Here is a 69,704-nt window from a genome sequence, read left to right as displayed (position 1 = left end):
CTAGGCAACGTTATGGTTGACTCAAACTGTTGGTGCAAGAGCGGAGGAGAATGTAATTAAATTAACTTCAAAAATTATGTTAGAGTTACACAGATTTTTTCTAACATTAATCCTATGTGTGGCTAAATTACAGAGATTGTGTCTTTCTAGAAACGTGAATTGACTGTTTGATCTGATTTAGCCATTGGACTTCTGAATGTTATCTGAATTACGATTAATATTGTTCGCTCAAAACATGTTAGTTAGCTATCTGGCTAACTTAGCTCGCTAGCTAACGTTTATGGCAAACGCTTGGTTTTAGTGACCTAAAGTCCGCCGACTGCTTTTACTACAATTAAACCTTTGTTCTGGAGCTATCTCGTAACATTAGCTATTTAAAAATATGTTTTACAGTTCGAATTTCATCAAGAACATGGGCTTCTGTACTTCACCTCTGAAACTTGCCCTGTCTTGAGTCTTCCACTTGCACTATTTTTCTCAACTTCCCGCCAAACGAATTTTAACACGGCAGTGGCCTTCGGGATTTATTTCCAGCTCAGTGTCTGCAGAATAATGTCATAAAAGTTCTTGCTTTAACATAGGCTGACCTATCTAGATAATGGCTGCTCTCTTATCAGAACAGTTGGTGTGAATTAATTTTTATTTAATCATTCATGATTGGCTTTTACATAATCAACAGCCTGATATACCTAATTCCAATCCTATGACTGAAACACATGATAATTGTCTACCACGTTGTGAAGCTTTTTTTTTTGCCGTAGCATGCAAATATCTGTTACCACTCTCTATAGAAAGGGCTCTCTTACATTATTTGTGGCACACTCTGTCTTCATAAATATCCTTCCGAGGTGGATTCTAGTTATTGGTTGATTTTGAATTTCAGCATACGTATTTTCTTTGCTGTACTGTACGTATCGCTTTCCTGCAGAATGATGTCACTGAAGTCTCGCCATTTTAGACTGAACAGTGGCAGCACAATCAGCCCGAACACAGGTAAGGGCAAAGCGACACTTGCGGTGTTGGGACAATAGACAGGGAATCCCCGTTGAAATGTCATCACCTGCAGAAACTCAGTCTGATCACTGCGGGGATAAAAAGGTTAGTTTTTGTTTTCACGGTTGCCAGCAGCTTACAGGAGCACATTATTGTGGCCGGTTGTGTGTTGAATTATAAAGCTATAACTTACGAGTTGAAGTTCTTTCTTCATTGACATCGGACTAATCATTTTAGCTTACCATTGCGGTAACAGGCTGGTTTCCTTTCTCCAAGAAGCACGACATTAGCTAATAACAGGAGGATCACCTTGCTTGACGCTTTTTTCCTGGTTTGTATGTGTGTATGGTTTGGGAGTTGCATCAAACAATACTGCAGCCTTATTGGCCAAATGTTAGCTTCACTGAAAGCTTCCACTAATAAATGTAAGATTGCAGCCCTCTAATAACCAGCTTGCATTCGATATTACGGTTAAGGGCAATATGCAAAGGAAAGTTACCCTCAACCGAAATCTGACTGATTATTTTGAAACCATCAAATATGAGTTGATGTGTGTTTTCAGGACTCGTTTTATTGAGCAATTCAGGATAGACGAGTGGCTTTAAATGCACATCCACAGTGGCGTTCAGAGTTTAGAAACAATTCAGTCTAGTCTGTGTTACCTTGTGAGGATCTTATAAATATTGCAGCTCATACATTTCTGGTCGGCTAAAAGATACAACTGAATCAGCAAAGTCGATGCCACTTGCCCCCTGAGGTGGCCTTGGATCAGAAAAACACTGTCCTGTTTTTTAGTTCATTTCTTCTTATAGAGTTGTGCAGAAGCAGAAATGGAGGAGTTTGACCCATCAGTTTACAGACATTCCCCTAGCAACCAACTACTCAGTAATCTTGGTAGATTAGCACACAAACTGCAAACAGTTGGCATCTATTTGTATGACTATCATTATCCAAGAAGGTCTTAGCCACAGTTCTATCTTTATGGAAATGACATACTAACAACAGTGTGGATGACACCACACAAATTCCTGTCTGTGTCTCAGTGATAGTGCATTATGTTTTTAACAACAATAAGTTAGTGTTAATGTTTGTATATATGGCTGCATGTTAGCTAGATAACAAGATATAGATTTAATATGGTTTAAAGTATGAGTACAAAATCAAAATGGATGCTGGCATGAAGTGTATTCAAAGTGTTTAGTCCAGCATCCTGAATCCTTCACGACGACACACAAAATCTGCTAACATGATTGAACTGGTATTCTATAATTTATTAAACAAATGTCGTTCAAAACTTCGATAATAATTATGTCTTATTTTGCTTGTACAGGACTCCCAGGAAAACCAAACGACAACAGGAGAGGTGAAACGAAAGTCTAAATATCCCAGTTTGGGTCAAAAGCCAGGTGGCTCAGAGTTCTTAATGAAAAGACTGGAAAAGAAAGGGGTTGGTCTTCATGGCTTCACAAATAATCAAATCAATAGGTAGAATCTAATGTCAGTTAATGTTGGTCTGTGAAATAACAGGCACAACTTCTCCTCTCACTTTTCTGCCCTCTCCAGCAAAAGTACTTTGACTCAGGGGACTACAACATGGCCAAGGCAAAGAAGAGCAAGCAGCTACCTGCAGCGCCGCCTGACAGGAGTGTCGGCACAGGAGACCACATACCCACCCCACAGGATCTCCCCCAGAGACGGCCATCTTTAGTCACAAGCAAACTGGTTGGCTGACATGAGGTTTCCAGTATGGCTCTAACTCTCACAGAAATGTGTGATACAGTGTTATTTCAAAGCTCCGTATGCCTTTTAGGGAAGAAAGCTTTTAGTTTTTTGTCAAGGAGTTAGAGAGAGAGAGCTGGATGGAATGTTTTCTCCATTTCTTCAGCATTTCTACACAGTACCATCACCCCTTCTTGTCCTGAGGTGTTGGGGAGATGATTAGGTGATAAAAAAAACTGATGAGTCCTGGTAGAAAGCTATTTTCATCTATCTGCACAGTTTTGTACTGAATATAATGCGATCCAGTTGGAAGATGTGATACTTTTTGTCACTTAACAGGTAAAGTTATAGTAGACAGATCAAGTTGAAATAATAGTCTATTTTCTGCGTCAAACAAGTTGACAAAGATCAGATTATCAAGAAACTACAAGCAAAGGTAGTGTGATTACCAGTGACAAACCATCTGGTTATAAATAGCTATGCATTATCCATTTGACAAATAGTGATTTGGTAGTTAAATGAAGTTAAAGTTACATTTCCTCTAAAACAGTCACACTATATCCAAGAGACATAAATGAGCAGGTGTGTTAGATGAGGTGAGGTAGATCTAAACGACCATGGTAGGGAGAGTCAAAGCGAGTGTTATTCGGGGAATTGTCAGGGAATGCCTTATGCCCCTGGGACACAAGTGCTCCAACGGAAGTGACAAAGGAAGTCTCTCATACTTTCTTGCAGGCAGTTGCGCAGGAATTTGATACTGACTTTGATCTTCTTTGTTAGCCCCGTCAATAGCAGCACTTCTTAAATGAACCAAACACCTATGCACTTTACCTAGTCTCCAAACATACGAGTGTGTATATATGTTTTGGTTCTCGCTAATTTACTTCAGTAGCTATCCATGAGCACACAGTACCTGCATAACTAGTACCAGGGCACTTCCTGCAACACAGTGTAAAACACTAGAAGTGCTGATTGTGTATCTATCAGTGCGATGTACACTAGCAATAGTATAACAAAAAACAATATATGCAGTGTATAATACCCCATATATATGTAAATGTTACTGTATACATGATGTTAATTATATCTGATATTATATCAGGAAATATATGTACTGATGTGAAACATGCAAAAGACATTAATTGAAAGTAATGTAATAATCCATTCATTGTACTTTAGAGTCATTTGTGTATGCTTTGTGAGTCAGATAGTTTCAGGTTAATACTAATGGATCTTAAAGCTGATGTACTTTCTTCAAATAGAGCTCTTCCTTGGCATTCTGACTGACTTAGACTGTTAAATATATAAATAAATAAATCAGATAAATCATCTCTTAGATCCTCCTTTTGGCTCAGTAATTTGAAATCATAAAACCTCCAATTCAATCTGGAAAACGCTAAAGGGTTATGCCAGGTGACTCACTTATACCAACTTAAACTTAATGAAATACATTTTTGTTTACTTTTGCATTTCTGTAAGGGGAGAGCAGTAAGTAAAAGATCAACTCTTATTATGTCCACCGGAGCCGTCCTTCTTCAGCATACCTTTAGAGTAAGGTCATGTAATGCTTTTAACACCAGTGGTGTTACTGATACACTCACAGGGTATAATGTTTTGTGGCTGTGAGCATCTGTTAAATCAATGTAACATGGATGTGTACTGCAATACTGGAATTATTTATCTTGTATTTCTGTTGACATAGATTAGTAATGTAGAGAGTGATCATGTTTGGTTTTGTGTGTTTATATTCTGTTTATTATATTTTATGTGTTTGAAAGCATCTTGTTTCCAATCCAAAGAGTATGAAAGGGCCATCAGGGAAGAATAAATGCATTTATTAAACTAATTTAAAAAAGAGATCTTGGGTTTTGTTTTATTTTTTCCTGACAACAAAATGCTTGTTCTTTGCGAGCAGAACGGATGGTATCACCAGCTTCAATTGATGTTATGTTTTTTCAGTTGTTTCTTCTAGGTTTATTTGATAAAATATGTTTTGCGTCTGCCACAGCAGGATGATCCACAAGGGGGGGCACAAGGGTCGATATCTACTTCGTCGAAAACAGTAGTATGTGAAGCTGACTGAAGAAGTCCTCAAGTTCAGAAATGATTGTGGCATAACAAAGTTGTAGGACAGTGAGCGTAAGAGTGAGATATGACTCGGGAATTATAAATTAATACCTTTGGATAGTTTAAGATTATGTTTGGGGATTTTACACCATGACTATTGTGCGTTCAGGCTCACTGAACATATGCCATCTGTACAGATCTGGGTAGAACACTTACGTAACATAACTATCGTGACAGCTGTTCGAGTCAGCGCTGATATCCACTGTATATGGAGCATTACAAGCCAGTAACAAACCCGATTGTGATATACTCATAATAACTTGGTTGGGTGTATATTTGAAATGTGCTCTTTAATAGCCTGGGTTACAGTATATTGCCAATTGCTTATAGGCTTGTTTAAAAACAAACAAATACACACCTTCCCCTCGCGAGTTAACGTCATGGCATTAGTAATAACGCTAATTTAACAGGTGTGCTTTATTACGTTAAATGGAAACGATCAACAAAATAGCTAATGGTAGGATATTGTCTTTGTAAACCACAAAAAAAGTACGACAGTTCGGGAACAGAAAGACGTATGAAAAGAGGTGGAGCTTGGTCGTAGAGATACGTGCGCTGCGTGCGTGGGCAGGAACAACTGACTGTGGTAACACCGATTCTCTAGCTTAAGAGTTCTCGATGAAGAGTCAGACATGCGCGAGGACATCCTAAGGACTGCTCTGTAGATTGCAGTGGATTCAAGTTCTGGATTAAGGATTGTAAGAGGCCAAAACAAGTTGCGAAGATGATTCTTGCCTCAGCACAACGCGCAACTGCAAGTGTGATTAACACCTTGCTCCCGTACAATGGGGTCGTCGAAAATGGACTGCAATGCATTTGTCGGGACACTGTGTCGCGGCCCACGACTAATAATTTGAAAACTTCTAAAGACTTGGAGACTGTAAAGGACAACCGATCGCCTCGTCCAACAAGTATAGGGCGTGTAACGACGTCAAGCAATGGTTTCCAGAGCCACTTTTCCGGAAGCGCCCAAGCAGGGGGATCAAATGCCAGTACTCCCGAGTCTTCGTTGGACTTTGCCCCGCTGTCCGAGTCCTTAATTACTCCTAGTCGTGGAGTGCTGGAGGATGACACAAGAAACCTTTTAAACGTTTTCTTTCGCAGTTACACTGGTCTAAAACATCCACGGTGTTCTCAACCTAAGGCGCTAGCCTCGATTGACCGTGTGGTGAAAAGCTTAGTCACGAAGCACGAGATTGCATACAAAGGTGACATACTCACTTATTCACGTCCTGTTCGTGTTGTAATTAATTTAATTACTGTGACCATTGTCCATGTTTGTATTGTCTTTAAGATTACAATTTAACCATGACGAAGTCAATAGTTGGAAAGCTGGAACCACTGTGAACTATCCATGTTTTAGCCCCACACGTTGTTGTGTGGGTTAACATTGTCTAATTCTGTCACCTTTGATTTGTGGTCACAAGTATTTTGTAGCACAATTGTACGATTCTTAATCAGTTAGCTCTATAAAATAGAAAATTCAATAGCATTGTTTGATTTCTCCAGGTATGATCAAAAGACTCAACTTTGATGGAATGGGGGATGACATGAGCTTCATCTCCGCTGTGGCCAGAGATATTTTCCTTGATGGCATCAATTGGGGACGGATAGCCAGCTTGTTGGCCTTTGGTGCAGTGCTGTGCAGTCAGTTGAAAAGCAGGGGACAAGAACGCTGCATTGACCAAGTGGGCAGCCTGATCTCCTCTTACCTGCTCTCAGACCAACGGGACTGGTTTATCAACAACAAACAATGGGTGAGTTAGCTTGTCTCCATCTGTACAAATAAATATGTTCTCATTTTGGCATTCATACCCATTGGATCCCCCCTGAAAGAAATCCTCTCTGTTATTTTGATAATGCACTCCAGTAAGACTGTCGTGTAGACCAGGATAGCATTATCAAGCCAACAGTGGCTTGCCTGAGGTGATTTTGGAGGTTACTGTATTTCTTCATTGTATTGTTGATCGCTTCACATTTCCTGATTCCTGTGATCATATTGCACCCTTTTGGATGATTCATGTGGACCTGAGGAATCACGTAACTGAAAATAGAAGCTTGACCATGCTTTTGTCTCACTGCTGTCCACAGGACGGATTTGTGCAGTTCTTTCACGAGGAGGACCCAGAGTTTGGTGTGCGAGGGGCACTCATGACGCTTGCAGGAATGGCTGGGATTGGAGCAGGACTGGCATTTCTCATCAGATGATTATGTTTAAACTTCAAGAGATGAGTAATCTGTCAACATGGCACAGATCTCGGGATCTGAGAAACCTCAGTGAAAATAAGTGATGACTGCCTTTTTATGTCAAATACGGACTGAGTTTGCTTTTTGACTAAAAGGAGCAGTTGGAAGTGAGAGGTTGGACTGAAAATGCACATTTGAACATTGAGAGCACATGATCCACGTTTTATGGATCCTTTATGCATATATTTATTTTTGTATTAAATATTTTTGGAAAAATTATTCTGGGTTAGCATCAAGTGTTGTTACTAGCCTTCACACTTCACCAGGTAGAGGTGATAAGATAAAAGGAAAAACTATTATTCTTTAAAATTTCAAGTTTCTCTGCAGTTGACTTTGTGCCTATAATCATTATTATGTACAGTGAATGAAAATGAAAGAAAATAATCATCCATTAGACTGGTTAGTCCACTCTGTGCAACTGCAATTAGTTCAAGTCAACCATTGCACCTTGACATCACACAGTCATGCCCTATACTAACAGTGACGTTCAAGATCAGATGTATTGGTTTGAATTGAGTTTACAGACTCTTATTGTATTTTTTTTTTCTCTTGGTTAAATTTGTTGTCTCATGGACTTTACCATCTTTACTATAGTTTTCTTCAGTCAGTATATCTGGCTTGATTGTGCTTTGTAGTTATCCTAGCACAGCTTAAGGATGAGGTTCAAGCAGGAACTAAAAAGTAGATTCAAAGATTGGCCTGTTTTACATGTAATGACTGTGACCTCATAAAGTTTCTTCCTTGTAGTTCATTCATAGTTTTTAAGTTCCTGATGTGGGGAGAGGGTACAGTTATCACACCGTGATGGGATTTACTCAGCCATTAAGAGAAGAGTGGGATAAACACCTTCTTGATTGACCCAGTGATTGGCATTTAGTCACATTATCTCAGCTCAATCACAGCCACACACAGTACCAAACCCAATCACGTTCACAAATACATCACAAATAAATCTGGTGTCGCACACGGAATTACAGCTTTCATGTTGGGTGTTGTGTTTTTATTCTGACATTTGTTGTGGCATTTTGCTCCCGGTGGGTTATGGTCTATGTCTATGTCCCTCGGCAAAACCGATGCACCTAAAGGACGCTGCCTCATTAGCAAGCCCCCTGCTTTTGTTGTATCAGTTAAAGCAACACTATATAACAATTTGTCACTTTTTGAGGTATGCTTTTACCAGGCCACTAGTTTTGGAGTCATTTTCAAACTCATTTTAATGGCATATGGTCATGTGAAGAACAGATAGGCACATGTAATTCCCACCAGCCATTCAGGATGTGCACTATGTAGGTCTGTGTTCTGGGCTGGAACACCCTCAGAAAATGAAAGAAAAGCTTTCACACCACGACTTTGCCATAGGACACCAGTTAACATGTTGGTAAGCTTTTCTCAGTGTCAATGGTCGTGTTTGCAAGGTTTTACAGGCCCTTTTGGATAGTAAGCTCAATAATTTTAGGCCAAAACTCTCTCTTGAACAAAACTCTTTGAACAAAATGTCAGTTCACTCAACACACACACCCAGAGATGGCCCACTACCATGTAGTCGAGGTTACCACTATGCCACACTGCAGCGACTGTTTCTGAGGCAGTAAGAGTCTCCAGTGTAAATGACTTGCAGATTGGACAGGATTGATTGTGCCAAAGGGCTTTCTAATCACTTATAATCTCTTGGTGTCCCCACCCAGCATTCTGTGAATGCTTACCTCGGATTAACAAGGTGCCGTACCTTGGAAGGCGGTTGTGTTAGCTTCTCCCAAAAGAGTTGTGGGAAGGGAAATAAGGATTTCAAAGACAGGTCCTCGGAGCACGGTCATGTGTTGTTTATTCACACTGCGCTCATGGGACTCAGGTCTATTATTTCCTTGAAAACACCCAGCTGGGAGAGTGACAATCGCTGGGTTTACTCCAAGGCAAATGCTGAAGGCCACATTCAAACAGGCTGAGTGGTCATGTTTCCCAATCAACAGAAGGCATGTCCCACTACATGTCTGTTCCTTTAGCTATAGGCTACAGGATCTTGCTTCCACTCCACACAGATTCACTCAGATATATGTTACAAATTGTAAAGGATATTTAGAATCTCCTCAATGAGATGTTTTTTTGCTGACTGTATATCTGCTCTTTTACATGAAAATACTTTCTGTGATAATTCACTTTGTTCTAAAGGTTAGGTCAATGTAAAAAAAAAAAAGAAACATTTTCCTGTTGCTTCTCTTTGCATGTCCCTCACTGAATGGAACCAGGAAAGGTCAGTGCCTAAGCCTGTGAGATTAGGTGCTACCCGTGTAATCCAGAGGGTGAGCACCATGGAACTACCTGAACAGTACTGTAAAATCGAATCACCCCGGTGTATTCACAGATATGGAAATCTCATTCCTTTTGCGATAAGTACAAGTTGTGTGGGTGTCCTAATGTATGTATGGCAATGGCGATACCTGTCATCCTCAGTTCTTCATATGCGAGCAGTTTATGCAAATATGGCATCTCCCAAGATACCTCACTGTGCTCCTGCGATGGGTTGGGCTGTGCTGTGCTTGTTTTGATTTGTTTTGGCCTGTCAAAACAAAAACAAAAGTGCTGTGTTCATATCGAAAGGACTGTTGGACACTGGGGAGAGGAGCTCAAACTCTACCTATTCCAGCACATTAAACTAATCCAAGCTAAAATTACTTTTGTAAAATGCGTTTGTGTGCTTGTCAGTCGAACAGGCAATAACAAGCATTCCTGACATATCTTCAGGCGTAACACACCCCTGCACGATTATGCAACTACTCCCTCTAATAACAAGGGTATACATAACCTCTTATAACCTGCAAGAGTGTGTTATGCCATTATTTCTGTTCTATTATAAGTACTTCCTCTTGTCCCTCTTGGCCAAGGTTTTGCTTTTGCTTGATATAGCCTGCCTTGATTGGTTGGTCTCCTTTCAGACCTCCGTTGAGGTTATGGGCAACATTATGTTTAGAACCTCCACTGACTGCATGTTAATGCTTTAGGTGTGAGTCCTGTGTTTACACCCATACTCTGGTGGATGTGATGATTAAACAGACGGCAGCACTCCTTACCCACATGGAATGTTCCCTGCTGTAATGAGTACCACAGTCTCTAGAGACCAGAGGCATGCTGACGCCCTGCCAGCTGATCTGTTATCAGTGATCTTCCGAGTCGTGCTGCAAAGGCTGTTTACACTCATCAGAAGCCACTGTGTCTCTTCTGCGCACCATAATAGTCTCAACACAAAAATTCCACTCCTCTCCTGGCCTCACTCATACATTAGACTAGTCAGTCAAGGACAGAAACTATTTTCCATGTGTTTGTGGCCTCAGTCTCACAGCTTGCATTGTGGTGTGCCGGGCCAAAAGTGTTGTTATTGTCAGGCTGTACTGGTCTGACCTTTTCAAGAGGAAGTGTGTGCATAGGTTGCAGAAGGGCCCAGTGACCCCGACGCTTCTGACTAAGCTGATGTCCAGTGGAAATTTCCAACTCTGTCAACGCAGTTTCAGGTTTGCATTGTTGCGCAGACAATATATGTGACTGCTCAACGTAAGAAGAGCCTAAAATAACTTGTAATAAAGGATCTACATGCAATTATAACAACAAAGATTTATTTAAGTACACTCAATTGGGAGGGCAAGGTGCTCACAACACCATGCTTACAGTTTCAATTCCCAGGGAACAGACATGCTGAGGAAATATATACCTTACTTATACTAAGATACACTTTGGATGATGGTGTCTGCGTACATGTATCTAAACATATAAATTGGCAGGGGTTGATGAGACCTGTGTATTAATTGCCACTTTGACAGATGCAATGTTAGTGTTAGGAAAGTTCTTGGCCTGTTCTTTTCTGCTGTAATAAATGTTTTCTATTAGAAAGTGAACCTAAAGAAGTAGGACAGTAAATTGGTTTATAATGTGTATTTTCCAATTAGTTTGGTCGTTAAATCTCCACATACCATAGAATATCATAGTCTTTACATAGAATATGACTTCTAGATTGGAAACTAGAAGAGCAATGGCTTCTCTGGCAAAGCAATGGCAGTGGATGAACTGGCATAACACTGAGAAGAGGAAGATCAGCTGGAGAGAACAGTGGGCTATAGATACTAACTGCATTCAATTAATTGTTGGAGCCACTTATGATGTCCTCCCGACTCCACAGAACCTCGGTCAGTGGGTGGGTGAAGATGGAAGCTGTTGTGTTCTGGTGCTGCAAGTTGTGTACGGGATCATTGAAACATACCCTTTGTTGGTTAATGACACACACAGTAAAATATCTTTTGAGCGAGAGGAGCAGAAAAGTTAACTCTAAGCACGTAGAAACAGTACTGGCAGATGGGGCGAAGAGTTTGCAGAGCTGGTGGCAGGAGCGAGGGAATAAGGCTGGCAAGCACACACTAGACCAGTGGAGATATGTGTAAGAGGCTTTGTAGCTAAATCAATCTCAATGCTTGCTGCGTTGGATTTTGGTTTTCAAAGAGAGCCACTCAACAGAGCTTTAAAAGAGTTGTCAGAGGTTACACCCTTAGGTTGGGTTCTTGAGTATGAGTGCTTGCATGTGTCAGTGAAAGGTTTGGACGCTATGGAAAGTCCCCAACCAAAAGCATACAAAAAATTTACATTTTTTTTCATTGGTATCCAGGGCATTACAGAAGGGTATTCACATTGAAAGATACCTTGGATCTTTTTGACCATTGTACATTCTCAAAAAGCATGGTAAGCAAATACACAGGTCAGGGACATTTATAGAAACAAACACATTTTTTTTTTTTACATTAGCACAATCAAATAAATATCTATAACCTCCTGTAAGTTATTACATGTCACATTTATCAAGGGTTTCAAATTCAAAAGGAAAACAAACATACAAACAAAGAAAGAAAACACTTGACTGTCTTTTGATAACTTGTGCATTGACCTTCTTTGAAGGGTCTGTCTGGTACCGTTAATAGAACTATATACATAGATGTGTGTACTTGAATTAAATACATACAGTATACATCATATAAAGTCGGCTCTTCTTGGAGTCATATACTATATATTCCACTCAAACCATATGCTGGTAGATTCTTCTTGGCGAAGTTTGAGATAGTATGTCAGTCTCATTTTGTATATTTCATAAACTATATCAATCCAATCATCGATCAAGGGAGCCTGTTGCTTCAGCCATTTACGGGTTATGGCCTTTTTACAGGCAGCTAATAAGATGGACATGAGCTTCTTGTCTTTAGCATTTAACTCTTGTGGAAAGTTACCCAGGTAAAGAGTGTAACATCTGAAGGGAATATTATTTTGGAAAACCTCCTGTAAAATCTGAAGGACACTTTTCCAGGACTAACACTGGGCAGGACCAGAATATGTGATAGTGATTCGCATTATCTGTTTGACATTGTCTCCAGCAGTCTGAATCAGTAGTGCAATGTCGCTTTTGTTGAGGGGTTATGAAGAAACGTACCAGATTCTTCCAACAGAATTCCCTCCAGCTCAGAGAACTATTGGTTATCCATTGTGTTTGGCAAATACCATACCAATCGTCCTGAGAGACAACATCATTTGTCTCACTATCCCATTTTTCCTTAATATACCATGACTCTTGTGAGAAACAGTTGTATATCTTGGATATGGTTTTAGTGTTGCATTCAGAGTTGTATGCAGATATGAAGATTCTCATCATTCCACTCTCTACATTTGACATATCTTTGTCTTTCTTAAGTGTGTCAAAGCAATGTCGCATTTGTAGGAATCTGTAAAAATCTTACTGTTCAAGACCATATTCTTCCCTCATAGTCTGGAAGTTCTTCAGTGACCCCTTTCGTATCAGAGTAGCATGAGGAATTTAACATATTTTTCTGTGTAGAACTAAAATGACCATGCCCATCTCTTTCCTCTCTCTTAAGTGATGTTCATTGTGCTGCTCTAATGTGCAGTTGATGGGGCTTAAGTATAGTGATGTAATATCGCTTGGCTGGCTCAGGCAGTTAGTTCAATTGCTTGGTTGGTCTGGTTTTAAACAGCTCTAAAGGAATCCCCACACACCATATGTAGGTAAGTTGTTTGTTTTTTGTATACCCACAGACAACAGTGCCCGTGTGACTATGTGGGTCACCTCCTTCCCATGATGCAAGCAGTTTGTTTCATGCAACCATTTGTGTCTGTCAAACTTAAAGCTGTTTTGGCTTTGTCAAAACGACTGTGTTAGCATTTTCATTGGTTTTCAGGGCCAATGTCAATAGCCTTGGGCTTCAGGGTTCACCTGCCACAGGTCTAGACTTGTCTGTTTGGAATATGTACCCTTGGATGATGTTGCATATCTTAAGAGGAGGGGGGGGGGGACACATGACCTATGCCCTCTACATGCATCACAGAACTCAGTGAACTCTTGGAGCTTTTGTAAGTTATGTTTCGGAAAATCGTTAGGTGAGACTGCAGTCCAAGGTCATAAGGTTTTCTGTTACCTCACACATCTGAATGATTGTTGATGTGACGTGTAACATTTCTGGTAAGCCCCAGTCTCAGCAGCACACCTGGGCTTCAATTCAAACTGAGAGGCCATGCACAGTTAGGCTCCTTTCGATAAGCCAAAAATACACTTTTACTCAAATGAGGTTGCAAGGAATGTAGAGTTTAAACAGGTTTGTATGTTGTCAATACAGAGCTATGACCAATCAATTAATGCCCCAGTCCATGGCAAATCCTATCCTCAAATAAAATAGAATGAAATAGATTAAGTCTCAAAATAAGAGTCTCAAAGGAACAAATCAAATAGCATGGGTTTAGCTGAAGAGGGTCTTGTCAGTAAATGCAATGTAAAAGAAATTGTTTAAAAAAAAACTCTAATCTAACTCAGGAACTACCAGAACGTAGATAACTTGGGCACACCAATATACAGTGGAGATTTCAGTGATCTAAAGAAGACAGGTTTAAACCTAACATCACAACCCTAAGTTGCCCTCACCACACAGTCAAGCAGTAATGGACAAGGAAAGGTTATGCCCATGCACAGCTCAATTGTAGCTAAACATATTTCAAGGTCTCAGAATGGCTGGAAGTGACTCTTGGGCTGAAAGCAGAAGGCATGCAGTTCTTGAGGAACTAACAGAAGCCCGTTCTTAAAAACAAAAAAGTCATGCAAGCTGGATTGTCATAAAGTGTCATAAAGTTCATCAATGCAACAGCAAACAGCAATGGCCAAATGAGGAAGGTGGATGACCGTCACACTAAAAAGCTTCCTTCTCCCAATGATGTTACCAGTCGATTGGCTTGTGGGTGAAGAGAGATCAGGAAAGCAGCACTGACAGTGCTGTAATTATACAGTGTTGCGCACAGACCCAGTGCTGTCAAACTTCAGAGATCTAACAGGCTGGCACCTCCCACCTGTGACCTTATTTAGCTCTAACTGCAGCTCTTTGTCTGGAGTTTGCATGTATGTACAGTATGTGTGTGTGTGTGTGTGTGTGTGTGTGCTTCTTTGTGTGTGTGTCTGTGTGTGTGTTCGTGTGCTTCTTTGTGTGTGTATCTGTGTGTGTGTTCTATTTTCTGTAAAACCCTTAACCAATTACAAGCAATTGACAACAAACGTGCACATCTTCTGTGGTTTTAGCCCCCCCCCCCCCCCCCCCCCCCCACAGATTGCATCTGCCGTTTATTTTGGGTTACAGAAAATTGGGTCAAAGCAAAGGCCTATTATTTTCCCCAACTGCTCATTGTGGAGAGCCTGAGGATCGCCGCATAGATAACAGGTTTGTTGATGTGCCTCAGACAAAGGCTATGTGGCTGAAGCAGGTCTGCCCATCCATGAGCCCTGGTTTTCTCTGACAAAGGGATGCTATTCTGAGCTGGTTTGTTCAACTTGCAAAATCCCACATAATGTGGGCCTTGGAGCTCCAAAAAATGGATATTTGTCAAGGTGTCTTGTTGGTGAATTCACAAATGTTTACACGTAAACAGGTTGTAGTGATTCATCCAAACGTGGACTATACTGTGTACTATGCATTGACAATATGCCACTGTGTCATCGTTTTACTGACAGTAACTGTTAAGAATACATTGCTTATGTTTTAAAATGAACACAATTTTTGAATGAGACCTGATACAGTGTATAATTATTGTATGTGAGTGAATGTAAGTGTTGAGTCACTTGTAAATGTTAGTGAGTTGTGTCATCTAACTGTGACCAGGACAGCTGATGTAGAACATTAGATTATACTAACTTTGGAATTTGATCCACCCACTGGAGTTATTGCCCAATTAGATGTACTGCATGACTAAACTACATGACTACATAAACCACGTGTGTTGTCTGAGTTTACAGCAGGACATCCTGGGATACCTTGTGCAATTTGTGACATGAGATTGAGTTTGAAATGTCACACACTTGAGTTTGACTCACACTCTTCCCTTTTGAAGTGCCTTTATTCACAGATTCTTTTGCCATCTAATCAATAGGTTACGCCTAGTTTGCACCTGCAACTCGTTGCAGGTATGAAAGTGAGTCCAATGTACAACATTCAGTGGCAGTTAGAGAGCAGAACTATGAACCTAGATGTGGTATGATGTGGTGTGGTGTGACAGTGTGAGATACTGATGGCTTGTTTCAGAACTGTATGTGGCGTGTAAGGTAGTTTCACCCTGGATGCTTGATGGTCTCTGGTTGGGGCATTCATTATTAATGGCTAGTGATCAAATGAAACAACATGGACATGACAGCTGTCTCACAAAAATCTAGAGGAACAAAACTGTGACTGTATGGTGTTGTGTGGCGTTAAGCTCTTAAGTAGCCAGCCAGCCCCCCCCCCCCCCACACACACACACACACACACACACACACCGTGAAAAAGCTTTTTTTTCTTTCATGTGACTGGCACACACTCATGGTCATTACCACATAAGTAAGTGGTGGTAAAAAATTGCAGAAGAGGTAGAGTGTTTGTGTATTTTTCGAACCAAAATCAATTACCACCGGTGTAGAATAATGAGATCTTTGGCTCTCGCCTTTAGTCAAATGGTGGTTTGTGTTATCTTTGTTATCTTGTGATATATGTCCTTAAGCACATGGGAGGGTGTGGGAACTGCACAGTGCAGTTGTGTTTATAGGTATCAGAATTCTGCTTACCATAGTGGTAAGACGCCGACTTTGAACCAGTTTGTCATACGGGGCAGATGGGTTAGCATGGGAACTGACCATCTGGAGTGTACATAGCACACAAGTTATATGGTGGAAAATTCCGCTGAGAGGCTTGCTGTTGTGTCATTCCACTTCTCCAGGGGATGGTGTCAAATACGGTACACCAGAGCATGTGGATATGTAACATGCTTTTGACATTTCAATGTTTTATTATGACTGCACTTAAACCATAAAGACAGGGCTTTTGGTAGGCTATTCAATGTTTGCTGTACACTAAAGTAGGTTGTAAACAGTTTATTGTTATTTTTTTTAACGTGGGAAGTGCTTTGAATTATTACCGTTCCCTTCGGATAAAGAATCTTTTATGAATGAAAGACAAATATGACTCAGTGTAAATACCAAGTCATATCCTGTTTGAAGCAGCTTTTAGCGGACAGAGTCTTGTGACAACAGTCTTGTGACATGTGACAGAGCAGTACACTGAAGGGGTCTATTCATGCCGCCAACAGAACAGGTACTAAATGAGTTCTGGGCCTCTCAATGGCCTTCCTGAGGCTACTGTGTATATGAGGTTTAAAGAGTCAACCCAAAACTGACCAAAACTGCTCCATGTCTGGGAATTTGTGTCTTTAGACAATGAGCTGAACAACAGCCTCTGGCAAGACACTGAGTTCATACATCTAATTCATACATCAACACCTCACCCTACCAGAGAGTATTCTATGCCTTCGTTAACTCTAAACTCTCACCTCTTTACACCAGTATAAACAAAGAGGTTTAAAAACCTATAGATTCCCTTTTCTACCAAGAAATCTAGAGACGAGGCACATAACTGTTGAAGGACATCCCTGGACACTAGTTCTGAGATGTTAAAGATGCACTTGTGTAAGATCTAGGTTGGTAAAGGTTCCCAGAAGAACAGGTTCTAAAGAACCATGAATCACTGGGTGGGTCTCAGCCCCAGCCCATACAGTGTCATCTGGAAACGCTCAACCTCACCATATCCGTCTTCAACAGAATCATTTTAAACTTGTCGGACTAAACTTGTCAGACTTTTCCAACGTTTCCCAATCATGTGTCATTAGTAACCCTTTCAAATATTAAATCCTTGTTTTTTCCAATTTTCATGGAAAAGTAGTTGAAAAAGCCTGTTTCATGGGGCGATCACATTTGTGACCAGTAGGATAATGTGAATGAGCGTATTTCTCCTAGATGGGGTCATCAACGCATCAAAGCACTTTGAGCTGCATTCTTAAATAAAGTTTTATTACTATTATTATTATATCAACATCCTTATAAATGCCAACCCAGTTCTTAACCCATTTAAAACTCTATCACTGGCAGTTCTCAGTATTGCCACTAGAACGCTTAATCACCTTCTAGAGTGATTTCTTTACATATTGAGGTGGAGGTCGTTATCACTGATCATTTTCTTGCATAAGTTCAGCACATCCATCCAACAGTCTGGCTGGCAAAAGGCCTGTGTCCTCTTCATAGTCCACATCTGACCCATCACTATCACATTCACTGAGGACAGCATCTTTCCCATCTTGAGGGATAACTGCAATGCTGCATGCCTTGTCTGGGCCGTCACCTAGATCCAACATATCCAGGATTTGACTCAAAGCGAAACTAACAGAAAAAGCAGAGTAGAAAGTTAAGTGGACCAAGCATTTGAATCTAACACACATGCCATTTGAATCTAACACACAAGTGGGTTTTGTTGTCATCAGGTGTTAGTTTTTCACACTGCCACATTCAGAGATGATGTCAAACATTCTCCTTTTTAACATATATAAAATTGTTTCCGTGATACTTTGAAGTACATTTTGTGTGACTTTTTATTCACATGTAGGCTTTCATATGTCAAAATATGTTGCTAATGTGCACACGCGTGTGAGACCATGGCAACCCTGTCAACACATTGTATGCCAGCCTATTAACCTGTAACATAAACAAATGTCATCATTGACAGTTTTCGGGCTTAATTTCTCTGCTTATCCTTATAATAGTAACCTTATGGACACACTGTAAACCCACTAGGCTGTTCTACAACCAATACTTTGAATGATCTCTCCATTTTGATCCACTATTAATCTTGTATGTATCATGTATATACCATGTTGTATAATGGAATCTTGTGTGTATCATGTATATAAAGTATGTTGCATGTATGCTAATATATTTCATCCTAATGGGCGTATGAATTAATCTGCTCGCTTCTTTTTTCTCCCCCCCCCCCCTTTTTCTATCTCTCTACCCAGCCAGATCAAGCAGATGGGTCCCCCCTTTTGAGTTGGGTTCTGCCCAAGGTTTCCTCCTGTTCAAAGGGAGTTTTTTCTTGCCACCATCGCCTTGGTGCTTGCTTGTTTAGGCTCTGGGCTTTCTAAAGCGCCGTGAGACCATTTGAGTTGTTATTGTTGTTATTATTATCAAATGTTGGTCTTTGGAAATAACCTACACGATGCCTCACCCTGGAGTTCACATTAAAAAAAAAAAAAAAACATGAACAGAGTGGTAAACTTGAAAGTGAAAATAATCGGCGGGTCATCCCCAGTCGCATCAGGTAAAAAAGCCATAGGGTCATAAATTAGATTATCACCCTGCAAAACAAACTCTTTCATGTCCGGGGAACCACTAACGTAGAGTCCCCCTTCAGTTTGTTGCTTTCCTGAGCACAAGATACAGTAAACAGGCACATGATAAACATGCAAACAACAACAGATATAAACAAGTCCAGTGAATGACTGTGGCGAGAAAGAAGAATTGAGAGAGGGAAGAAGAAAAGGGAGGGAAAGAGAGAGAGAGCTGTATCAGTTGCAGGAAAGGCTTGGATAAAGTCCAGTTGATCAGTGGGATGATAACAGCAATCTGGATCTGGTAAACTACAAGACTGCTCAAGGACAATGCACTTCAAAGAAGTCAACAACCCATAGGGAGTGATTGGTGTTGCTGTTTGAAACACCCTATAGAGGAATGCGGCTCGTTAGTTATGACCTTTAAAATTAGATAGGATTAAAATTAAATAAGGACACATCCCCTTTCATTGCGTTAAGCCCACTTCAGTAGAATCAGGCTATGACCCGCCAGCAGACCACACTATACCAGAATAGGACTGTCCAAAAGTAATATTGTTTCGCGTGAAATGCCATGACGACTTCATCATTTCCACTTCCTGGTAAGTGCCCCCCCCACCCCCAGTCTGAAACCTGCCATGAAGTAAAACTGAGGCCACATTGTTTCGGCCTCGGAAACAGGAAGTGATGCAGAGAGAAAAATACCGAGAGGACTATGATTAAAAGCTTGCCTACGCAGCTCTAATGAGGAAATTCTTGATACAATTCACACACAACCACACACACACACACACACACACACACACACACACACACACAACCACATACACACAAACACACACACACACACATACAACCACACACACACACACAGATACAAGGAAATGTTTACCTTCTAGCCTCTAAGTAAGAACTGGTTAAGGATAAAATGTCATAGCCTCTGAACAATAGGCTCGTGATGGAGGGCCTGAAACAATGCATATTGTGTGTGGAATCTGATGGCGTGGAGTACACAGACTTAAAGAGACATTAAAGAGTTTTTGATTCACAAACACCACCATTGATCAAAGCTGAACAGCTTGTCAAGTGATGCATTTCAATTAAATATATTTGGATATTGCACTTTAAAGTTGTTCTTCCATGTTCTTACAACTTTACGACCCAGAGCACAAACAGCCTGGTGGAACCTCTACTGTCTGTAACATGTGCAGTATCAGTGTTGGTTTTGGGTTGAACTAAAGAGTTCTATGAACAATAGCTTTTGTTCTTTTTAGAACGGATATCAGTCCCAGTCCTCCCAGTTTCTCGTTCCGTCTCTCTTGTCAGTTTGTTTGCTTCCTTGTTGTGCAAATTTGCACTGGTGTGTTGACGACCCAGCTTAAAGAAACAGGCCCCCTTAATGGTGTTGTGTCTTCACACGTTGGTCCCTTTCCCATGGTAATGTGATGGCGCCTCGCCAGAGAATCCAGCAGATGCCTATGTGTCTCCCAAACCGTCATGGCCGCTGGGCCTCGATCAATGAGACAGCTCAGCTCAGCCGTGCTCACAGGTACATTAGCCACCGTCAGGTTCAGGTTACCCTTTAGCATGCTGGAACATGCAACATTCAGTGTTGTCATGACATGACATTTTGCTGTTTGTGCAGGCATGATCTTGCTCTGGCCCGGGAGCTGTGAGGTAATGCTTCTCCACATCGCCACGATGTTCCCACGCCTTTCCCACGCATACGAGACAGCTTCGCTCTGCAGTGAGGCGGGCCTGGGAGGTGTGCCAGCTCACAGTCGTTAATACTCTGGCAGTGTGTGTTCCTTGGGTTGTTTATAAACCAGAAATATTCCTTCTCTTGGACTTTTTATCTCTCCCCTTCAAGAATTGCCCGCAGGCTTTAACAAGAATTTTGTCAGCAGAGTCTCTTAAATGACTTCTCTTCCTGGCTGTTTTTGGAACCCTCTCAAAAATGGTTGGCATCACTGAAGAAAATAGCGCAAGGCAACTTGTTATCACATTTATTCTTGTTTTATCATGTAGTAGCATCAGAGCAGACACAAAACACTGTCTGAAACGCCATGACGGGGATGTCCGATATGCCATCACACACTTTCATTTTGGATCCTTTCGATTCAGACGTGGGAAAGTACCATTGGTGCCAGTTTCTGTGTTTTCGTTCAATCAAATTCTGATTAAAATAAAAAATTGGTTAATTAGGTAATTCCCACAACTCTGGTCGGCAAAGAGGGGTACTTTTTTTTTAATTGCCAAAGAACCTAAAGCTATAAACCTTATGTTTATAAACGCTCAAGGGTACTTCCCTTCCCAAAGGTCCTCCTCTGAGCCCAGGTTTGAGTCCAGCATTTAGCCATGGGTTCGCTAGCAGGTGAGCAGCATCAGCTACTCTTTACTGAAAACTGCCTCCGTTCAATACTTTTCATAATGATTAACAAATGTCTGAGTGGTTCAAAAACATTCCTATCAGGCAGTCAGCACGTGTCTCAAGCACACCCCTCTCTAAACCATGAAATCCATTCATGCATCCCTGCAGAGTGCTATTTAAACGTTTAATTTCCTCCATATAAAAATAAAACCATTTTGATGGGGACTGAGATTGAGTATCAAAACAATTCTTCCTGATAATCAAACATTTATTGCACCTCAATCCAGAGAGGTTTAAAGCACTCGTGTCACATGCTACAGGTGCTTGATGTGTTTTTTGTAATCTTCAGAGTGTACATGAAGGTTGATTGTGAGGTTTTTGTTTTTCAAATATGCACGTGGACCAACTGCAGGAAGTGTGCAGGGCTGATCATTAGAGTTCTTTCCACCATATCTCCTTGTTTATGATAAGACCCTTTTCTTTCTTCATCGGAAAAGGCATATACTGTGAAAATGTTGTCTTGTACCTTAAAAATAAGTCTTTCTTCAAGAAGTATTTTTAGACAACAGGAGAAACATTGAAGACTTTTTGAGGGCTGTTATTCTAAGGCCTTTACTGCTCCTCACCCATTAGACTAACTGAGAACAGGGTGGAACTGTTATGTTGCCAGGCACGCCTTATTGGGAGAAGTCACAGCATGCACTTACAATCACGAGGCAAAGCTGGTATAATATTTGCTTTAACATACCAAATCCTGTTCTAATATTCCTTGCAGCAACATGGACAGTTGTTGATTTCGATGGAGTTTCAAATACACAAGGTGGTGGAGGTGAAGATTGAAGGAGCAGGCTTGTGTTCATTCAATTCCTATGGCTAGCATGTCAGATTTAAATGTGCACTATGGTAATAGTAATAATAAATGTCTGAATTTCCACAAATCAAATGAAGATAGTCTACACATTTAATCCTTTCTCTGTAGTGTCATTTTAGGTGATCTTTAAAGGGCGGCTTCCTTCTTCACCAGTCTGCCACTGCTAATGAAACTGCAGAGGGGACTTTTAAAAGGTCCCTGTGGGACTCCACAGATGTGTCTCTGTCTGGTGTCACTAAGCTCATCGCTCAGCTGTGTGTAGGCAGAAACCACATTACACCTGAAAGACATGTTTGCATCTGATAGAATTCATTTTGAAACACTGTTAATGACCGCAAGTGCCATTAATACTTACCTTGTATGAATCATGTGCTTATGTAAGCAGGAACATGGCTTTTCTGTGTTTCTGTGTGTGTGTAACTTAGATAATTAGGTGCTGACGCCACTTAGTCTGCATATATGTAAGAGCATGTTTGGGTCAGAGGTGACAAGAAGGGTCGAACTGTGCTTCTTTCACAGAAAGCATAGTAAGATGACCTTGGACGTCAGAGACCCACCACGTGGTTTTCCCTGCTGACAAATTGTTTTCTCTGGCCTGCCTCTCTGGCCGGTCAGGACGTGGGTGAGCCCAACATGCTTGTTGTTGTTGTTGAATAAATATACTTGTATGCAACTCTGGGGTCCTGAGGTAACTTGAGTGAATTTTCACCTAACAGCTTCTATCTCTTTAGTTTAGTTTTTTTGAAAAGAAGAACTCTGCATTAATCACCCTCTCTGTAATGCATGCACGTCTGTCCCATGAGTAGATGGGCCTGGTAGTCATGCACCTCCTAGCTACCACAGTGAATCAGAGATCATTCTGCCATGCACCTCCTAGCTACCACAGTGAATCAGAGTTCATTTGGTTGCATCTTTTTCCGTAACATGTCTTTATTTGCCATGAGAGACGCCTCATCCCACAACAGTTCAAAACACATTCTCCAGTACACACGTACAAAGCAGGAACATCTGTTTTGACAACACGTAATCCATGCATCTCACTGAATGACTTCATATTGGCGCTAGTGATGAACTAACAGCAGCCTGTTACTGAGGAGCTGGCCAGTGTCCAGTTCAGGAAAGACCTAGGGGGAAGCAGTGAGCCATTGCCATTTTTTTGTTTTTTGTTTTTTTCTTGGAGAAGGATGACTGGCCTATTACGTCAGGGCTTGGTCAAGCACACGGTGTACCCGAGACAGAACTGTTTGGGTCAGGACGCAGACATGTCTCAACATGAAGGAAAGACGTTATATAAAGTGCTGAAGACAGAATCTCGTTCTACGACGAGAGCTTAAGCCGCTGAAAGTGCTTGAAGCTGTTGCCTTCTGTAGGCAAACATGCCTGCGATCATAACAGACAACTGGGTGTCAATGAAGGTTACGTGATCTGTGTTTTTAAATGCTATTTACCGTGAAAAGGAGCACCCACCTAAAGAAGGATGACAACACCTTTAAGTAGGCCAGCCTGTGTCATCCTAAGCACAACAAACATCAAATGTAGGGGAAGAAATGAACTAACACCATCCATAAAAATAAAAAAATCTCATTTACACTATGTATTTGTTTGTTTGTGTTTGTTTGTATTCATGTATTTGTAAGTTAGTTAGTCAGTCAGTTAGTTAGTTAGTTAGTTTGTTTGTTTGTTTGTTGATTGTGTTATTTATGCCCTGCACTAATCAATCATTTGAGTGCTTGTTTTTTTGCGCTGGCTTCAGCTTGTTTTGCACTCCAGCTTTCATTCCTGTAGGGCTATATTCGGCTCATGCCGTCCCAGCTGATCTCTCACGTTGCAAAGCCACTCTCCTCTCTCTCTCTTTCTCTCTTACTCTCTCTCTCTGTCTCTCTGTCTCTCTCTCTTTCTCTCTTTCTCTGTCTCTCTCTCTCTCTCTCTCTCTGTCTCTCTCTCCTTCTCTCTCTGGATCCCACCAGTCGTGCTTTCCAATGCCAACCCCATGAGGTCATCCCCTCCGCCCCTCACAATGCAGCCTCTATACTGAGAGAGACTCGAGGCATTGGGGGAAATGCAGAGCGTTTACAGGGGAATGCACGAGACCACTGAGAGTAGAGAGCCGTTTCTGACTGAAAATGTAAACTTCCAATGCACAAATTCTTACTCTTCCTAGAGCTTTCGATTTAGGATTAGATTTCATATTTTTGTCTTATCTTTCTGTCTGACAATGTGCCCTCGCACAGACAAAACAGACAACAGAGTCCAATGTTCTGGCCTGCATTCCACTGGATGAGAACATAGTTGGGGGGGCCGAGGGGGGGGGGCTTGGTGAAAGAGGCTGAGGAGGAGGTGGAGTTTTCACGTGTGGGAAAGACATCAAAGCCCGAGAGAGGGAAGCAAATCCCTGTTCCCAAGCAAGGCCCACGCCAAGCTCCTGAGGCAAACACAAAGGATACAGACATTCATGGGAAGAAGAACAGCACGTCCTCCTCACCGCACATTCCCTGAATTCCCGTGCTCTGAGCCACTGGGTCCTGACTTGTTATGCCTCTCTTGTTATGATTCAGAGAGCTCCAGCTGGAGCTGCATTAGACTCGCTTAAGGCCACAACTGAGCTGCCTGACAGAAACCAAAACTTAAATGGGCAGGCATCTTAAGCGTAGGTGGAGAGGGAGCATTCTTTTATCAGTAGGGATAGTAATGGAGTAATAAATAACTAGATTATTAATATTGCTGTGCTATTAGGATCTGGGTAATGATTGCCATGACTATTAAGATTATTTTAGTCTTTGCTATTCAGATTCCTGACACTAGCAGTGCAAGAATCTGCTGTACTTGAAGAGCGTGTTTTTTTTTTTCAGTGAAGTGAGGGGCTCATTTTGTTTCGAAGCACAGGAAACCCGACATATGTTTGTGGTTTTGAATGTAGGTCACACTTTGCCCCTTCTCAATGTGCTGATCATCAACAGTTGACAGCAGTGGTAGTTGCTGTTCAATGAGGATGAAAAGGGGAATGATCTACAGACGTAAACATTCGAGGGTATGAGAGAGCTGCAGCATTTTGATTGTAATCAAATCAAAACCTGTTGACACACCCTTTTGGAATTCCTGGCATTGTTCAAATATAGAACACAGTATCAACTAGAAGCACATTCCTGATTAAAAAGGGTAGAGTCATCAGAAGTCTATTGTTGTGGTGCTTCCTGTGCAATATAATTGTGCTGGCCATCTTGAAAATGCTGTTTGGTGGGGTGTTTATTTTTAGTTGTTGAACATATATACTTCCTCACTTTACTTAAATCTTTCTTTCATTTTCAATCAGGGTTTTTTTTTTAGTTGCTGTTTGTAATGTCTGTGTTTCTTTGTCTTTGTGTCTTTCTGTTTTTCTTTCTCTCTGTCTTACTGTTTTCATCTTTCAAGTTTTACTTCCTGCCCTACTTGCTCTGGTGGCCTACTCAAAAAAAGCACCTGTTAGGTGAAGCCCCTTGTTCCGTGTTTCTTCTCTCTTGAGTGTGGGTGGTGAGAGTGATTCTGAGAGTGTCGGGAAACGATGCCCTCCTTTTAAATAAAAAAAGATTCCCCATCATAAATAAAGAAAAGAGGAAGATAACCAAATTATTCACTTCATTAGAACTCAATTTGCCTCAATGGGAGCGGATTCAACAAGTGTTTGTCCAAGTTTTATGCTTTGGAAAAAAGACAAAAGGTTCTATGTCTCAGAAAGAATAGGTCATCATCAGCTATGGAAAAGTCTAATAACGCATTCGAACCTTGTTCAGCCTTACCTAGTATTGGTAATGTTCCCTGTACCGTGGCCTCCCTGACTACCAAACCACCCACCCAATCAAATGAAAACAGCTGGGCCTTTGGTATGTAGACTAGAGTGTGATGAATAGACACACCACTGAGCCGAACCTTTCTGATTCAGCCCTGACGACTGCCGGTTTCCTCTTACTAATGTAAAAGGTGGGCCCATGGGAAGGTGAGCTAGGGAGGGACAAAAATGCAGCTTGGCTAGATTATTGCAGTGGTGTCCATAGCACGCTGACAATGTGTTGTGTGATTACCATTGTGAAAGAGGTTGCACAACACTGAAATGCATAGGTGTGGTATGCTAAACAATAGCTAGGAACACTTAAAGATGGAACACCATCTTTACATGAGAAATGTATGTACTTCGTAAAATGTAAACTGGGAATAGCATCCGCTTCCCAGTGTACAAGACTGCAATTACAAAACATCATGCAAAATGAGCAAACTTTCATTAACAGTGTCCATTAGCAGATTTATTAAAACAAAATCCACGCACTGAGTTGTAAATCGTACCGCTGGAGGTATTTCATATTAATATTTCTACATGATGTTGTTGTTTACACAAGAAACAAAAAAAAATCCAGCCAAAGTTTTTGCCGAAAAGGTTGTAATGCAAATATTGCTCTAACTTTAGAAACGGCACCTAACTGCCCCCTGGTGGCAATTTAACATTCAAGGCTCCATTGGTTGGGTCTGAAAATGTGTTTACTCATCTATCGATTGTGCTGGATCATCCATACATATTCTATTATGCACCTGGCTTTGAGTCAAATATTTCTGTCCCTCTCAGCCCTACGCTGAAATAATCGCCATACTAGCTGCACATTCATTCTGAAGTATCTATGTCGCAAACAAAAGGCAAACATAAAATCTGTCCATAGCAATTAACATAGTAATCATTTTTAATTTATTATACTGTTACATTTCATTTTGTAACTCGAACAAAATGAGTTTAGCTCTTAGTCGTGCCCATCGGAAGACAGCGGGGAATCGCATGTCCAAACTCCTGGATGCTGAGGAGGAAGACGACTTTTACAAGACAACATATGGTGGCTTCAATGACGTGGGTCATTTATAGTGCATGTAATCATATCCATTGTGAATGTTATTCAATTGTTATTATATGCCAGATAATTACAGATACACCACATTGATGATCACTAACGATAAGGTCTTATTTTCAAATAACTATTGGTAGGAATCAGGAGATAATGAATACAAAGGCGATTTGACTGACACAGAAGACGAAGTGGACAGTGACTTCGATATTGACGAGGGCGAAGAGCCAGGCAGTGAACAAGAAGACGATGGCCCTCGAAGGAAATCTAGGGTTGTCACCAAGGCCTACAAGGTACTGCTGCCAGATGCCGTGACATGTTTTGAACGGAAAATAATTCATGTACTCCACGTGTGGAGTGTAAATCATGTGTGATCATGTATGCAAAAGTTTGGAAAACACTGTGTTTGATGAATAGGCTATAGGGCACAGAAAGCATAGGCACTTATATGGACGGTAACATTTTCTAAATGTATGAAGACATTGGGCATGTGGCACAAGAATAGTGTGGTTGTGTGTGTTTACAAACGCTGTATCATCGGTTGACATCAGGAACCAATCAAGACGATTAAGCCCAAACTTAAACCCAAGAGGCAAGCAGAGCCCCCCAGGAAGACAGCCAAGGCAAAGACGGACAAGCACAAAGTCCTCGAACCGCAGGAGGACCTCACCAATAGTAAGTGCTCCTCTGTCCTCACCACCCGCCTGTGCCACGGAAGTGTGCACAAAGGGCGAGATAAGATTTCATCTAGTCATGGTTGTCTGTCTCATCCGGTGACTCATGTTGACCGCAGACAGGAAGTCCGTGCGTCAGTCCACCACTGAGCACACACGGCTGACGTACCTGCGGCTGCAGGAGAGGCAGGTGGCACCGCGGCGCAGGAAAGGGGCTCGGCACGAGCGACCTTTGACCCAGGAGGAGCTGCTCGCAGAGGCTAAGGTCACGGCGGAAATCAACCTCAGATCGCTGGGTTAGAGAACACACACAAAACAAACACCTACACACACACAAACAAACAAACACCTACACACACACAAACAAACACATACACACACATATCACATTTATGGGACGATGAAAGCATTTTAGTGTATGTGCCATGGACAGAGATGAACCTGGGTGTACATTCACTCAAGGGAATGCCATTCATACAGCAAGGTTTTTAACTCTGAACACATCTCTATATGACTCTGAACATATCTCTATGACAGTCTTGGTTGGCATGACGATAAGTCTCGGGGTACATTCCATCTTATCTGACTAATGTAGTACACAGGCTGCCAGTACGTTCACTGTAATATTATCTTTAAAAACAGATGGCTGAGGTTTTGCTTGTTGTTCACACACAACTGTTAGAAATCTAAATTTTCTCAGGGATACAATGTTATCAGCCACGTTAATGTAATGTTTTCTCAGTGTTGTTGTTCTAAAACATAGCGAGATTTGCAAACTGTCCGGTTATCTTGCAATGCCACAGGCATACGTCAACCCCAGGGGAAGTTGCAAACAGCGGTGACGGTTACACACAGCAGTTGTGTTTTTGTTTTGTGTTGTTTGTCACGTCCGCTGTCTTCACCTCGCCTTGCTCCAGAGAACTATGAGCGCCTTGAGGCCGATAAGAAGAAGCAAGTCCACAAAAAACACCAATGCACCGGCCCCACCGTCCGCTACCACTCTGTGCTCATGCCCCTGGTGTCCTACCCGGCCCTGAAGGAAGAGAATGTGGATGTTGAAGGGTACGGTAGACCCTTTAAGTCTGTTTCCTAGCAGTGTACACAGTTCTGGTTTATCCTTGTGCATGGTAGTTTGTTAGCATGTAGTATTTACACTGTTGTTATTGTTATCAGATACTTCATGGAATGTCTCTCAGTTCCTCTTTCAGTTTGTATCTGAAGCATTCTTTTAGTATCCGTATTCAAGACTAGAAATTTGGAGAATCTGAGTTCTACGTGACTACGTGACTACTTAACTACGTGACTACATGACTAGGTCACACCAGTGGTATGGGTTCTATAATGAAGCCAGCTCAGTGATCTTAGATGCATTATGTCTCATTGTCCATTTGTGTGCTATTTACATTGAAGTCTATTCAGAATAATGCAAAAATGCAACATGACCATGTTATTCACAAACTTGATAGTTTCTATTCATTTTCAAATCTTTAAGGTACCTCCAAGTAACCCCGCAAGTCCATGTGTGCCCCCATTTTAGTATACTGTACAAGTATACTAGGCATGTGTTTTCGGGCCATTTGACAAACGACCATTGATTTGCACACGATTTGATGTTCTCGTTCTGGTATTTTTCCTCCAGTTTGGACCAGGACCCCCAGTGTCCCGCTCCAGCGCCCCCCCAGTCTGAGCCGTCCCTCCCCAGCGCCCAGCCGCACCCCCCGCACGGCAAGTTCTCCCGCACGTACATCACCTTCAGCGACGACGCCACCTTCCAGGCCTGCTTTCCCCGAACGCCCCGTCCTCAAATCCCCATGCAAGAGGTCTGCCCCGTCACCCACAAGCCCGCCCTGTACCGAGACCCCATCACGGACATCCCCTACGCCAACCTCCGGGCCTTCAAAATCATCCGGGAGGCCTACAACAAGTACGTAGCCGCCCACGGGCTGCCCAACCCTGGCCCTGGTGCAGGCACCAGCACCGCAGCGGTAGAGACCTTCTCAAAGGGACTGAGGCAGAAGCTCACTGTTAAGCAAGGCCTGGTCACATTTTAGACTGTCATATGGGAGGACAGGTGGATGTTGAGGGGCAGGATAGCTATATACCTCATAAGAGATAGGGTAGCGATATCTACTGTTGTAATCATCACTGTAGCATTGTGCTGAGCTTTAAAGCCAGTTCAAGCGGATTGTATATTCATGTACATTTATAAGTGTATTAATGTAAATTTGGTATTCTTGAATAATAGAGGAATGTTTTTGTCTGTTGTGTGTGACAAAGCTTAGTTCAAATTAGTATCTTGAAAAATATTTGTTGGTAAGGCTTACTACTACTTTGATTGTACAGCTGGCTGTTATTTCTGTGTAGTCCTTCTTACAGAGTAATAATAATGTTATTATTTGAAATCTTCCAGTGTCTTACCAAGTGTACATGCAGCTTGGTGTCATCAGAATATCTTGTCTGATTTTTCTGATAATGTGACTTTCCATGTTTTCTGCATTTTTATTCAGAGTGCAAGAATGATGTCTTTTACTTGTGCATGGTATGAGCAATGCCTCCTCACACGGGCAAGTAAGTGCAGAGTGTCTCCATAAACATCACAAGTGTTTTCATATTCATTCATTTGTAATGGCAAAATAAAGATGATCAAGTTTAGTTAAACTCACCATGTTCTTTTTTTGAAACAGGGGTAATCTGAATTTGGGCACCACATGAGCAAGTTATTGTTGGAGTAGTAGTAAGTAGTCAACAGTAGTCAGAAGGCAACACCAAACCCTACCACTAGGTGTCTCGGTGATCCATGAGTCCTGCAACTGACTGAGGGCTAATATAGCAGCCCACCAGCTTTGCTCTACCCTCTGTCTCCCTAATTCTATTTTTCATCGTCCTCTTTCTCAGTTACTGCTCTTTCTCTTTGTCTCTCTCTATCTCCTCTCTCTCTCTTTCTCTCTCTCCCTCTCTCTCTATCTCTCTCTCTCTCACTCACTCTCTCTCTCTTTCTCTCTCTCTCTCTCTCTCTCTCTCTCTCACTCACTCAGATTCACAGTCACTCTTTCAACACCAAAGTAATAAAATGCTGAGCTCACAAAGTGGTGCCAGTATCCCTGCCTCAGCAGCACAGCCCAGAGAGCAAGGCAGCGGGGGAGTGACAGGCAGCGGGAGCGAGCGCAGGCGCGAGCACCAGCACGAGGGAGGGGGTGGCAGAGGGGGAATAGGAGAGAGACACCGGGGGTGGCGTGTCTGTGTGGGTGGGTGGGTGGGTGGGGGGGGGGGGGGGGTTGGGGGGTGGTTGTTGGGAGGGTGGTGGGGGGCGAAAGGGGGGCGGAAAAAAAGAAAGAGAAACGACACTCTTTGATTCCAACTGCAGGCTTTGGCTGGTCCGAGGCTTCAGCTGTGAGACACTGAGGAGGTAGGTTGGGGGGCACTTGTGCTCTGTTGAATGGGGAGGCTGTAGCCGTCTGTTTGGGGGTGAAGTTATCTCTGTGCGGGCAGCCAGCCGGCTCTAAGGGGTAAGGCTGCTAATACTCGCTCCGCTCATGTGTGTTGCTAGCAGAAGCAGGGGTCAACTGTGTGCTGTTGAGGTACAGCCAGTCCATAGGGGGGTTATCCAACAAGTCAAATTTTGTCTGCTCATTTAATATTGCACATTTTAGCAGTTTCCATAGTGTTGTGGCATTTACTGCATTTGTTTTAGTTTGTTTATATGTCTGCTGTTTGTAACAAGTGCAGTTGCTGAAAAAGATGATTCTCATAGTTTTTCTGATATGACTCCACCGTAAGCTGTCAGTATTGACATTGGTGTGCAGCCATTTAACTTCCATGCTGATCCCAGATACTATGCAGATGATAAGTCATGGTGGTATTGCGATGGATACAGCAAGATCTTTGGCTCGAAGGACAAGATAGCTCTCCTGCAAGAATGCACCTGATGTTTGAGAATTAGAATGTATTCTAAGTATCTACAGTACTATTGGTCATTACAATCGGTGCAGTTACTTATATAACATTTAACGTGCGTTAAAGCACCCTAAACCCCTGTGTTCCTCAAGTCTCTGACTTTCGTTTTCATTCATTTGGTTTCTTTACCAGTCGTTTCCCTACAGGTCATTAGTTCATATGGATGTGGTGTTTTACCCCCTGGACTTCTCATGGTGTTTGGCAGGCTTTGCGAAGGCGTACCCTGAGCTGGGGGGGGCGGTAGGGGGAGGGCAAGATTTACAGTGTTAGAAGGAGCTGACTTGAGAAGCTAAAATTAAGCTGGGGCTGATTTGGAATTTTACACTTGGGCGGTAAGGCCGGTGGAGCCGACCTCGCGAATGGTGTGAAATCTTCCGACCTGACAGCCCGAGAAACCCGACTCATTGCGTTGGCATTCCCTGTAATGGAAGGCCACCTCAGCCACCTCCCGGGAATCAGGAATAAAAGGGAACACCTAACTGAACTCTAAGTCTAACCACCTGTAAGTTAACTACCATATTACAGTGGCAGGTAGGGTGTGACCTAACCACCGGCCTCTTCTGTGATACCTGGTTCCCTCAAAAAAGGTGAGCTAACATAGTTCAGCTTCTTTGCCCATGCATCAGAAGAATGGTATCCATCTCTGTGCCACAAGAACTGGTCCCTCCTGTCATGCTGTGTCCCATTGACAGCACAGGGTCCCTCCTGTCATGCTGTGTCCAGTTGACAGCACAGGCCCCGCACTCCTGTCATGCTGTGTCCCATTGACAGCACAGGGTCCCTCCTGTCATGCTGTGTCCAGTTGACAGCACAGGCCCCGCACTCCTGTCATGCTGTGTCCCATTGACAGCACAGGGTCCCTCCTGTCACGCTGTGTCCCATTGACAGCACAGGGTCCCTCCTGTCACGCTGTGTCCCATTGACAGCACAGGGTCCCTCCTGTCATGCTGTGTCCCATTGACAGCACAGGCCCGCGGCAGAATGGTAATGCTTTCCGGGTCTTCATTTCGATCATTCGCCGCAGGCCCTTCTGAAATACCAGAAGCGTGTTGGGTGTCTAAATTCAAGCCAAACCATTTCATATGGGGGATTAGTATGCTGTGACCTTTGCCCCCAAGGGGTCATGCATATCGTATTACATTTCAGAGATGGGGTATTTCAAGGCATTAGTTAGAAGAAGATGGTAATTGCCAGTTGATCTGTGTTGATTTTTAATGTATAAATCCCATGGTGCATTTGGTGGGGATGTGTGATTCAGTATATGTATAACTAAAGACAGTACCTATCGAAAGATATGCTCCCATCTGTTGATGTTGACTTGGGCTGACAGCGGTCTTTGCCATTTGACATCCATATCAGTGGATGAGTATAGCTTTTATTTTTGGCTGATACAGTTGAAATTAAATGATGTATTAATTAGCAATTTGTTCAATTCCAGGAAAACTATCACATTGTTTGGTGGGTGGGGGTAACAGCAAATAGTAAAACATACTTGCACATTGTTAAATATCTATCTTCATTACTGCGCGGCTCACAGAGAAAAAAACAAATTGCTGACATTCCTGTAGCTCCAAAGGGTCTGGGTGTCGTTGGCCTTGACAGGTGACAAACACAGAGCCGAGCCGCCCTGCCACTGCTACTGAGGGGTTGAGACGGACGTCCAACGGGAGTTCCCCTGACAGGTGCGGTCAGCAGTTGTTTTTCCTGGGAAATGTGACATGCTCATAAAGATGTCACCTGGCCAAGAGTGAGGACGCAGTTATTATGAGGGCAAGGACGGATCCTTGTCTGCCCTTCAGCGAGAGCGTGTGTTGTGTTCTCTAGATGATGGAGTTTGTCTGCCCACTGCCTGGCAGCTCTGCAGGAAATATAGAGTGAATGATCGGTGGAAATAAAGTCCACTTTATATGGATGGGGAAGTCTTAGTCGATGGAGGATTAACTGCACTGGTGGAAGTTCACCTGCAGCATGTGTAGTGTTTCAGTGTTCAGTGTTACAGTGTTTAGTGTTTAGTGTTTTAGTGGCTGATGAAGGAAATAACTCAAACCAAGAACTTTGCTGTAGTTTTAGTTAATGGGAGCTGTTTGTCAACACTATAAACCATTTAACATGATTTTATTAAATTGTAAATAGCTCATACAGTTTGGTAAACAATATTTGGCTTTCAGTACTTTAATTTTTACACTGTAGTAGTTTACACTCTGTGGCGTCCCACTACCAAAGGGAATGTCTATATAGCATAGGTGTCCCACTACCAAAGGGAATGCCTATATAGCATAGGTGTCCCACTACCAAAGGGAATGTCTATATACTATAGGCGTCCCACTACCAAAGGGAATGTCTATATAGCATAGGTGTCCCACTATCAAAGGGAATGTCTATATACTATAGGCGTCCCACTACCAAAGGGAATGTCTATATAGCATAGGTGTCCCACTATCAAAGGGAATGTCTATATAGCATAGGTTTGATTGACCTGCAGATCTGATATGAAGAAATGGAGGATATGTTTCTTTTCATAAGTCTTAGAAAGATGGTTATGTAATGAACAGCCTTCAGAGTGAAGATATGAATGACTTCATGCATGCAATGATGACCTCTACCTTTACAGGGTGTGGCCCATGAACAGTTGTGGCCTCACAATCCAAGTGGAAATTCCCAAACATGCCTCCCTTTAAATGATTATCCCTCTCAGAATAACAAAGTATATGCAGTTTGATCTTGTGTTGTATCACCGGCTTTACAAATTAGAGGCATACTGGCTCTCCAGTATAGGGACACTTCTCAAGGATTACCCTTAACTCTGTTCTTCTTGTGAATGAATGAATGAATGAATAAATGAATGAATGAACCTTGTTCAGCCTGTTGTGGTGCAGGAGGTTATGAGAGCATTCCATGTATCAGTATCTGGAAGGAAACAAATACGGCACACATCCTCACACTGTGAACTTTCCAACTCCCAAAGCATGCTTCCCTTGTTGTTGCCCTCACACACACTCATTTCGAGGGAGAGTGTGTGGTCGATGTTTAGTGTGAGGTTGCTGTAAGCTTGACTAGGTGTCACTGTTCTGGAACAAAGCTTGTCGTGTTGCTTAGATGCGAGGGTGCTTTGCAGGGGCGAAGCTTTACCGCCTGCCTGGGAAGAAGCTCAGAGTGTGGCGGTCTAGTGCTGTGTCTCACAGCAATGACAGAACATTCATCGCCCAACACCACAGTGTTACCCATCACGTCACTGGAGCTCCATTATATCTGCCTGCCAGTCAGTCATTCCAATTCCATGATACTTTTCCACAGAGTCTAAATGGCTTTGTATATATACAAGCCCTGCATCAAAGAAACCCAGAAGTAATCTCTAAGCCTTGCCTTTGAGCAGGCAGCACTGTACCGTACTGTAAGTCGGATGGATGACAGGGTCGCTCAAAGGAATGAATGCGAATGCACTGTCTCTGTGGCTGCTTGTTCTGGCCAGGCCAGGCCACCTGGGCGTGCTAATCTCCTGCTGCAGGCCTTCAGTAGACTCCCTTATCAGAGGCCATCACAAGCGGGAGGAGAGGTGGTGGAGGGTGGCCCGGGTGGGTGTGACAGGGAGGAAGTGTCAGTCTGTGATAAATAAGGGATCACCGCGCACCGCTCCACTCCTCTCGGCTGCTCTGTAACTCTAGACCCTTTGGTCAGCCTTCAAAACCAAGAATAGCACAAGATCTCCCACTCAGCCTTTCTTTTTCTTCATCTTCTCTCTCTCTCTCTCTCCTCTTTTCTCTCTCCATCTATACGTTTTCATGCACACAGAGGCTTCCCTCTGATACCACACCTGTGGAAAGCACCCTCTATATATGCCATGTTGGATGATTACCGTGCGTAACCTGAGCATGGAGTCATATGGACCAGTAAGGCCCAGGGTATGCAAAGGGCTTATGGTGCCCATGACCTGCTGTGTGCTGCATTCAGATCAATCTGGATTTTATAACACCATGAAAGGTGTTCGCTCCCAAGGTGATTTTATAACACCATGAAAGGTGTTCGCTCCCAAGGTGATTAGTGGCAGGCCATAGATTGGCTCACAGAGGAGACCCGAGCTATGTTAGGTGCAAGGGATCATGGTCTATATCCACGGGAACTCTCCCTGAGGCTTGTGCTCAGTGCATAGTGGCTTATTGTGTCTCATCATGCTATCAGTGAGATGGGGAGGAGGGGGAGTAGTGCCTTCTCATGGAGACTCATTGGTTGAACTCTTGGTCTCTGTCTCTCTCCGTCTGTGTCTCACTGTCTCTCTCTCTCTCTCTCTCTCTCTCCCTCTCTCTCTCTCTCTCTCTCAATTCAAATCAACTTTAATTCAATATGCTTTATTGGCATGACCATTTAAAAGAAGGCAGTGTTGCCAAAGCCTGACCTAGAAACCTGTTTCCTTGTCCCCTTCCTACAGACTGAGCCCTCTCTCTGTGGGGTTGTGGTGTGACGTAGGACTCCAACCAGCCAGCCAAGATGTCCAAGAGTGACCCACGGGACATTGATGAGGATGCCATCCTCAAAGGGCTCAGCCCTGAGGAGATCGATCAGCTCGAGTATGAGCTGCAGGAGATGGACCCAGAGGTATGCAAAACATACACACACATACACAACCACACTCACACACAAGCGTGCACTCACAAATACACACACACACACACACACACACACACACACACACACACACACACACACACACACACACACACACACACACACACTCACACACACACAGTGCTTCAACTCCTATGAAAACAAACACACAAAGGTTTTTGGGGGTATTGAGGACCTGCTCATAAGGATGGACACGACAGCTGAGGAGCCCAAATGTGTCCCCTTCACAACTACATCTCACAGGTTCTGTTGATCTGTTGATCTGATGAGTGTCACTATGTGACACTACTGTGACACTCCTTTCACCCCATACAAAATGTAGGGTCAGTGAGTTTAATGCTGCATGGAAGCAGAATTGACAAGAACACATCACACAGAAACTCACCCTTTAACCCCCAAACATATATTTTGTGACTGAACTCAAAAACTGGCTTCCATCGCATCTGCAGAATGCCATGCTCCCCGCCGGTTTCCGTCAGCGTGACCAGACCAAGAAGACTGCGACGGGCGCGTTCGACCGGGACGCTCTGCTGGACCACCTGGAGAAGGAGGCCCTGGAGCACCCAGACCGAGACGACCTGGTGCCCTTTACCGGAGAGAAGAAAGGTATTTACCAGCTTCGCCCGCTTGATATATCATCCCAGTTTTTTCTTGGTAAGGGAGTAGGCAGAGCTTCCACACATACAGTACATGGTAGTCCTACCCTTCCGCCCTCATACCAACACCCCCAATGGTGTGGATGGGCATCTGGGGTATTTGGAGCACTAGCGGAAACATCACAAGGATGCAACAACTCAGGGCACCTAGCAATGAACCACAGAAGGTGGACAATACAGAGGAACTGATGACGGGTGCTGTGGGTCACATGGTTTTGCGAGCCCAGAATTGTCCCCGGGGTGGAGATGCATCATTCGACTGTTGTGTGATGCTTGTGCCAGCATGCTGTCAACTCGTCTCTGAAAGGCCTTGGCACACTAGCCTCATCGCCATCAAAACAAATCCAGTAAAACATAAGCAGCAAGCATGTCATCAGCGATTCTGGTTCAATCAAAAGATTAGCTTCAATACAACCTTTCAATGTAGCTTATTCTCCACCAGGATCTTTCATCACACTTACTGCTACTAAATACTGCATGCTGTAATATGACTGAGGTGAAGAAGAGGAAGAGAAGTCACTTCATTATTACATAATGATATCCTTATATTGTATTCCAAATATTATGGAGAAAAAATACAAAACTTATAATGCATGGTAAGTAATGAATTAACAGTATCTGTATTGTATTTTTTGTCAGAGACCTATGCATGATAAATAAGCATAGATATGAAGCTATCACTGTCCGTTTTGATGTGTAATAAGTGCTTTTTAATGAGTAGAGACCTCTTTGAGTGTCAGTCATTTAGCAGACTGTTTTAGCGCTGCAGAGATGGTTGTGGAGAGTGTGCATGGGGGCTGGGCATAATTGACAGCATTGTTTTGGCTTGACCCTGATCCTGGCAGGCATGCAATGCCCAATTATTAGATCAGGTGCTTAACTCTTCTCAAGGGACTGCCAGTTGTTTACGCTCATCTCTCATCTGTACTCTTGACTGACCTCCTGTCTTCTCCAGGGACGGCTTTTGTTCCTAAGGCAGGAGCGGGAAAGATCCCAGACAGCGAGCAGATCACCCTGGAGCCCGAGCTGGAGGAGGCTCTGAGGAACGCCTCCGATGCTGAGATGTGTGACATTGCAGGTAACACACACACACACACACACACACACACACACACACACACACACACACATGAACATGAAGTAATCTCATATACAAAAACATGAATACAGAAATCGTTAAAATGAATAAGGGTGTCCCTATATCCTTGACCTTCCATGAATTCTGTCCTTGTAAAATACGAGTTAATCCACCGAATCATCTGTAAATTGTAAGGCCAACGTCACATTTTACAGACGCATGAGAGCCAAATACATGATACAGGGTCTCCAATATCCAAGCCTCAGCAACTAACAAAAATAAGCTGGCCAAGGGCCACAGGCCTGACATGAGGAGAGGAAGGCAGAAGGAGGGAGGGAGGGAGAGGAGGAGGAGGGAGGGAGAGGAGGAGGGAAGGAGAGGAGGAGGGAGTCGGATAGCTTGGGTTAAACATGTCTGCTTGGCCATGATACTGTATCGATTTACACCAGAGAGGCAGGCCGCCACTTGGAGGCAACATTCACAGGGAGTGCAAAGCAAGGTTCTTGTAATAAATATTGAACTGTAAATGTAATAATATTATCCCTGATATCTATAATGCAGTATTAGTTTGATGAATCCACCAATATATTGAACTTGTGGCATGTAAGCTATCAACTATTCTCTTACAAATTCATTACAAAATCACGTTCAATATTGTGAAAGCTTACCCTTCCTAAATGTGTGAGATATTTATTTCAGGCTGATGCAAATGTTTCATAAAATGTTAAACAAGGGAATCACAGCTAGATTTGTAATGGTGGGACTGTGTAACAGAGGGGAAAGAACTTCCAGTGGAACTAACATTCACAGGAATCTCGGAGCATTAGTGTCAAGTCTTTGGGCACAGTTGGATCCAGTCCACTGCCGAGGCAACAGAACTCTTTTTTTGTCTCTCTGGCTCTCTCTCTCTTACACACACACACACACACTTTCGCCCACTCGCTCACTTTCTTTTTTTGTGTTAAGCACACACACACACACGCTATGAACAGCATTATGTGAGTTTCCGGATGGTCCCACCAAGTTTGTTTTTGAAGTCAAGCTCACATGAAAGATTAGTCTGTCACAGCCCCCTCACTGAGAACACAGTTTTAACTCTGGAAAGAGTCCAGACGAGGATTAAAGCTTCATTAGCCTCTGCTATTCTCTCTGTTTTGTTTTTACGGTTGAATCCACTCACACCAAGTTGGCAGGAAGGCAGCTAACTAGATCGACAAGGATAACATTCCTTGAAAACATTCACTAGAATTAGCATTATTCCTCTAAAAACACATTTCCTACTTCCCGTGGAAAACCAACTGTAGTATTTGGGAGGTCAGTGAGAGTGAGGTGCGCTGTGGATTCACTCCTGAGTACATTTGTGTGACGTTATCTGGTTCCCCTCCTCTGACCAGCTGTCCCCTTGCTCCGAGCTGCCCACAGAAGGCTTTCCCTGCTTTGGGGCTCTTGCTGTCACAGCAGTTGCTGTCACACAGTTCACTGGACCCAGGCTAGGATGGTTGTGTGAGCAACACTACCTAAGGGCAAGCCAGGTGCTGCCCTCTGTTGGTCAAACAGGCACCACTGATCTTCACACCCCACAGGGATCACAGTACTTCTAGAGGTCACTGTGTGAATTGTGGTGCTATAAAAGCACCATAGATGTCAAACATCAGTGGGATTTTATTGTGTGTCTGGAGAGGACAGGGCAGGAGATGAAATTAGAATAAATGAATTGGAAAATTATCTGTTACATTTCACCCGAAACGGTTTGCTATATTGAGACAGTGATATCACACCCCATTCAGGTTCAAGAAAGACATGCTTTTCCTGCGTTGTCATGTCATAAAATGGGTGTGAATTATTTGCATTTACACCAATTACCAGTTCAAAAATCCAACCTCCAATCAACCAACAGACGTCACTCTTACAGTATATTAGACCTCTTATTAGTCTTATATTAATTCAATGAAATGTGTTTTGTGTCTTTGCAGCTATTTTGGGCATGTACACACTGATGAGTAACAAACAGTACTACGATGCCCTTGGCGGAGTGGGCACTATTGTCAACACAGAAGGCATCAACAGTAAGTACACATACACAAGAGCACTTCCAAGGGTGCAACAGCAAGTACACATACACAAGAGCACTTCCAAGGGTGCAACAGCAAGTACACATACACAAGAGCACTTCCAAGGGTGCAACAGTAAGTACACATACACAAGAGCACTTCCAAGAGTGCAACAGTAAGTACACACACACAAGAGCACTTCCAAGGGTGCAACTGATTTGAATATCAAATAAACGTAAAATACATACAATAAAAAAAAAATCAACTGGTTCTGTTCAGTGTTTTTACAATTTCAATACCAAATTGTGTATATGTGATTTTAGGTGTGGTGAAGCCAGATGAGTTCAAGATCTTCCCGGAGGAGCCCCCAAACACCACCAATGTTGAGGATACTCTGTCAAGAATTCAGAAGAACGACAGCGGTCTGGATGACGTCAATTTGAACAACATACCGGTAAATCTTTTTTCTTTTTATAATCATGTCCTGGTTTAGGCACAGGTCAGCTCTGAGATATCCCTCTTTGCACCTACTAATCCTGTATTTGCGTTTGGGGGGTGAGAGCTGGGTGATACGCTTACTTCAGTACACCAGAAGTACATGCTTTTCCCCATCCATTAGCCTCTACCTTAAGGCAAATCTAATAAGATAAATGACATGCTACACATTCGTGTCAACACCCTGTCACTGCTTAATGCTCTCTCAAACAGTCAGTTTTAGATTTCTCCTACCATGCCGGTGTGCATTTTATCTACAGCCATGCGCCATTGTTATATTTTACTACTTGAGTCGGGTGCTGCGTATGTACAGTATAAATATACCTGTTGAGTTAGGTGCTGCGTATGTACAGTATAAGTACACCTGTTGAGTTAGGTGCTGCGTATTCACAGTATAAATATACCTGTTGAGTTAGGTGATGCGTATGTACAGTATAAGTACACCTGTTGAGTAAGGTGATGCGTATGTACAGTATAAGTACACCTGTTGAGTAAGGTGGTGCGTATGTACAGTATAAGTACACCTGTTGAGTAAGGTGATGCGTATGTACAGTATAAGTACACCTGTTGAGTTAGGTGCTGTATGTACAGTATAAGTACACCTGTTGAGTTAGGTGCTGTATGTACAGTATAAGTACACCTGTTGAGTTAGGTGCTGTATGTACAGTATAAGTACACCTGTTGAGTTAGGTGCTGTATGTACAGTATAAGTACACCTGTTGAGTTAGGTGCTGTATGTACAGTATAAGTACACCTGTTGAGTTAGGTGCTGTATGTACAGTATAAGGACACCTGTACTACTGTTGATATTTGAATGCGTTATGACGCTCGCTATCTGTTCACAGGACATTCCCATCCCAACGCTGAAAGGAGTTTTTGATGCCATGAAGTCCAACACTCATGTCCAGTACCTGAGCATTGCTGCTACCCGTAGCAATGACCCTGTTGCACTTGTGAGTGCTTACTTACTGGCTTATTCATCAGTACACTCATACTCACTCACTCACTCACTCACTCACTCACTCACTCACTCACTCACTCACTCACTCACTCATAATACCATGTATATGATCTTATTACGCATTACTGAGTGCCATTTAATGAGCACCATGGACAAACTCCCTGCCACCAGAATAAGACTTTGACAAAGAATACTTTAAAATGGGAGTAATCCTCTAGTCTGACACTCTGACAAGTCGGCAAAAAAAACTTCTAGTAACAGCGCAAAAAGATAGTTGCTTAAAAAAAGATTAAGATTGGACAGGATCAATCAGATGACATCCCACTCACTTATACTCGCTACTCAGATGCTCACCTGTTGTAAAACAAATTAATTAATTAACAACAGCAGGCATGGTGACCAAAAACTATACATTGCCAGTACTGGCACACACACAGACATAATCACAGTGTTATGTGTCATTGGTCTGTCACAGATGCTTAAATGTTTTCCCACCTTTTGTTTATTCTCCAGGCCATAGCTGAGATGCTTAAAGTTAATAAACAATTAATAAGTCTTAACATCGAGTCCAATTTCATCACCAATGAGGGCATGATGGCCATTGTCAAAGCCATGGCCTCAAACAGCACACTCGCCGAATTAAAGATTGACAACCAGGTGAGTCATTCAAACTGCACTACAGCCGATATTTTTTCATATATTGTTAAGAGGATTTTTGGGCATTTAAAAAATATTTTAGTGACAACAGCACTGTGGAATTAAAGACATTCCGCAGAGCAAAACCAGACAGCCTATAGACATTAGCTGTGGCTCACACACTAATTATCTTGTCTTCAATATCATCCCCCATCATTTCACAGAGGCAGAAACTGGGTGACTCAGTGGAGATGGAAATCGCCACCATGCTGGAGAACAACAACAGCATTGTCAAGTTTGGATACCATTTCACCCAACAAGGCCCCCGCGCCCGAGCAGGGATAGCCATCACCAGGAACAATGACTTCAGTGAGCACCACTTCATTTCATCCAATAACTTCATCCTTGAAGTAGCACTTCAAAAATATTTGTATATATTATATTTATGTATAGTAGGGAATTTATTTTTTGATGAACTGTTCTTTGGGTCAAAAGAGAGCTAAAATATTTTGATAAATAAAAAAAAACTATTTGTTTTGTCTTTCCAGTTCGTCAACAGAGAGTAGGATGAGGGAAGCAGAAGTCGTCTCCTCCCAGCGGCCATGTTGAAAATGTCTCTGAGGCGTCCTGCTGACACCACGGCAGCTGGCCATCTCCCCCAACGGACCCGGTGGCTTGCAAAGGACCTTCCCGTGTTACCTGGCTGGGTAGCTCACTGTGAAAATGCCATCTCTGTGAAAATCAATACCATCATCATGCTTTGCTGTTTGTTGCCCTTTGGGTTTGATGAAGCCGGCTGTGTGGATGCAATAAAGTCCCTGAGGTCGTCATGCTGTGAGAGGAACATCATGCATATTACCCATGTAGAAACGACAGAGGAAGTGTTTGTTGTAGGTCAAATCATTTCACTCATCCATGCCAATTTTTCAGTATGGTGCTTCTAACAAACGTTCTTGTAAATACTTTAAATAAAAGACGCTTTTAAGTTTTGTATTCCCACTAGGCTTCATAATGTCTGTGAAAATCTGGAGACCTTCAAATTAGATTTACAAACGTTAGATTTGTTTTGTTAGCTTGTTTCCAGCTTTCAATGCAGCTGCTGTAACACAGCCCTTAAGCCCTCACCCACCCACTGTGATGCACTTAGACTGTCTTGTTAACCTCACTCCCTGGTCATTGTCCCACTCCACGGTCCCTGCAGCTGATCACTCCAGGCGCCCTCTGAGGCGGAACTCTTCAATCCTGCTCCAGTGGGTCAGGCCGATCCTTATCTATTTTTACTCATCTGTCTGGGGGTCGGGCAACCCAGCTCCAGTGGGATTGGGTTTCAAACGCTCCAAATAGACCCTCTTATTTAGAAGTTTATGAGCAGAAGCGGTGGGGGGGACGGGGGTGGTGTGTTTGTGTGTGTGTGGGGGGGGTAGTCATGTGAACATAAGATTATTTACGTTCCCTTCTCGGAACAGCTGCTAACCTCTTTGGACTTTTGCAGCTTGGAAGTGGATGTGGAACCCACCTTAGTATACTTAGCACACTATTCCTGAGTTTTTTTTTTTGTTTTTTTTTTAAGGACCAAAGGCACAAAGAAACACACACTCCTCTCTGCAATGACTGCTTGCTAGGTGTCCTCATATGGACAGAAACTCTTGTCAAGTCATGCAATTCTGACCTCTTATTTCTTCTACTTCAAACAAATAATACGGTTTTAAAATGGAAAAGAATAGCATTCAAAAATATGTCCAAACCTACGCTTGAATACTAACTACACGGTTACCAAAATGGAACTACATTAATAAAGCATACTTCACATCAGATGTACTAAAATGAACTACAATTTTGAGATAAAAAATAGGCCTATATCCTCCCTTTTAGTGTCCAATTAGGAATACACACAAACACACAGATATTATCAAACTATATTCTGTAAAACTGTATTAACAAATATTTACAAAGCTCTGAGGGAGGAGGGGGAGGAAGGAGGGAGGAATGGGAGGAGGGGGGAATGGGAATGGGAGGAGGGAGGAGGGAGGAGGGGGGAATGGACAACATTCACGTATGGGGGTTGGACGGCGCTTCATCTTCATCCGAATCAAACTCCACATTTTCATCCTTAATCCACTGGCCACTCCGGTCCTGCACCCAGCCGTCGCTGCAAGAATCAAAAAGCACACGTATTCAGGGTGAGGAAGAGACAGGACACGATTGATGTGATAAAACTGACCCTCAGATAAGGCCTACTACAAACACAACTCAAATGTGTTTTTAGACACCGTGTGTATAATATCATGTTTGCTATATTATGATACAATACTGCGATTCAATGACAGCACCATGACAAAACTCCCCGCTACCAGAAGAAAACTTAAAGCAGGATAAAAACTACTTTAAAATGAGAGTAATCCTCTAGTCTGAATAGTCAGTAAACCATAAAAAAGACCAGACACTGATTAAGACCAGGATCCCTCTGCTGACAGTATGTGCTCTTAGAGCTCAGGGAGAACCAAACCTTTTAAGTTTGAGGTAGTGTTCAAGCTCTTTCCGGCGCTGTTCTGTCATTGGTTCTCCATCAGGGGGGGCATCTTGCTGTGGCCCTCCCTTCTCTGCTTCTTTCCTGCTCTCCCCATGCTGATGAGCTAGACAGACCAAGAGAAGGATGATGAGGAAGAGGAGCCCAGTTTATAACGTAGGCGGAAATGCCCCAGGAAAGGAATATGTAATTTGAGATGATAATGATGACGATAATAATAATAATGATGATGATGATGATGATGATGATGAAGGTAGAGAGGTCACCTTCAGAAGCTGTGGATGACTTGGCATTTGAGCCGGCAGCTTCCATTTCATGTGATGAATGCCTGCTGGTATCCTGGATAGGCTGGCACTCGGAGGAAACACTGCTGGATTCCTCATCTGTCTTGGTGCTAACAGCACACAAAAAGTGTGACGGACACAAAGTGACACACACATGCATGCACATTACTAATTAAGAAACAATCAGGCATATTTATAATTAGTTTATGTCTCATTTCTTCATGCAATCACCGCTAACATCTGTGGGATAACTGATGAATACCTGCTTCTTTTGTGACAACTGCTGTATGGTGTTGCATTCAGTAGTGCATGATGGGTAATTTTTCTAGTTTGGATCAAAAGAGGGGCAGAACTGGCAGCCTCCTATCAACCACAAAAGCGAGACAAGTTAGGCACCAGAAATTCATTACATGGCATCATTATTTATATTATATGTATACTATTATTAGTTCGTATTCTCCTCACCTGTTGTCCCTCCTCTTCCGAAACATAAATCTGGTGATGACGCTTTTCTATTTCAGTTTGCAACCGTGTTTTCTTCCGATAAAACCACTTCAATCCTGGAGCCAACAAGTTCAGAAATTTTAATCATCACACATTTGATTTTTATAACTCAATCAAATTTACCCAACAACCCACCTTCCAGGTGCTTTTTGCCATTCCGGTGAACTGTCAGCATGTCAACAGTATCAAAAATTGGACGGTAGGAACACACTAAACAAGTGTACCTGTTGACGGAAAACAGAGGTGAGACACTGATTTGGTTCCGCCGGCCTAGATGACACAAAGGCAACCGCTATACTGCTACAGTTGAAGTAGGTGCTATAAATTATCATTCTACTGTTTGGCTGTTGTGTGTAGTCATGCAAGTAAAGCAACCTTTCATTTGAACCAGGCTAATAAGGTGCCTTCCAACAATAGCAACAAATAAAGTAATGACCAACACAAGCAATGACAATATACAACATGCCCCCTTCCCGTTGGTTTTAGCATTGATGTTGCATACCGCTCCATAAATGTGTTGTCACGCCGTACAGGTGTTGAGGAGAGCCCCACTCTTGTCCTCGCCTTAGGCACCCACATAGCTAAACCCACCCCAGAATACAACAATAGATTACACTAGCAACTGATGTAGGCCATGTACAGGGAGAGCACGCAGCAGTTCTCATCTGTGAAACTGACACCATTCAATAACTCACTTCAGTGAACGAAATGTGACACACAGGACACCTTGTCAGTGAAATAGAAAACCAGGTTTTCATTGACTTTTTGATTGACTGTGGCATAAAGAGCCATGCAACATAGGTTAACTTAAGTCACCTTCCATTCTTCATCAAGGTAGCTTCATCTTCTGGAATGTAATTAGCGAGGAGGTCAGCGACACGCCGTTTCTAAAGGGGGGAAGTGACGGGGATGACACTGAAAATTAACAGAAAGCTTGCTAGCAACTAGCAACATTTACCTTTGGCCGGCTAACAGTAGGTTAGCAATTATGTCGACTAGTTAATTGATAAACTTCTTGAAAATGGTACAAAATTCCTGACATGAAGAAATGTATTCCTGTTACCTTCAATACGTTCAATTGACTTTGGTCGTCCCCTTGTCTTTTGAATGACATTTTATAAGAGCAAAGCAGTAAAAGCCAAAGCACCAACTCTACTGTTGTGTATTTTCCTTCTGCATCAGCCTTATATGAAGCACTAGCTAAACATCCTACGCATTACTGCCACCCACTGGAGTGGAGTTTAAATGAATTGTAGGCCTTCTTGTGTGGTCAGACCTCAAAGATGAGCCTGAAGAGAAATTCGGTCTGCATGAAAGAAGGCACACGCTGCCCTGTGACTTGCTCCGCTTCCTAGAAAGACTTGAATACTTTTCATTATCTGCTTATGGAAGCTCTCTTTCTGTGGCTATCTGGTCTACAACTACACTCTAGCAAGCATTCTGAACAATGATTAAATCAATGTGTAGAAAGTCTCTACATGACTTTTCAACAAAGCTCAGCAGAGCTTTACACTTCTTGAAGAATATACACTACAACATCAAACACTAATTTCTCCTTTATTAAATACTGTGTAAAAAACACATACCTCCACACTGAGATATTAAAGGGCACAAATCAAATAAAAGTGTTCAATAAAAATTAAGACTTCTGTATGCTATGGCTGTATCACAACAAGAGTATCACCAGCAACCACAGGAGGAAGACCTGCAGAAATTCATCCCGTGTGTAAAAGCCATTTTGCTGATTCTAAAATAAAAATACATTGTTACTGTTGGTGTGAGATAACATCACAAAATTAATACTTTTGGTGTAAAAGAAAGTTATGCTCTTGCATTCGATAGCGATATTGCCAGCTTTAAAACCTAAAATCTCTGAGATAATCTGCATTGCTCATTTTGTTAAAGCAATAATAATCAAATGAGAGAAATACATTAAAACACCTATTCAATTTTTTTTAAATAATACACTCCATGCTATTCTTCAAACAGAGAAAAGAAAATATAGGAAGAGGCTCGGTCATTTACCTCCCACCCAGAATTTACCAATGAAATTTCTCGGTGTTGTTCACACAGCAAAAAACAGCAAATCAAATCACTGGACACTGGTGCATGTTGTCTGTCTGTCTGTCTTCACAGAGTGCAGTCCAATCGAAGAGAGGGAATATACAGAAGCAGTGTCCATATTCCAAGTGTTTCATAGCTCAGTGAAAGCGTGGAAATCTATTGCCAATGGCTCAACTGAATGATGGAATGTCTTTATGAGTAAAACAACACTTATTATTCTGATAAATAATGCAGTTCTCTTTAAGGTTAAAAAAAGAGAAACACGTTTATAACAACATCGATGAAACACTAGACAGGCCAATCTTATGACTAAAAATCATTGCCAAAATCAAAGTTAAATTAAATCTGGAAAAAAGGTGTGCATGTCATTAATTACTTATTAATAAATTAACCAACCAAAACTAATGTGTACACGAAACACTCTTTCATGTACTGACGACATCAGAAAAAAATACACCGCTTCTGTGTTTTATCATACCACATACATTTGGCACAGACTAGAACCAGTGGCATGACGGGGGCGGGGGGAGATGAGGAAAATACTTTATTAAAAATGCTGCTAATTTGGGATCACAGATTTGCCATGTGTTGTCCAGGAGCTCGCATCCATCTCTGGGTCAAAGGGGTTTCAACCTATGCTTCTTCTCTCGTTATATTGGACGGCACTGCAAGAAATCTCAGAGCACCGGAAGGATCGACGGTCACAGCGGCACATTGCCCACAACAGACCTCGCCTGGAATGTCATCTGGCCCCCCGCCGCTTGACCACGATGGTGCCAGCCACTATGTCATACACTGTCCTGTTGTGCTGGAAGAAGAGGAGCGTGATGAAGGCAGGGAACAGGAAAGCGATGGAGAAGTTTTTGCTCAGGGCTCGTATGGCAGACCTGAAGAGAGGAAGACGAGAGAGGAAGAGAGACGCAGATGTTGAGAATAGGGGTGGTTGCATTACAGTTAGGCAGTGAATGCCAAACACAATCGCTGGCCACACAAGGATACTTTACTAGGAGCTGCTCCTTACACTTGACCGAAATACTGATATCTTCCTGCTATTGTTACAGAATTCCGTAACAATAGTTTGAATATTATCAGTCCAGAATTGTTCTGACCCAATGGTGTATCTACTGTTGCCATGGACGCATTTTCCATAGCTTTATTTACATATCCTTTATTCCCGTTCCATAGCATATGGGAACATGGTGTCTGTCAGTGGAGAGGGTGAAAAGAATGTGGTGCGCTGTGGTGAATCCTAATGCGCCACTTAGACAACGCAGGGGCAATAGGGCAATAGGGCAATAGTCCAGTCGCTAGCGCTCCCTCCAGGGTGTGCCTCACAGGGCGTGCCTCACAGGGCGTGCCTCAAAGGGCCCAATAGCGCCCTGTTGGTGTGCCTCCATGACGCACGCAGCTCAGTCAGTGTAGGCTTTTTTTTATTATTTTTTGTATTAAACATTAGTCAACATAAACACCATTCTTGTAGCTTAGTCAGTGTGGGATGTATGTTTAGTTTGCCTCCATGGCACAGCTCAGTCACCGAAGCTGTATGACCAGTAAGTAACTTTGTGATATCAGAAATGTATTAATTTAAAGTTTCTAATCATAATCAATTTATCAAAGTTGGGCATGAGAGGAATCAAACCTGAGTCAACTGCTTGGCAGCGATACTAACCACTGGATAACCAATACACTTAAACACCTGGGCTCACAGGCTATTAAGGTACTTTTGACACAGATCCGTAGCAACAGCGCCAATCTTTTCGCCACAGAATTCCATACCAATAGTCACTTTGATCTTTTAAACCAAATCATGTGGAACTATGCAGGTTAGTGCTGTTTTCTTTTCCCATTTCAGAGTAGGTAAGTGAAACTGCAGGGGTCTAACATCCCCAAGAGGGTCATCATTCCCCAAATAATATAGTTAGCAGTTGGTGTCAATGTTTCATACTGGTTCAAGAGGGTTTTTTGTTTAGCACCTTCTTCCCTTCAGCTGACAAGTTAGCTGACATAAATTCTATTGCAAAAGGACGCAAGGCAACTTACTGGGCATCAAGCCAGTGGATACCTATATTATGAAGTAAAGGAGTTGAATGGTTATACCTCACTTGTCTTACTGTGCCGAGGAAACTGGACTAAGCATAATTTGTTACTATTACATAACAAACTGTCCTCCAGTGGACACAATTACTATGGCAACTGACATTCTAACACAGAAACATGAAGGTGTCTATCTGATATGGCAAATTTTTGGCAAAGACAAACGAAGATGGATCACTGAGTGTTTTGGAAGATGACGTGTAAAATCAACACCATACTCACGCAGAGAGAGAAACATTAGATGCAGGGACGACCCGTACTCGGTTGGCCTGCACTAGGACAGAGCTATCACAGGTGACCACGCGCAGACCAATCAGGAACTTCCCTGGGGTGGCTCCCCCCGCTCCCCAGATACATATAATCTAGGATTGAAAGGGGGGGGGGGGGGATCAAAAACAAATCAACTGATGTCACAGAAGTCGGCTCAAACAATCCTTAAACGAGCTGTAATCTCTTCCTAAACTGTAGGGACACAGTGGCCTGGTTATGGATTTTCTCCCATGCCAATTCAGAGAGCAATCAACATTCTACTTTCTACCTTTAAAGCGATATCTGATCATGTTACTCATGAGATATGATATCTGGTCTCTGTACCAAAGGAATTGATCTAAGCAGCTAAAAATAATATTATCTTTCTCTTGACATATATCATTAAATAATAGCCTGCCTTTGACGTCACTCTACAACTGGAATTACTTCAACCAGGTCCATCTATTGCCTAAATACGCTGGCTGTGTTTAAGTCATTGTCAGATGGACAGGCAGGACCAAACAATGGGATTGTTGAGCGAGGAGAGACTGAATAGGCTACATCTTGTAAATTAAATTACTCTGTTTAACTTTGAAGCATCAGACAACAGCCTTTCAACAGTCTACATACTATCAACAAGTTCAGCAGCAATACATTATCAGCTATGTGTATTAACCTCATAAAAGCAGACTAATACGCGGTAGACGAGTGCCACAAGCATCATCTTCTGAAGTTCCTCCATGGATGTGTCTTCATCGATTTCCTCCACAATAAAATGCATGGCAAATTTGGATATGTCCCTGAAATAAGAGGACCTTATCAGATTTAATCAATACATGGTAATACATGAAGGCATTCAACGCAGAAAGCATACAGTTCTTATTAACGAACTCACTTCATTCCACTCAAATGCATGATGCTGATGATAATTGATGCCTTTATGAAGAATAGTATGATGAAATCCACCATCTCTGCCATAAATCTCTGGAGGGGGGAAGGTATGACGTATTCCCGACCTAAACAAACACAATTTTAAAGTTGGATCAAAATAAAAGCAGTTTAAAGGTTACATTAAATATAACGTGCTTGTTACAGTTACCAGTAACAGTTGGTTATTGGCTTAAGGGAAGCTCGGCTTAAAAGGGAGGCGACGTTACAGTTAGACCGTCTTCGGTCATCTAAGACATGTTGACTGGACAAGACTATGTAAACTATAATTCGCTTACCGGGTTGTTGTGCATTGCCATTTTGCTGCTGCTGTTGCTGCTGCTGCTGTTGTTGTTGTACTGGCCCTGGAACCGTTGACTGGGCAACGTTACTGTCACCAGCTTGGCTGGCGTTACCTGCTGCAGGTGGTGCAGGAAAAAAATGGGGTGGTACAGGAAAAGCGAGTGGATTGTACCAGTTGCGAAGGTCTGAGGCAGATATGTCGGTTCTGGAGGAGAAAGAGGCATGGGCTTCACTTATCGAAGGGGGTAAAGAAAAGCAAGGAGGACAAGAGAGAGTAAATACTGACATCCAGCTATGCCAATTCACGTATCCGCTGTAGTATTGCCACATCCATTCTTGCAGTTTTTCGCAATATTCTGTGGTAGTCATGCTGTTATTAACGTCCTTGTTGCTGTTTAAAGTGTTATCCTCCTTGGCCTTTCTATTATTGCCAGCATTTCTAGTCCGAATACTGTTGTTTATAGGTATTTTTTCATTGACACTCGGTTCATTTCCTGAGTCCGCCATGACTGATTGGCTAGAGCAGCGTGTAGCCAGCCACAATAACGAAAATGTCAATATGGTCGCAATAAATTACTCTTTCAAAATAAAAGTCGACTCTTATTTATTAGTTTAAAATTATATGTAAAAATAAATGAATGTATGTGGTTCCAAAGTACAATGTACGTACAATGAACATAAAGGTGGGAAAAACTAAATGAAAAAAGAAGCTAGCAATAGCGTTTTTTTAAAACAAAAAGCCTACTAGTGTTGTTCAGCAGAAAGTCACTTGTTTCTCCAAAAAATAATGACGTCCAAAAATGTTTTTTACAAGAGAAAAGGTGTTTAAACATCTACATGATTCATTCCACCTGCCTGAGACTGAGAGTTGGAAGGTAGGCGATAAAATGCATAGAATTGGCCTACAATAACTGCTTACTGCTGAACTTCAAATTGTGTGGCTGAGAAAACAACACATTGTGCATCCTTGATACGGGGGTGAAATGAAATCCTTATGACAAGTACTTTAAGGAAATATGTAAATGTTGATACCTGAATCGCCTTTGAAGGCAACAAAATGATCTGGGGGGTATTCCTAGTACGTGGTTTAGTGACGAACCCGGATAAGTTAACTCCGAGTAAGTGGTAAACCTCCTAATAGAAGAGCCCTATGGCTTCATTCTCCTAGCAAAACAAAGCCATAGGGATCCTTTTTTAGGAGGTTTACTACTTACTATGAGTTAACTTATCCGGGTTACTCACCAAACCACATACTTGGAATACCCCCCTGGTTTTTTGTTGTTGTTGTTGTTTTTGCCTATCTTTCAGCATTACTTTTTTTGTCTTTTTACATGTGAATGACAGTACATTAATGTAGATACTAGATAGATAAACAGATACTGCCACTGTCCCGTCTTTCTAACTGATATGAAGTGCAAAAGTTACAATTTACTCGTTGTTCATCAGCTATGATGGGTGTATATAAATATTGTTTGTGCCCTATGTGTATGTTTGTGTATGTATACATATATATTTTAAATAGGGAACACAATAATGGAACTCTGTAACTTTTTGCGGTCAGTTGGGTAAAGATGTGAACAGGTCCTTTTAAAAATATTGTGTATTGATATTGAGATCTGAATCACCTTTGTGGGTACCAGGGTATGAAAACCCCAGTCGGGGTCACATTTTTGTTTATTAGTTTGTTCACCAGCCGCCACAGTTGTAAATAAATATTGCACACATGTATTTCTGTATGTGTGTTAACAATATGTATTGCATAATCTATTTATATTTTAAATAGGTCATTTTCAAACAAAACTTTGAGACGGACTTTTATTTTGACTCTTTTTGCCGCCATATCGCCGCCTATTGTTGCTTACTTACTGTCGCTAGCTCCACAGAACTATTGGTTAGCCGTCTCCTCTTCTTCGGACCATGAAAGACGTGCAATTATTTATTTTACATGCCGTTCGTCGCCACCGCCTTGTCTGGCTTGAAAGTAATTCCTAAAGGCAGTATGCAGTCAAGTTCACTTTGTTCAGAGCAGATGAGCTCTTGTCAGTTACCCCCAGTGCATATAGGCTAGAGGTTGTCATAATGAAGGTGATTGAATGGCATTTGAGTTGCAACTTAGTTCAGTATTCGTTTGCACCAAACTTGTGTCTCTGAGCTGACACTGTGAGAAGAAGAGAATGTGAACTTTGTGTGACTTGTGAGGCAATGGCGACTATACAAATATTTGAGTCTATCTGAAACCTGGAATTAAATATAAGGATCACACTTAGTTGCTAAGGCTTGTTTTTTCAAAAAGATACTTTTGATAGTATGCATTCAGCTCTTAAGCCTTTCACTAGATGGCAGTCAAGCATCACAACTTTAGAGCGAGGCCTAATGTCTGTGATGCTGAGGTGCACCATATGTTCCCTTCCATCCTCCAGATACAGTTGTGACGTTGGTCCTGCATCTGAATCTATCGATCTATCTATCTATCTATCTATCTATCTATCTATCTATCTATCTATCTATCTATCTATATCGTCCGTCTGTCTGTCTGTCTGTCTGTCTGTATTTCTGCCTGTCTGGGCATGTCTGTCTGTCTGTCTGTCTGCCTGCCTGTCTTTCTATCTGTCCATCCATCCATCGCATCCCTGCAGCTGCTCTCAGGCTTTTGTGTGAGTGTAGATGCAGTCAACGATAAAGGAAAGCCACTTATCTGAGGGGCTCACATGTCCGACACTCCACTGTGCTTCTGCAGCCCCTCATCACGGCTCATTGTGTGGAAGCCCGCTTGGCTGGAGTCGAGGGCTGGCCAGCGAATGACACAGGGCCCTCTCCTCCTGCGGATCACTGGACTCCGCAGCCTGAGGGCTTGTGTTCACCTGACCAATGCTATGCTACAGCGGTTCTCACAAGATGAAACTGCCTGTTCCCTTTTTCTAATTTGCAACATTCATAGCACACAGAGGACACAAGCATTCAAGAGCTTCGCAGCTTGTCTACTCACAAAAAAACAATTAGGACTTTTATGTGGAAGCTTACGTTTAATCACCCTGAGGGGGGAAAAGCCTTGTGAACGTCAAACAATCTCGAGCCATAAACATTCCCAGTGTGAGCAATTAGGCTTCATTACAAGATCATTTCCTGAGAAACACTCCAGCTCCCCAGACTGCATACAAATACAGAATGCTGTAATGCTAGCTATGCTGATGTGCAATAATGATGTGTTTTGAAATTGAGAGAGAGAGAGAGAGAGAGAGAGAGAGAGAGACCATTTACACTGACTTTCATAACTGCTGCTGATGAACTATCAATGTACTCAAGTTACTATTTCACTACAATATCTGTGATGCATCTATTAGTAAAGCAATCGTATTCATCATCAATCAATTACATGTTCACCGATTATCGGTTGTGCTGAAAGTCTTTTCATAAAGTGTTTGTGAACATATTTTGCCATATGAAAGAGCATACATCTCTCTCACTTTCTCTCTTTCTGCTTGCGCTCTCTCCCTCTCTCTCTCTCTCTCTCTCTCTCTCTCTCACACAGACACATACACACACACATACACACACACACACACACACACACACACACACACACACACACACACACACACACACACACACACACACACACACACACACACACACTCACTAGTGGGTTCCCATCCTTTATAAATTATATGAGGAAATTAGAACGAATATTTTTCCTATTCGTGTATGTTGGTTCCCTGCCCCTCCTTATAATACATTTGCATAGTTGGATACAGGAGACATTGCATACATTCTGTATACTGCATGCTATGGTATGCCTGCCGTGGGGATATGGAGTGATAATTCACTACAAATAAGGCACACATGCGACACTCAGCCATTCAGGACAACATTCATTTCCACACACAGAGTCTGAGGGTTAGTGTTAAGTAATGCAGAACAGCCTGCGCTCGGGTCCTTGACCTTCGCCCGAACCTTCTGGTCAGCGCAGAGCTCCTCTCGTTTCCTCAGGGACCCGAGATTTATTGCTCCTTCCAAGTGAATCCAGGGTCGCGCACGCCTCATAACAGGGCCGGCTAGTGGGAGCCGTGCAGGGGGGAATTGCGGCGGAGCATCTCTAAATTAGTTTTTCCATCTTGCCTGTGGAATGTATTAACCCCTCCAAATCCTGCCTGACCTTGGGATCATTCGCCGTGCGTTATGCACCACGGATGGTATTTGCATACTGAAATGAGAGTGTCGATCGGTCAGAATAGCTTTTTTTGTTTTGGCAATTACGTTACGTGTCGGAGAGTGTCTGAGTGAGAAATGAAGATATAACACTGACTCTTTGACTTATGAAACAGCCTCGGTCACGCCTCAGTGCATTGCAGCATGGTGAACACTTGTTTCATCTGAAAGGAATGAATTATAAATATTAACCCTTCAGGGCACAGGTGGGCTTAAACTATTTATGGAGTTTCTTATTAGTGTGTAGTCATTAGTCACCGATAAATCCTTGTGTGAGCAGTTTCAGGCACGGTTTGCCCTCTATTAGTACTGATTTAACTCATTTACCAAAGGCAAGACATTATGCCACAGTCCCGTGCAGGCTACAGCCAAGTTGATCTGGTCTTGGTGGGGGTGATGAAAGGACGTGTTCTGATCAGTTCTTCGGGGATTGATTTGCTTGGCCTTTGATACAGAGGAGCAAGAGCTTGATTGTGCAATGGCAGTGCTTTTTTAGAATTAGCTGTATTCCATAAAAGGAATCAATTGAACTTGTTTAGAAAAAAAAGTTGTAGAATAATATACACATTTACTTGTATTTATAGATTGACTCACATTCTCTTCTAGCATACATTAGGAGTGAGTTGACTAATTATCTACATAGCTCTGTTCAGTGAGCCAGTAGAACACCTGGGCTCTTATTAAAAACAAGACGTGTTAAACCAGGAGAAAGATCAGTCGCATCTGTTGGGGGCTTCTACAGTCCTCTGGGTTGAGCACACACCCTTTCACACGCACACGCACGCACACGCACACACACACACACACACACACACACACACACGCTCACACACACACCCTTTCACCTCTGCATGTTCCGCGACCACCCACCGCTGGGCTCGGGAGAAGCGTGATGGGAATAGCAACGGTGCTGCTTAGTGTTTCTACCGTGGGCTGAATTTCAAGGAACAGGGCAGAGTAATGGGTCTCATCTGAATGTGCAAATTGCAATGACTTGCAAATTGTTTCGGTATCGTTACATTGCTATTCCAATCAGGCCCAGGTTCATCTCCAATTTTGACCTATTGTGCCGACCAGAGCAAAAAAAAAGGCAATGAGAGAGGGCCCGGTGCGCGCGCGCACACGCACACACACACACACGCACACGCACGCGCACGCGCACGCGCACACGCACACGCACACGCACACGCACGCACACACACACACACACACACACACACACACACACACACACACACACACACACACACACACACACACACACACACACACACACACACACACACACACACAATGAATGTCTGTACAATAATGTGTAGTTCTACGGCACCTCAAGCTGAGCATGCAGAATCATATATATTCCAACCCTCCTATTCCCCATCGTATACCTCTGACAGTAAAGGCATGGCAGACACCAGTGAGACTACTGTAAATGTAGTCACTTTAATCAGAAGTGAGCAAACATAAAGCTATTTTTGTCAGTGCAGGTGGAGATAAAAACCAAGCCCCAACCAAGCCCCAGAGTCCCTAGAAATGACCCTGCACCCAGCATAATGACCTAGTTCACAAGGCCATAAACACTACCGGCCCAACCTACCTCCAGGACCTCCTCACCCCTCATTTCACATCAAGGACACTTAGGTCCGGAAACTCAAACCTCCTTGCAGTTCCCCGGACAAAATTGACTAAAATGGGAGATCGTGCCTTCTCCTCACTGGGGCCACGACTCTGGAACAAGCTCCCGGAGAACATTAGGGCCTTAGATTCCCTCACTGCTTTTAAATCACACCTCAAAACCCATTTATTTATCTCTGCCTTAAAGTCCTGATCTTTGTTTTAGTTTATTTTCTGTGTTGTTTTTAGAATGCATTGTTTTAATTGCTCTGTCCAAAATTACTCTGTTTTTAATACATATTATTCGATCTCATTATAATCGTATTAATTATTTTAAATTAATTTATTATCTTTTTTGGTATATTATATTATCTTATTTTCTGCACTTCATTAGCACTTCTATTACTTTGTATTATTGTTGTTGTGACTGTCCATACTATGTTAAGCACCTTGAGATTTCTTTGTATTTTAAAGTGTGCTATACAAATAAAATCTATTATTATTATTATTATTATTATTTATAATCATAAAAAATGTATTAGCTGCAAATTTGTAATATAATAATATGTTATTTCTTACACTATTGAAAAAATAAAACGAATGGACGGAGACACTTGAAACACTGATGAAAGTTCAAAGTTCAAATGAGCGCTGGGAGGCGTTGACGCAGATGCTGCCTTTGTACTTTTCAATTGGCGGCCAATGACAGATCAGGCGAGTTAGCTACCAAGAGATTTAATTTAAAATGCAAAGATGTCAAAAAGAAAGCTCTCTGACTGCAGACAAGTTTTGCAAGAGTGCATGCATCGAGAAAGATGAACAGACAACGGATGTCAGAAAAAAAGCCGCCTAGGTTTGTGGCCGTTTGGTTTCCGTGGTTACCCTTGCTATTGAAATACTGTATATCCCACAGGGGCAACTAAATGAATATTTCTGGCTATGGTACTGCTCAGCTCACAGTTGACCTCTGAAAAACACCCACACTGCTAAAAGAAACTCTCAAAGTGGTCTGTAGATTTTTGAATTGGTAATTTGTCATCTGAACTACAAAACTCACTCTAACCTGTAACACTAAAAACAATGTTTCATTCATTACAGAGAAAGGCTGGCAACATTTCTTAAATGTCTTTTTCTCTGAGTGTTTATATTTTGGACTTTCTTTCTCTTTACAACAAATGAATAAATGGTCCATGAATACATTTAGCTACATTTCGTCTGGCTGGATGTCAATGAAAGCTTTCATCGGAAAAAAAATGAAATTTGTAGCCTTTGCTTATGATTAAACTGAATGTCTGAATGAGACTCAAATACTTCAGCTAAAATACAAATAAAAATAGATGATCCAATGAAAGAACATTTTGGGGAGATGGGGAATGTCTCACGGACCTGTACTTTTTAATCAGCAACTAAAGATTAACAAATGCGTAAACAATCAGGAAACTTCTATGGGCATCCATGCTTGCCAGGCTTGTTTTGTGGATGCCCATGCCACTGATGGGAGGGGGTTGGTTACGTATGATATCTAAAAGGTTTGCAGTCATCTTCTCATCTGCCCTGTCTACCCTCTCCCCTCTCGGCTCTCTCTTTCACTCTGTATGTACATCACACGTCTGGTCGTCTTGTGCTCATATTGTGATGCGTGTCCCCTCAAGGTAAACTGAGTGTTTGAGATGCTGTGAGTGCCAAGGAGAGTGCCCTACAAGACTGTAGAATGGATTTGCCCGTGTGCAACTGTGGAGTGAGAGTCGGGGAGTCCTCCCATTTTTCAGGGTGGAATGGACTGGATGTTAGCAAGAACTACATTGCTTATGCTAGTATGCGTTTGAGAAGACTTGGGCTTGATCCAAAAATATGAATATCCTTCAATGCCCTTAAGGAATCTTTTCTAAGTAGTTGCAAATTTTTGAAAGTAATGACCTTCCTCACTAAATAAAATGAATCTGGTCACTAAATATTTTTTTTTACAAAATACTATGCTAAATACATGTTTTTCAGTACAAATACCATGGATATAAGTGTTTCCGTACTTGTTTACGTTGTCAGTGATGACTTGGCTTATACAGATCTCCACAGATACTGCTGAGACATGCTTTGACCAGATAGTGTTCAATTTAGCCAGATTTATGAGGTGACCCTAAACCCTCACAGATGTCATAGGTCATTTTGATGGCAAAAAGGTAAATCCCTTTAGTGACAGGGGGCAGTCTTGTGTTTTAAAGTGCAGGGAAAGGCCACATGATGGATGCGCTTGATGAAGGTGACAGTGGCATGAAAGGAATGTTTCCCTCGGTGTTTAAGCAACCTCAGGTGATAAGAAACCTCCATGACTCATTCGCTAGCCAGGCAGAATTCATTCAAATGATTGATTTCCCTGTCCTTCAAGTACAAAAGAAAAACAAATAACATTTTCCTTGGCATACTTCAATTCCAACATTTTATGGTTTCCTGGCTTGGCAACGATTTTAGAGGGCCTGACAGATCCAACAGACAGCAGATTCTTCTCTCTATCTGTTTTTCCATCAGTCATGTCAATGCAGTCGCTACAAGTAGGAGCCTGTTCTCTCTTCACCTCTCTCTCTCTCTCTCCCTATCTCTCTCTATCTATCTCTCTCTCTCTCTGTCTCCCTATCTCTCTCTCTCTATCTCTCTCTCTCTCCAGCAGATTACAAATGCTGAGGAGACACAGTTGCCAGGAATTCGATTTCTCTGATACGGCTCTTTCCTATGATGCCGACATGTGTAGCAGGCTATAAATGATTAATTCACCACCTGAAAGAAAATAAATATGCATGGTATAATACTGCCCTTTGACATTTCTGCACAACATTCTTTTTTATCTTTGCAGCAAAGAAAGTATAGCCACTGTGGAGCTTCCCTCCTTTAAATTCGCCCCTCTGTTTCAGTTCTGTTTCACACATTTCTCCTCAAGGCTTGGAACTGGAAAAGCATCTGGTGAAAAAAATGCTGATTTCGTCTTGTGCTTTGGCCTTGCAGTAAATGAGGCAGAAGAAGCACCAGGCCGAGAGAGAGAGTATTAATCTAAATTCAAATAAACAATACCCGGGCAAAAACTTCACAAGCAGTTTGTTTCATTGTCAGCATGCTGCCGCTTTTGGCTTCTCAGCTGAATATGTTTCGTGGTCCCTATGAATATCATTGAATTCTAAAGTGAACCATTTGGTGTGAGCGGTACCTGCTGTTGTGATTTTACATGGCTGCTTTATCTTTGTCATGCTGAATCAACCAGGTGAGAAAACGGAAGAGGACTCCATAAGTAGAGAGATGAGAAGGTTCCTTTCCTCTTTACCACCAATTGTTTCTGGAAGAGAACAGAAAAGACAACAAATATGTCTGACAATACCTGCACAAGTCAGGGTAAGGCTCAACTGGTAGTCTTGGTTTTATTTCCTCTTTGTGTTCATATGCAACTGCAGGGTAAAGTTGCAGATTATTTCATGTCCTTAAAAACTTTGTTGTGAAATAATTACATTTTACACTGTGTTGTGAAATAATTATTTTCAGAGGTCATATCCCTATTTGTTGCACTAAAGCAACAGTCCTCATGTGAACATCACCTCTCCTGCACAGAGCTTGTCAAACCGTTTGGTCATAAAAGTCAGGTTGAGCTGAAGATGGATTAGAATAGTGGAAGAAGTCACTCTTAATTTGTCAGCTACAGCATCAAACTCAAGGCAATATATTCAGTGACTTGCCATATGTCAAATTATACCTGATGCGCTGTCAGGCTGTTGATATGGCAGTTGGAATGCAGCCTGCTTTCAGGATATTGTGCCACTGCCAGAGCTTCTCGGGTTGCCATAAACATCTTCTAAAGACATTCCTGGAATGACACAGTATCACCTCAGTTATCAGTGAAGACGTCCAACCTAATGTGACATTTAAAAAAAATCTGCTTCTTATCTAGACCTGTATTCAAATTACAATTATACTGATGTTAAAATACCTTTTGCCAATACCAAATACCAATGACAGTTTTTAGTTCTATGATGTCTTTTTAGGTTATTGCATGTGTTTGAAAAAATAAATAAAACTAGCACTGTCTGGTTTCTCAGTAAGAGTGGAATTCTGAGCCATGGGCAATCTATGTGTCTAGGTTCTATTTAGAGTAAGAGAGAGGCTTTCGATGGAAGTGATTCAAGTTTAAAAAATAACATCCCCCAGAGTATGTACTAACAATTCACTGGGAAATATAGGACAATACCAGGGTGAGAAACCAGAAACGTTGTTTTAATTTTGTGATAGGCTAAGTAGCATTGTACCACTACTGCTTTATAAATGCTTTTTGAAAAATAGCTCTTCACTGACTGATTTCTCACACCAGGAGTGTAGAACCAGGCTGCATTGAGCATCTGTGGGCCTAAAAGGGTTGCACTCAAACAGCGTAATTAATTATGCATGGTAATTGCTACTAATTGGTATCGGTATTCTTCCCTCATAAAATTTAATTGACATGTTTACTCCTTTAAAATTAAATTAGCTTGATTCTGAGGCAGTCCAGTGAAATGAAAAGCAATGGCTGTGTCCAAATCAAAGTCTCCAGTTTCTGTGTATAGACTTAAACATTGATGGTGTGGATGTGTGGATGTGTGGATAGACAAACACAACTGACCTTGCCAGAGAAAGCATTGATCATTGTTTGATGTGTTGTGGATCATATTGAAATACCCATGAAATGTCGTTCCATTTCCCCCAACGGTTGTGCTCATACTATTTTGCCTCTTCTATGATGATCTGGAGATCTTTTCCAAGTAGCTACTCATGTGTATTCGATCACAGCCTTCCTTGTTCTTTCTCAGCAAGATACATGTAATTGCACACTTGCCAAAAATGGACAAATGTGTTGTGAAATCCCAGTGGTACACATTAACATCAGTATAAATTAGCACATGGCTAACTATATTGAATCGACTATATCAGACAGATCTATTGTAAATATTTTTGTTATACTTAAATATTGTCTTTAAACATGAGTTAGAGGCTTCATGCAACCTTTTCAGTTAGTTTGGCAACACTTCAGTCATGATGTTCGTAGAAAGAAACACAGACAGAAAGAAAAAAAAGAAAGATAGAAAGAAAGAAAGAAATGGAGAGGTGAATGGATAAAGGGAGGGAGAGAGGGAGGATGTAAGGAATGTTGGATTGAAAGTCGAGGAGGAGAGGCCCACGCTTTGATCGCTGGCCCGTAGTAGCTGCTGTGTGGGGATATGGCTGCACAGCTTCCGAGGAACGTCGCCTGAAATTCCTCCTTGCCCGCTCTCCAATCCTGTCCTGCAAAATCACTTCTAGTCTCTCAGATGCCGGCAGCTGTGAAAACAGGTCTGAAGACGGGGCCTTTGGAGCAGCGGCTGAAGTAGGTCTCTCTAGCCTACTGGGCCCTAATTCCTTAAGCACTGTCTAAGTGGAACGTTCCAAGCAAACCTTGGATGCACTCATCTGTTGGTAATGGGAAGCCTCCCCGTCTCAAATTCCCTATTCTAAAGAAGAATCTAAATAAGATATAATAATTAGTTTCCTTAAAGACAGGTTTAATCACAGTTTGATCATATATTTAATATAATTTTTTTAAATGCAGAACTAACTATTATGTATTATTATGTCCTTAATTATGCAACAAGGTCATTTTCAAACAAGTGTCTTCCTAACACATAAGCCTCACGCATAAGCCTCACATCTTTTGAAATGTGAGCCCTCCATGTGTGTGTCTGTGTGTCTGAGTGTTTTCATGGATTAATCCAAAAGAAAAAATAACTAGGACTCACATGAATGCCCAGTGTGCATTACAGCGAGTTTCAAATTCTATGTTTTCTTAACTTTAAAATTCAATGAACGGTCTTGACAGTAAGTCAAGTGTGAATGTTTCATGTGATGACAGTGAAGAGTAATTTTCAGATCAATTTGACATTATTATTATAATATTATTATAGTATACCCAATATTTTTTTTATTTAAATGTAAATGTTGCACAAACGCCCTGTGTAAAGAAGCATGCTGATATGTTGGGCAAGTGGAGAGATGGTGTATTGGATCATGTGGTGCATTGTTGCTTTAAATCACATGTGACCAGCGGTGATTGTGAATGGGTGCAGCGGAAGCCCCGCCCTTTACGGATATGACGAAAACCAATGGGAACGCCTGATACGCCAAGGAAGGACGTCATTTCAGTAGCCGTCGTGTAGGGATTGGAATGCCAGGGTGAAACAATCGGAGCAAGCGGACAGACTCTCCAGATTAGGTTTTGGAGTAGAGATTGTCCCTGTCAAATACTATTTCGTGTCATCGAATAAAAATGGACATGTCTATCAACGGTTTTGGACGACTTATGAGACTGTAAGATTGTTTACTTGTAACAGACATAGAGCCTAACTTGAGGAATAGAAATGGAACTAAAGGTGCGCTTGTCTAGATGAAGGGAATCTTATGATGTTTAGAAATGCAGGGATTTGTCTGGCTAGATCATTATAGTTAGAGTGTAACCTGACCGCTTTTGCAAAAACGGTGTAAAACGAACTTGCAGCACTGGACTAAACCACCAACATGACCTCTGGATGATAAACTCTACACTATTGCAGTTCGAATCGCGTTGAAGTCTTGCCTGATTTGTTTAGGTTTCCTTTATCCAGTTACTGTTGAAGTCTACTGGGCAGCAACTCTTCACTATAACGATAGCTAGCGAGAGTACAGGTATTTGCCATTAGCTATCGTTGCAACTCCCCAGGTGAGTGAAATGGAACGATGGTCAACACGTATTACTTGTAAACATTTTGGGGGACAGTCAGGTCTTCTTCCTTGACTTGTCAGCCGATGAAGATAGTCTAACTGCACGCTGCTAGATACATCATAAAACAACACCGAGGAGCGGAGGTGTAGGTGATCTACAGAAGTCGCCCACATGCGCTGGATTTTGGAACGGAATAAGAAGGTGGAAGACGCGAGATCAAAATCCTTGCAGGCTGGTGGAAGATGGCGGAGCTCTGTAGTTGGAGGTGGTGAGAGAGAAACTTCAGGGCGCTTTGGATTCATCAGTGAACACTGTGACCCGGATCAAAGGACCCATGCAAGCCAAAAAACGGTATTTAATTCTATTCTCTGCCTGCACATGTGTCGTTTTACTGTTTTACTTTGGAGTGGTGCAGCTCCCGGCGTCCAGGAGAAACCAGAACCGGCGTGATGACCGCAGCCGCAGTGGATATCATGCAAGTCCGCACTGGCCTCACTTTTCGGACCCCCTGCAGCCGTTCATTCCTTGGGATCAGTCGGAGACCGAGGATTACAACGTTCACATGTCGCCAAGGCAGAAGAGGGATGCCAATTCCGGGGTCTACAGGGGCAAGCGATGTCGTATGGACTCCTGCTTTGATTTTTCTCTTTGTAAAAAGAATGGCTTTAAAGTTTACGTTTACCCGCAGCAGAAGGGAGAGAAAATATCAGAAAGTTACCAAAACATTCTCTCCTCCATCGAAAGTTCCAGGTTCTACACGTCGGACCCGGGACAAGCTTGTTTGTTTGTTTTGAACCTGGACACTTTGGATAGGGACCAGCTGTCTCCTCAGTACGTGCACAACCTGAAATCAAAGATCCAGAACTTGCATTTTTGGAATAATGGTCGAAACCATCTCATATTTAACTTGTACTCGGGGACATGGCCGGACTACACGGAGGATTTGGGTTTCGATATTGGCGAGGCCATGCTTGCCAAGGCCAGTATCAGCACAGAGAACTTCAGACCTAACTTCGACGTGTCCATTCCTCTGTTTTCTAAAGATCACCCAAGGACCGGAGGGGATAGGGGGTATTTAAAATACAATAACATACCACCTTTTAGGAAATATGTGCTGGTGTTCAAGGGTAAAAGGTACCTCACAGGCATAGGTTCGGACACCAGGAACGCGCTGTATCACGTCCACAACTCGGAGGACGTGGTGCTTCTCACCACATGCAAACATGGCAAAGACTGGCAGAAGCACAAGGATGCCCGCTGTGACAAGGACAACGCTGAGTATGACAAGTAAGTGAAACTTAAAGTTCTGCCGCCTCCCTGTAACACCAGGTACAACAGGTGAACCTATGTCTGTCTCTCAGTGCTCATGCCACTCATATAACACATGTTGGGCCACAGTAAAATGACTCATAGTTTATTTGTGAATGTGTGTATGTGTGTGTGTATGTGTATATATATATATATATATATATATATATATATATATATTACACACACATGTGGCTGTCTTATGTTAGCTTTTCTGCAAAGCCTCTGCTCAGTCCACTGCCCTGTCAAAGGGGGCTCAGCCAGTGACCCAGGCTTTCATCTCCAGGCATTGTGTGACAAACTGCCAAGCGCAGTCACAAGACATTGAGCGAGACCTCTGTTTTTAAGTTTACTGTAATGCGATTTGGAAGAAAACAAGTGGCACTGTAGTCGGGCATGAAATTACATCACACATTAATGAAGATCATTCACATTCAGGAAGCCTTTTAACCGGGCACTAGATTGAGTTTGTATTGTGTTCTGTGTTCCCACATCCCGCCTACCTCAGCGTTCCCTGTGTGCTCCCGAGATGAATTGTCTTTGCCGTCGGGGTTTGATTTAAAATTATTGAGATGAATAGTTATTAAGAGGATTAGGAGGGCAGGGGGAAGCAATAATAGAAACTCCAGGAACTTTTTATTGTGAGATCAGTGCTGAAAACACATGATGTGGCCCATCATAAAATGGAATCTGTCAGCAACTACAGGTACTGTACGTCATGTCCATTCTCTGTGGTTCAGGAAGTTTAACTTTCTGCCTTTCAGAACCAGGGGATGTGTGTGATTGTTTATGTACACCTCTGTGGCCCACTCTCTAGGCGTGGGAGATTACTTGTTCAACCCACGGGAAAATAAGCCCCTCCGTGAAGTCGTGCCTCTAATATTTCGCTTTTGAAGGAAATGTCTTCAATGACTATTCGACTTTTGGAATAATTAAGTTGGAAAAAATGCAAGGCTGCCTTGCACAGGGATTCAGTTCTGGAGTTCCCGGACATGCCTCCTCTATGGAAGCCTCCCAATCCCCTCATCCGTCTCCCTTTTTAAGCAGCCATGGGGCGGGCGGGTGAGGGCAGGGCAGGGAAAGGGGAGAGTGCAGAGTGGATTCCCCCAACACGTTGGCCATCTCTTGTTTGCGCGGCTGAGCTCAGTGGCCCTGGGGCCGCTGCGTGTTGTCACTGGCGACTGTGGGGCGCTGTGTGTGTCGCACAGGAGCTCTGCGAGGGATTAGGCTGAACAAAGGCCCTGGTGCCAGTGGGGGAAAGAGGCCTTCCCCCTGTTTGAACAGGCGTTTCCCAGACCCTACTGCAGTGCCCCTCGGTGCGCTTGTGTCCTGCGTGAACTTTGTGGCGGTGATGGCTCGACCTTTTGACCTTTCCGTCTGCCCTTCCCTTATGGTGAGAGCGGGGGGCTTGCGTGCCATGTGAGACATTGCGTGCCATCGTCATGGCGATGCGGTTGGGTGTTTTCGGATGTTTTGGTGTTTGGCAGAGTTGCTGTGCTGTGTGACCTCGGGTTGCCAGATTTGTTATTTATTTATTAAATTTTGCCTGCAGTACAAAGGCAGGCCTGTCAAGAGGGTCAGGCCAGTTGCCACAAGGCAATCACGCTTGGTCTAAGTTTCCAGGGGTTTCCATGAGGCCCACTGAAACTATGAATCAAACGGCCATTTGGCTGACAGGCAGGTCATCATCTTGCAAGCTAAAATGTTCTGCCAATAGTAGACACGTATGGAATGTTAGCGTAGCTCGGGCTAAGTGAAAATGTTGTCGGAACACCTTGCCCTGTGCCGAACAGAAGTGCTCAAGTGACAACCTGGTATTTGGAAGAAAAATGAAAGGGTGTAATTTGCAGTATGTGCACTGCTGAGCTGTACAGAAGTAGTGTGTCTTCAAAGGCAGACCTTCCAGTGTTTGTTCTGAGATGCTGACGCTGTTTGTCTCAATTGTGGGTAAAGAAAAGGTGTGTGTTAATTTTACGATCCTGTCTGAGTATGCAGCAGAGGTTGCCTTCCTCTAAAGTAGCGTACACACACAGGCTACTACACATTAAAGTCTTGTGACACCCAGTTTATGCTCCTGCAGTAATTGCAGTTTCGGGGCAGTGGATGTTTCTATCAAGAGCTGACAAAATATTAAGCTATGTTTCGTGAGTGCTGTAGAATAATGAAGGGGACAAAAGGCCACACAGGTCTGCCTGTTGAAATGGCCTAAATCCACTCATGCTTTGGCTGTGCAAGTTCAGAGGCAGTTGGTCTGGTTGGTTATAGGACGTTGGTGGCCTGGTCTCTGCCTGGTTGGTTGCAGGAAGTTGTTGAACATAACAAAAAAAAAAAAAAAAGCTTTTGGCTTAATCTTGTTTTCTTCTCCTTTTATTTCACACTCTGCTCATGTCTAATTTATAGCTCCACCAGATTGTCTGCTCACCCACGCCTCTGAACTGTGTTTGCAATGATGCATATTCATTTGAGGGAAATATCCATAGGTCATGTATGTGGTCCAATCAGAATGAAGGCAGCTGGGCTGACCTTTTGAAGACCGCTCAGAAATGTTGTGGTTCTGTCAACTGCACAAGGACATAATGTGAACTAGTGTTGTTGATGGGCAAACAAACTGACATTGACAAACTTGAATGTCTTGGAGAGACAGTGGAGTGAAGTAAGAACTGCTTCGAGGGCGGTCCAAGGATGCGCTGTTGTGGCTTTGTGCACGCGTTTTAATATTCAATCTACACTTCACCCCTGGTTAGCCTTGATCTGCTAGCTTTCGATTTGGCATCTGAACAGGTCAGCATTGCCTTGTATGGTAAACAGTAGAATACAAAAGAAAGGAGAACTGGTGAGTGGCTGGCAATGTAATTACTCTTAATGTTTAAGGTCCTTTCTAACCTAGTTTCCCCTTCAGGCTAATTTAGTTTTATGATTCATTTATGGCTTCCCTGAATTTGTCACACATGGAATTTTGTATAGGCTTGCATGGTTGGTCTTGTAGATTGAAAAATTATATGGTGGTTATGACTGAAAAATTGCACCACAACAAATTGATGGTGTGGGTCAGATTTATTAATGATAAGCCAGAACACACTTCAATACTGGATCAAGACTTAGAAATTCCCTCTAATGTGGCCTATTAGATGGCACAGGCGAGCCTGCATTGGACACGCCTGCCACATTCTGGTGGTGGCGCGTTGCTCCAAAGACTGTAAGTGGGTCATGTGGCCAATATCAAATGAACTGGAGATACATTAGTAATTCTATTTAAATTTCTCTGCGCAGTCGCCGAAATATGCCAATTACTTGTCCCCTAGAAAAAAGGCTGGTCAAAGACATGTGTCTTCTGATGTAGGCTGAACTTTCTTTTTTTATTTTTTTTATTATGTTTTCTCAGTGGTTCTCAACGTGCTCCACATGGTAAAGAGCCATACAAGTTGTGTTCGGTCACTGTGGGTGTCATTGCCTGTTGCATTATGTAACAGGGGGATTTGCACTTGAGTTTGGCCTATTAACGGGCCTAATCACATTAACTGGCCCCCAATCCTTTGCAAGGAGGTTTCCTAACCCGCACACCGAGCTAACTGGCCTTGCTCTGGCTCTGCGAGCACGTGAATATTGAATGTCGCAAAAGCCTCCGCTGTGTACCTGCCAAACACTGGATAATGAAGCCAAAATGTAAATATTGCAGAGAGAGAAACGGTGCGTTTAATGTCAAAATGTGGTGTCTCTCCACAATTGTTGGATAAGCTGAATCTGTATGGCATGGGCTAGACAGTGCAGTCTGTGGTTTAACTAGGTGGAAGTAATTGTTTTTTTCCCCTCTCCGCAATCCATTGTGTGTCGAAATCCCTCTTTGCTCGGTCACTAACAACAAGGAAGTTGTGATGGTCCGCATTCAGGCTCTGAAAACATCAGCCGCCCTAAAACTAACACGCTCTCCACCCGGAGCAAACGTGCAAAACATCTTGCATGCCTGGTGGTGTTCCCTGATTTGACTGAAATTTCCTGATCGAGAGGCAATCCGTAACCAGATACATCTTCATTTTTAAGAGCCTAATGCCATGATGTGGTCTCAGCCGCAGTTATTCTCAAGTAACTTCAAGAGAATCAGAAGACTGCAAGTAACTTGGTAGAAACATCCACCTGAAATAATTAGATGTAGAACAACATGGGCACTGTGGAAATATTTAGCCGTATCTGTACAAGGCCTCCGATCACCTAGACTTGTGCTTGGCCAGAAAACCAGGTTTGGCCTGTTCAGTTTAGTCTGATTCACTGTAATGAATTCATTCTGAACGTTTTATAAGTTGTGTGCAGAGAACCCTGAGGAAACGAGGATTCAGCCTTCACCCCTCACTGTCTCATTATCAGAACTATACAACACAGATCCTTGTATTCTCTTGAACATATAGAGCCTGCTTAAGAGCACACCACTCCATGTGAATTATGGTTTCTGCAAGTCCTGCTCTGGACATCCGAAGAGGTAGGTGCGGTGACAGTTTACCTTGGTTTGAAAATGTAAGGGTTTCCCAGCACGTCTGCCATGCTCGTCTTCAGCTTTTAGTCATTGATACGAGACGATTTGGAGATCTGTTTCAAGCCTAAGCCCATGCCAGAGAATTCTAGCATTTGGAAATTCCCATGTGGCCCCTTGACGGCTCTGAGCTTCAGAGAATGCTCCGGTCTTATTTAGCTGCCGGCAGATTCCCGCTTGCTTCCAGAGAACCACTCCTGTATCCTTGAGGTGGACTTGATGGTTACGGGCACTTTGCAATCACACATCTGAAACCAGTGTAGCAACTAAATTAATTCAATGTTTCTATGACCAAAAGCTAAACCTTGGGGGGGGGGGGGGGGGGGGGGGGGTTGTGTGTGTGTGTGT

At 42.5% G+C, this 69,704-nt stretch overlaps 8 protein-coding genes across 13 annotated transcripts in view; 5 read left to right on the top strand and 3 right to left on the bottom strand.

Annotated features, from left to right (window-relative positions):
* hormad1 (HORMA domain containing 1) overlaps positions 1-945 on the bottom strand; it is a 14,090-nt gene extending 13,145 nt beyond the window's left edge. The window contains exons 1-3 of one of the 4 annotated variants that reach the window (XM_031576295.2): positions 807-945; positions 432-542; positions 1-26 (exon numbers count right to left, since the gene is read on the bottom strand). The exon at positions 1-26 is cut by the window's left edge and continues 62 nt beyond it. Coding sequence is in view for 1 of the 4 variants with exons in the window: in XM_031576299.2 (XP_031432159.1) it covers positions 807-833 (27 nt within the window). In the remaining 3 variants the exon portion in view is untranslated. The other 3 variants (XM_031576297.1, XM_031576296.1, XM_031576299.2) reach the window with 3 other exon arrangements.
* Positions 946-978: 33 nt separating this feature from the next.
* Positions 979-4,569, top strand: ensab (endosulfine alpha b). Of its 2 annotated transcripts, XM_012818133.3 has the most exons (4): positions 981-1,098; positions 1,250-1,324; positions 2,324-2,440; positions 2,557-4,569. In XM_012818133.3, the coding sequence occupies exons 1-4, from the start codon at positions 1,051-1,053 to the stop codon at positions 2,722-2,724; spliced, it is 408 nt and encodes a 135-aa protein (XP_012673587.1). In that variant the 5' UTR covers positions 981-1,050; the 3' UTR covers positions 2,725-4,569. The 2 variants fall into 2 exon arrangements, with proteins under 2 accessions (XP_012673589.1, XP_012673587.1); XM_012818135.3 differs by lacking the exon at positions 1,250-1,324 and having other exon boundaries at positions 979-1,098.
* Positions 4,570-5,417: 848 nt separating this feature from the next.
* On the top strand, positions 5,418-8,067 carry mcl1b (MCL1 apoptosis regulator, BCL2 family member b). The gene is made up of 3 exons (XM_012818156.3): positions 5,418-6,047; positions 6,349-6,596; positions 6,931-8,067. The coding sequence occupies exons 1-3, from the start codon at positions 5,564-5,566 to the stop codon at positions 7,045-7,047; spliced, it is 849 nt and encodes a 282-aa protein (XP_012673610.1). The 5' UTR covers positions 5,418-5,563; the 3' UTR covers positions 7,048-8,067.
* An 18,467-nt stretch (positions 8,068-26,534) lies between these two features.
* vps72b (vacuolar protein sorting 72 homolog b) lies at positions 26,535-30,217 on the top strand. Its single transcript, XM_012817903.3, has 6 exons — positions 26,535-26,895; positions 27,031-27,183; positions 27,442-27,565; positions 27,684-27,860; positions 28,482-28,626; positions 29,204-30,217. Exons 1-6 carry the CDS (start codon positions 26,779-26,781, stop codon positions 29,613-29,615), a joined length of 1,128 nt encoding a protein of 375 aa, XP_012673357.2. The 5' UTR covers positions 26,535-26,778; the 3' UTR covers positions 29,616-30,217.
* A 648-nt stretch (positions 30,218-30,865) lies between these two features.
* tmod4 (tropomodulin 4 (muscle)) lies at positions 30,866-43,014 on the top strand. Of its 2 annotated transcripts, none has more exons than XM_012818114.2 (10): positions 30,866-30,970; positions 35,942-36,108; positions 36,588-36,744; positions 37,750-37,872; positions 39,846-39,938; positions 40,247-40,377; positions 41,264-41,371; positions 41,893-42,036; positions 42,240-42,384; positions 42,564-43,014. In XM_012818114.2, exons 2-10 carry the CDS (start codon positions 36,001-36,003, stop codon positions 42,584-42,586), a joined length of 1,032 nt encoding a protein of 343 aa, XP_012673568.1. In that variant the 5' UTR covers positions 30,866-30,970; positions 35,942-36,000; the 3' UTR covers positions 42,587-43,014. The 2 variants fall into 2 exon arrangements, with proteins under 2 accessions (XP_012673568.1, XP_012673569.1); XM_012818115.2 differs by lacking the exon at positions 30,866-30,970 and adding an exon at positions 31,004-31,070.
* Positions 43,015-43,917: 903 nt separating this feature from the next.
* scnm1 (sodium channel modifier 1) lies at positions 43,918-46,762 on the bottom strand. The gene is made up of 8 exons (XM_012818116.3): positions 46,394-46,762; positions 46,147-46,217; positions 45,466-45,554; positions 45,292-45,386; positions 45,089-45,189; positions 44,809-44,936; positions 44,522-44,648; positions 43,918-44,164 (listed from the first exon to the last, which is right to left on the bottom strand). Exons 1-8 carry the CDS (start codon positions 46,442-46,444, stop codon positions 44,065-44,067), a joined length of 762 nt encoding a protein of 253 aa, XP_012673570.1. The 5' UTR covers positions 46,445-46,762; the 3' UTR covers positions 43,918-44,064.
* Positions 46,763-46,871: 109 nt separating this feature from the next.
* On the bottom strand, positions 46,872-51,530 carry LOC105891912 (protein FAM8A1). Its single transcript, XM_031575895.1, has 6 exons — positions 51,254-51,530; positions 50,964-51,172; positions 50,633-50,753; positions 50,414-50,552; positions 49,711-49,850; positions 46,872-48,281 (listed from the first exon to the last, which is right to left on the bottom strand). Exons 1-6 carry the CDS (start codon positions 51,472-51,474, stop codon positions 48,137-48,139), a joined length of 975 nt encoding a protein of 324 aa, XP_031431755.1. The 5' UTR covers positions 51,475-51,530; the 3' UTR covers positions 46,872-48,136.
* An 11,396-nt stretch (positions 51,531-62,926) lies between these two features.
* LOC105891959 (exostosin-1a) overlaps positions 62,927-69,704 on the top strand; it is a 43,443-nt gene continuing 36,665 nt past the window's right edge. The window contains exon 1 of the mRNA XM_012818171.3: positions 62,927-64,813. Within this exon, the coding sequence (XP_012673625.1) occupies positions 63,861-64,813 (953 nt within the window). The 5' untranslated portion in view covers positions 62,927-63,860. The remainder of the gene's footprint in view (positions 64,814-69,704) is intronic.

The sequence above is a fragment of the Clupea harengus genome, chromosome 11, assembly GCF_900700415.2.
Source record: "Clupea harengus chromosome 11, Ch_v2.0.2, whole genome shotgun sequence".
Taxonomy (NCBI): domain Eukaryota; kingdom Metazoa; phylum Chordata; class Actinopteri; order Clupeiformes; family Clupeidae; genus Clupea; species Clupea harengus.
The sequence above is the reverse complement of the archived record's forward strand: the minus strand, read 5'-3'. Positions and strand labels throughout refer to the sequence as shown.

Excerpts from the sequence above, each read along its gene's own strand:
- tmod4 (XM_012818114.2), top strand. The coding sequence starts at position 36,001 with ATGTCCAAGAGTGACCCACGGGACATTGATGAGGATGCCATCCTCAAA. Across the intron at positions 36,745-37,749 it reads CTTTACCGGAGAGAAGAAAG|GGACGGCTTTTGTTCCTAAG; the intron begins GTATTTACCAGC and ends TGTCTTCTCCAG. Across the intron at positions 39,939-40,246 it reads CAACACAGAAGGCATCAACA|GTGTGGTGAAGCCAGATGAG; the intron begins GTAAGTACACAT and ends ATGTGATTTTAG.
- LOC105891912 (XM_031575895.1), bottom strand. The coding sequence starts at position 51,474 with ATGGCGGACTCAGGAAATGAACCGAGTGTCAATGAAAAAATACCTATA. Across the intron at positions 49,851-50,413 it reads TATTAGTCTGCTTTTATGAG|ATTATATGTATCTGGGGAGC; the intron begins GTTAATACACAT and ends TTTCAATCCTAG. Across the intron at positions 48,282-49,710 it reads TCTAATGTTTCTCTCTCTGC|GTCTGCCATACGAGCCCTGA; the intron begins GTGAGTATGGTG and ends TCCTCTCTTCAG.
- ensab (XM_012818133.3), top strand. The coding sequence starts at position 1,051 with ATGTCATCACCTGCAGAAACTCAGTCTGATCACTGCGGGGATAAAAAG. Across the intron at positions 1,325-2,323 it reads TGCTTGACGCTTTTTTCCTG|GACTCCCAGGAAAACCAAAC; the intron begins GTTTGTATGTGT and ends TTGCTTGTACAG. Across the intron at positions 2,441-2,556 it reads AAAGACTGGAAAAGAAAGGG|CAAAAGTACTTTGACTCAGG; the intron begins GTTGGTCTTCAT and ends TGCCCTCTCCAG.
- vps72b (XM_012817903.3), top strand. The coding sequence starts at position 26,779 with ATGAGTTTAGCTCTTAGTCGTGCCCATCGGAAGACAGCGGGGAATCGC. Across the intron at positions 27,184-27,441 it reads TTGTCACCAAGGCCTACAAG|GAACCAATCAAGACGATTAA; the intron begins GTACTGCTGCCA and ends GGTTGACATCAG. Across the intron at positions 28,627-29,203 it reads GAGAATGTGGATGTTGAAGG|TTTGGACCAGGACCCCCAGT; the intron begins GTACGGTAGACC and ends TTTTTCCTCCAG.
- scnm1 (XM_012818116.3), bottom strand. The coding sequence starts at position 46,444 with ATGTCATTCAAAAGACAAGGGGACGACCAAAGTCAATTGAACGTATTG. Across the intron at positions 45,555-46,146 it reads ACCTTGATGAAGAATGGAAG|GTACACTTGTTTAGTGTGTT; the intron begins GTGACTTAAGTT and ends TTCCGTCAACAG. Across the intron at positions 44,937-45,088 it reads AGTTGTCACAAAAGAAGCAG|CACCAAGACAGATGAGGAAT; the intron begins GTATTCATCAGT and ends GTGTGCTGTTAG.
- mcl1b (XM_012818156.3), top strand. The coding sequence starts at position 5,564 with ATGATTCTTGCCTCAGCACAACGCGCAACTGCAAGTGTGATTAACACC. Across the intron at positions 6,048-6,348 it reads GCACGAGATTGCATACAAAG|GTATGATCAAAAGACTCAAC; the intron begins GTGACATACTCA and ends TGATTTCTCCAG. Across the intron at positions 6,597-6,930 it reads TTATCAACAACAAACAATGG|GACGGATTTGTGCAGTTCTT; the intron begins GTGAGTTAGCTT and ends TGCTGTCCACAG.